This window comes from Diadema antillarum, unplaced genomic scaffold (genome assembly GCF_040938485.1).
Source record: "Diadema antillarum isolate AM-2024a unplaced genomic scaffold, OU_Dant_1.0 seq00000226_RagTag, whole genome shotgun sequence".
NCBI lineage: Eukaryota > Metazoa > Echinodermata > Echinoidea > Diadematoida > Diadematidae > Diadema > Diadema antillarum.
In genome coordinates, this window is record NW_027271278.1 from 609,604 (window position 1) to 681,692 (window position 72,089).

General features: G+C 38.0%; 1 protein-coding gene across 1 annotated transcript; it reads right to left on the reverse strand.

Moving 5' to 3' along the window:
- Nucleotides 1-27,232: 27,232 nt before the first annotated feature.
- Nucleotides 27,233-58,118, reverse strand: LOC139729216 (uncharacterized). The gene is made up of 11 exons (XM_071640146.1): nucleotides 57,713-58,118; nucleotides 55,852-56,011; nucleotides 55,284-55,454; nucleotides 54,691-54,782; nucleotides 53,978-54,209; nucleotides 53,022-53,267; nucleotides 47,815-48,037; nucleotides 47,174-47,263; nucleotides 46,228-46,436; nucleotides 45,500-45,703; nucleotides 27,233-28,475 (listed from the first exon to the last, which is right to left on the reverse strand). The coding sequence occupies exons 1-11, from the start codon at nucleotides 58,057-58,059 to the stop codon at nucleotides 28,176-28,178; spliced, it is 2,274 nt and encodes a 757-aa protein (XP_071496247.1). The 5' UTR covers nucleotides 58,060-58,118; the 3' UTR covers nucleotides 27,233-28,175.
- Nucleotides 58,119-72,089: the final 13,971 nt, after the last annotated feature.

The following is a 72,089-nucleotide window of genomic DNA, read 5'->3' on the forward strand; positions in this document are numbered from 1 at the left end:
GTACGCGATTTCGAACACGTGTTGGTGGATGACAGGCGGCTGAGTCTCACACGATTAGGGAAGATCTCAAAGATGAATGAGATGAAAGGTGACCTAGATGGCGTGCCTGTGAACCTTGGTGTCTCTGACATGAGGCTTGCACTCGCCGTGGATGTCGCATTATCCTCATAACGCCGCAACGAAACAGTCGAGGAAATTTAATCCCATTCTTTCTTTAATCTGGCAATTTTGAAACATGCGTTCATGATCAATTTCCCAAAACAACTTTAAGCGCTGGATGACTCTTCAAATCATCCAAAATACCGCCAAGAGGAAATTAGAAAGAGCGAAAAAGAAATGTAGGTCACTAGTAATGGCAAAACAAATTCAGCACGTGCAAATTAATTTGCCACAGCGTGACACATTTCCTAGTGCTGCTTCGAGATCTTTTCTTTCCTGGCCTCCTTCTTATGCTTTGCCATTTACAATATTTGACATAACAATGTCATGTAGAATATACTCTTTAAACTAACAGTTTAAGTGTTGCTCTAACTTTAACATTGTTTAAGCTGCAAAGAATGCATTTCAATACTTTCAAGTTTGCACACATACTACCTTGAATGTATTGTGCCATTGTGACCCCTCCATTTCCTTCAGATTGTAATTTCGCAAACTAACACTGCATAGGTAGGTGTAAAGATTTAGAGAGAAAACTTGAGTCAGTGGCCCTATTTACGATAACGTCAATTTGTATATAAGGACAGTAACCATGGTTAGTCAGTGAAGGCGGAGGATCCGGGTTCGATTCCCGCCCAGTGCTTACGTCTTTGGAGGTGTTTTTATGTCCCTCTCGACTCAGGTGTATAAATGGGTACCTGGCAACGCTAGGGTAATAATAATGGCAGGACCGTCTGGTAGAGCAGTGGCAACACTGAAGAGGCTTCCCTGGATTAAAAAAAAAAAGACATTATCATTTTTTTTCTACTACTGCTACTACTACTACTACTATGATTATTATGGATAGTTCCCCGGTTCATCTCGTAGCCGGTAACGGATTTGACAATCAATATTTCAATAAGGAGCGTGCATTGCTGGGTGGGTATCTGGGAAATTGCATCACCTGTCGATAGATCAAGTTGTCCGGTATGAGGAAGCATCGGTTATTATTACTTTGGCAACGATTAAGGAAAGAGCTATGCGAAAACGAGAGAAAGAAAGCTGAGCCAAAATGTCCGTGGAACACGCACAGTTTGAATGTTATTCCCATGGACTGAACGAACGCTTGAGAGGATATTAAAGGCAGGATCTCTCTTTTCCACAACCTAGATATTTGGCACCAATGTCGTTGGTTTTAAAATCAAATCAGCAAGCGTCCAGACCGCCTTCAACGTAACCGAGGGGAAACTAACCACGAAATCACCGTGTTAATTCTACTATATTTCTTTGGTTTTACAGTCTGTCAATTTTACGTCGGTTTCCAATCACACTTACAAATCAAAAATGAGATAATCATGACAATTAAAATGTGACATAATTCCAAATGCTTCATACTTTCAGGTACTTCATGTCGGACATATTTTTCGCTTTTGAGAAACATTGAAAAGTTTTCAGCGATTGATACTCCAATGATTTTGAAAGCAGCTATTTCCTCCCAACATTTCAAAGAATCATGTCATGTACGTTCCTTTGTAATCGTTAGATGAAAGGAAAGCCTTCATAGGCCCCATCCCATCTCATCTCCATACTCTCCCCCCCCCCCCCCTCTCTCTCTCTTTCTCTCCCTCTCTCTCTATTTCTGTCTGTCTGTATATATGTCACTGTCTCTCAACTTCCCTTTCCTGTACCAATTGCTTCGCGATATTCACCTTGACTTTTAGGCATTTACAGCACGCTAAACAGGGTGGTTGCTTAATGTGTCGACCGTGAGAAAATACTACCGCTTTGGAAAAGAAAACTGTGACTCATACACAGCTTTCTTGATCAATCAAATAACGTATCAAGGACAATCGATGTCAGCCCTTACATTTCGTCTTGCCCCGACAGCATACCCCTTTGCCACAAGCTGTCATCTCTGCCGTCTCCTGAAGAACAGATGCTTCATTTTTTTTTCATATTCATTTTTAGATGTACATCACTACATTAACATTTGCACATTCCATCGTTATTACACTGCGTAAGGGTATAGGTGTGGATGTTGTCTTGATGATTTTTGCTTTCGCTTGGTTGGTGACATTACTAGTCTTATTATCGCATTGTATCTTTTAGAAGTTACTTTGAACAACTACTATTGTCCTACTACTACTAATAATAATGTTTTGCTGTACTAATCCCGCAATATTCGTATTACTAATGATAATCGAAACAAAAAATGCTTGTATATATAACAACACATAGACAATGAACAAGAAGAATGATAATCGATTACTAACATGAGGGAATGATATTGCGGTGTGAATAATGAAAGTGAAGTTACACTTCTCCTTCGGCCGAAATTACCTGTTAGTTCGTAAAAGACCTAAAAGATATGTGCAGTCAGAGAATTGCCTTAATTGAAAATACCATCATTCCAATTTTACTTAAAGATTTTCTCAAGTAACTTCTGAACCTTCTTTCTCACCCTCCTCCTCCCTTCCTTTCTTCCTTCCTCCCCAAGGACCGAGAGCCACAGTTTGATTGCCTGTTCGATGGAGGATGTCAGCAGACGACAAGGTTTTGGCGGGAAATGAGTCAGGCCGTGCAGAAGGAGCAAGACACACTAACAACTGACAGGGAGTGACTACGTGACGCGAGTGGAGTGAAGCCATTAATGCCCCATGTAAAGGCTCATGTCACAGTATTACACATTCTAAAGTACCCGTTGACATTCCCCAGTTTGTAGTGATAACAGAAGGGGAAAGCCATATTACAAGTATTGAGTTTTGATTAAAGCTTATCGAAAAACCTACCCGTGACATACATAAATGAATCGAAATTTTACTATTTTTGTGGGTTTCACAGAGAATGTGGAATCTTTATATTGATACAGGTAAACATCCTTTTTTTGCACTAAGTCGATACAAAATCAGCATAATTTGTTGGTTTGTTTGATTTCATTTCTGCATTTTTCATTATTTCAATACAAAATAACAATGGAATTGGTGTTAAACTTTTGATCTCAATACAAGATATTTACCTCCGGAATTTAACAGCTGAAAATTCCAGAGGTAAATATTTTGTATTGAGATCAAAAGTTTAACACCAATTTCAGTTCAATTTCCAATACAGATGAACTTCTACTCTATCTAAAATAACACTAAAAATATATATATATTTTTAATTTCAATGCAAAATACCATCATTTATAATTTTTTTTTCAACATTACGGACAACAAGATGTACAGTGTAAACATAACTTGCAAATCTATTAGCAAATACTATTTTCGACGTCAAATAAAAGGAATGTTCATGATGAAAAATGCATCAGACCACATATCGTAAGTGTATGCTTGAAATGACAGTGGCCTGAGAATGTGGAAGTGGAGAGAGGGAAACGAAAAAGGAGTGGAAATATTGTGCGGGTTTATCGAAAAAAACATACAAACAAATATGATTTAACAGCGAGTCCGTATAACTAATAATCAACAAACAGGATTCAGAAATAATTGCATTAAAACCGTGATGCAAATACTTAAAATCAAATTCCTATGTCATATTTGCACAAGGAACATACAATATTTTGAACTAATCTTCCGAAGTCTATTTCATTATATAAGGGTGATTGACTATCTCTCTCTGCAACTTTTTTTTAAATTTTTTAGAACAATTGTATGAAAAAAAAAAATCAATTTTGCGGCAGAGGCAATTAGCCCATCACCGACGGTTTCCATTCTTTTTGTTGTTTTCTTTTTACAGGCAATTGATATCATCATTGGAAACGAGACTTTCCAATGAAGAGGTGATTTTTTTTTTCTTAACCAAGAGCGCAGAAATGTCAACCATCTGCTAATTCTGCAGTTACTATATTTGAACCAAGTTCTATTTAAGGACGTGAAAAGGGAAGTGACCACATCCTCGGTGCAGAAGAGTCCAGACGACTCCGGTTGCTGGGGAATGACTTGGGCGTGGCTGAGGAGTATTATAGGTGTTGTTGCGTCCCTAGTCACATGAGGGAGGTATAGGAGATGATGGATTTGAGGGGAGCAGTATAGAGAGGGTAGGTAATCGGTCTGATCCAGCGGTGACACGACTTTACACAAAACCATGCGTGCGGTCACTCAAGAACTTTAACAGTCATTTGTTTGCCCTCCCCTCCCTCCCCCTCATCATCTTCTTCAACACTATAATTAACATCTCCCCCAACGTCACGAGGCAATGTACAAAATCACTTCTTTATAGATCTTCATGTTGTACATAGTGCAAAGTGTACATGATTTGACTTTAGATTAGCTGATTGTTAAAGGGATGGTATAATATTGATGGAGATGAAAATTGGGCTTTTAACTTTTTTGCGATATATCAAGAAACCACTTATGAAATAATACAACGCTTACCATTCTACTCACAGTTTATTAAACGAAAATCGGTTTTGGAATAGCTGAGACATCCAAAAACAAAGTAAAACAAAGCGATCATAATAAAAAGTGGGTCCCACCTTTTATTAGGATTACTCTGTTTTGAATATCTCAGCCATTTCAAAATCAATTGTCATCAAATAAACGGTGAATCCCTCTTGGAATTACATGCTCTTTCATATTTCATAAGAGGTTTCTCGTTAAGTATTAGAAACCTGGCAGTAGGTCTCAACTAAAACTATGCGCTCCCTTTAAGTTTGGAATAAGCTCCCGTTTGCTGCATCTTGGGAAGTGACCAAGCACGTAATAAGCTGTTTCGTTTTTTTAGTGCTTCAAAAGTGTTTCATATTATGAATGAAATATACTTCAAGTTCATAAAAGGCAAACAAGTAGAAGGCAATAAGGGAAAAAAACAGACAGAGATGCCATTATGCCAGCTTTCGAACTTCGATTGCTTTCAAGTATTGCCACGTCTAAGACTGAGGTCACAGATAATTGTAAGAGACTATACTATTTGGTAAATAGTTCGTCCAGATCATGAAGAGTCATAATATAGATTTGGTTGATCAATAAAACTTAATTACTAGCATAAAAAACAACACTGCACTGCTGGACAGATCCATCGAAATAAATTAGAACAATAACGGTTCCTATGGCAGCTGTGAGGGTTAAACGAAAAGTGTTTATTATCAATTCGGTTATACACGTTTTAGTTTCATTTTACATTCAATTGATCCAAGTAAATATAAGTCACCAGAAAGCCCTTTCGTCAATTTGTTAAGTCTAAGTTTTGTCTAAGTCTTATTTCAGAACAGTAGACAAGAGAGATTAAACGTTGTGATTTAAAATAACCAGGAAGGTCTAATTATAACCATTACCTTCGCTATATTTGGCGTTGATACTAGCAACGTAAACGAAATTAATTCGTTTCCTTCGTGTAATCCATCGCCGGTTGTCTTTTACTATGTAGCCAGCCGATTCGAATTTGCGAACACTTTTAGAAGTCGATCGCAGGTTATGATTCCCATCTGCGTTGACAATTTCAGTGACATATTTATGTGACAAATTGTTAACAGAAATATCGCTCTGAATGAAAAAAAAAGATTAAATAAATAAATAAAAAAATCTACCTGGAGGGCATCTTCGGTTGGTCTCGCATACCGACGCAAAATGATAACATAATAATCGATGTTCGTTCATTATTCAAGCATTACCCACTCGTGATCAGAAGACATGGTTACCAAAACAAAAAGCAAGTTTTCACAACACTTGTTTCAAATCATTCGAAGACGGGATATGAAGACCAGTTTAAACAACCCAAGAGAAATGAGATTGAAATCTAAACAAGAAACGAACATCTATATTTGAAACAACACTACAGCAGTGAACACTCACCTGTCAAGAGAAATATGGTCACAGAGTAAAGTCCTTCCATTTTCTCCTATACCACAGTAGTAGTTGTCCCTCTTTTATGACAGTTAGCAAAGCTGTCTGGACAATATACGGAGTACGTCTCAAGTAAGTAACTCTGAGAGAAACCACACGACCTTCAAAATGATATTTGAACTCTTTACTCCACAGCTCCAAGCAGGATATTGTCGTCTATAGTCAGCCTTTAGATATCCATCATGGGTCTTGGGGCTGACTTCTTGCTCCCGCGATGTTTCTTGTCAGTCTTCCGACATACTGCTTAAGGGTTGCTCCTTTTAACTGCTTCCTCTGCACGCACATTGGTCTCTGCCCTGTCCCCCTCCCACCCCCCCCCCCCATCCCCTCTCCCTTCCACAAATTATCATTTTATTTTAGCCTTACCCTGAAAGTTTGGGTTTCGCTGTCGCGGGCATGATGCGTGAGGGCGCTTGATATCTCAGGGGAACCCCCTTACATCGTTGGATTTGTAATTGCGTTAAAAGTTTGCAACGTGCGTCACCACTGTAAGAGCTCTTAACAAGTGCTAATGGACTTCGCTTGTGCCAACTGAAATCGGTCATATTGCACAATATCATTCCCTCTCGTAAAGTACATATTTCACTTTAGATGGCTTGATTTCCACACAGCCAAAGTAAACAGCAATGTCCCGTGTTTTCTACAGATGAGGCCTCATGTTTTTACCGTTGAGGCCACGGGAGCATCGAGCTACAGGAGAGGTGCCGTCACAGATAGCACCCTATACATGACGACAAGAGGGATAACAGCTGCGCATTAGGAGAACAAAAATATTGACTCATCTGACAGATGAGCTTTTCAGACGTGCTTTTCATTTGCTGAACGCTAATTGGAATTCTGAAGTAAACGTGAAATGCGCTCCAGAGTATCATACTGTGGCACAATTAACATCGTTGTGTATCTCCTCAAAGTTACTCCCGACCGCTTTCGCCAACATTCAGAGACCCCCTGGCCGAGACATACTCAAATGATAAGACTTTGATGCACTGGTAATTCTTCACAACAATGTTGCACACACGTGCGCTCATTTTTTTAATGATTCTTTATTCTAATTTCGTTCAATGCCACAAAAATCACATAAGGCAAAACAATATTATACAAAAACAAACAAAACTACATGCTAACATTATACAAAAGTATGTCAAATCTTATATCATAATTCAATTATTCAAAACGAAATCCGTTTTTTAAAACACACCCGCACACAAACACACACACACACACACACACACACACACACACACACACACACACACACACATACACCCCGAACCCGCCCCTACCCGTTTTCAGCCCTCAAGTTTAAGTTTCTATTCACGATAAATCTGACGCACGTGTAATTGCCAGTTTTTCCTATACAAACAATATATCCTGGTAGTGATGTGGAAGTGATGGAGAGGAAAAAAGGAATGAAAAAAAAACACAACAAAATAGCAATGAGTTACTCTCGAATACATCTAAACAAGACGAAGAAAAAAAAACTTCATCTCAAAACCGTCCATCGTCGGCATGTGTATCATGTTCCTCCTTTGACAAAATGCAGTCTAGCTATTCTTCTTTTAACTTCTATTTTATTTTCTTCTTCTTTACTCTCCCTTAAATATTTCATTACATCATTGAAATTTGGTACCTCCCTTTCTGATCACGAACTCCCCGATATCACATGTATAAACAACTTCTGAGCACACTATTTCCAAATTCCTCTAAATTCATTTTCTCAGTAACAATTTGTCACAATTCCAGCACTTAAGTACAATCCAAAAATAAATACAAATATATCTCAATGCTTTGACTGCAAAAGGAACAAAGATGATCCGTAACAAACCCAATAAATTTCAACCAATGAACTCTTGTGTAAAGCAATGTGTAAAGTGTCCCATGAAGAAGTTTACACTGAAATTTCGTAAACTTTGGAGTAAGAGTTATAACTCTTGATCTTGCTCATACACGCAATCACAAGCTCACCCACGCACACAAATCCTCTAAAATACACCCCAACATATATGCATATAAATCATACATAATGTTTATATCACCACACAAATATTTACACACACACACACACACACACACACCATTACTCATAGTGGACACACGCGAACAAAGAAACGTAACAATATGCAACTGTGATGCAGAGTCTGCACATGTTGCACACACGCACGCACATACACACAATCACACGCTCGCTCACACACAAACATCCTCAAAAGTACACCCCCATGGGTACACACACATACACAAACACCACACACACACACACACACACTATATATATATATATTTGATATATTCAACTTTTCAACTCTTGCACTTTTCCGAAAAGGAGGAACATTGAGAGGAATAATGATGCCAAAGCTACGCACCGTTTTCTCCTCCCTTTCTCATTTCTCATTATATATATATATATATATATATATATATATATGAGGAGTTTTATTGCAAAATGGTCTAAGCACCATTTTTAAACAGTTCGAAGTAAGTCCATCATCAGATAGAGCAATTCAAATAATATCTCACTTGTAACATAACAAGGAATATTCTAGAAGTTATGATTAAAAATATCCTGTATATTTGTATTATTTTCTTTGTTTTTTAGCGCTTTGATCACAAATATCTCAACTTAACAAGAATGGTTTTAGCACGTTTTGCGATACACATGCGAACAAAAGTACAAAAAAAAATGCAACTGTGATTCTGAGCTTAGGATAAACACTTGACACAATATTGCAAGCATAGAGTTTTTATTAGCACTACACTGGAGAAACCAGCAAAATATTGATGATAGATATGAGTGTGTGTGATGGGCTTGCGTGATACAATATAGGGCATACAGGTATCAAAATCATGTTATAAGTAAATACTTCTGTTGTTCAATTTTTTGTCGCTAGTCTACCAGCATATTTGACACCATCTTATGAATAGCAGTTTTTGTGATCTGTATTTGTAATGTCAACAAGATAATAAAATCGGCTAAATGCATATTTTGATGTGTGTTTTGAGTTATTTTACATAATATTATGTTCGTAGTTTCCACCTTGACTGCTTCCAGAAATTTTAACAAAAATAGCAACAACAAAAAAAAACACCAATTGATATCGTCTGTTACACCACAATATTTCTTCACCTGTACTTTCACATGTTGTAATATATCTGGAGAAGGAGCTCGTGTTTTACATTTTCATCGCAAACCTAAAAAGATAATTATATATAACTGTTCACTCCAACTGTTCCCTTTTGGTGGCAGAAAGAACTTGAAATCCTAAAATATTCATTTTTTTTTTTGCGTGATACGATCCTCCTCCTCTACATGATCACTGCTGGTGTAATAGGAGCTTGAATGTCGAGCCCTGGTGTTGAAATATAAATGACTCATAAGAACGAGGTCTCATGACAATTTCCCCCAAAGTCATGACGAATTAACATTACATTCGATTGCAGTGAAAAAGGAGATAAGTAGATCGAGAGGGGTTACCCCCACCTACGCAGACGTGTAAGTAAAGAACAGCAATACTTTCATATTATATCTAAAAGGGAGAAGTAAATAGGTTTTTGAAATTTGAAAGGCAAGCTTGGCCATTGCTTGTTTTCTTTTAACTACCTTTTTATCATTATATTCAATAATTCTCTTTTACGTTTAATGCTTACTGAAAGGTTGATTACGACAAAAATTTACGGGATACATTTGTATTCTGTACATACATCTATAGGTAGTGTGTTGGATGATTGATCCGGATGCAGGGTTTCATCTAACCTCCTAAATAACAATGCCACACGATGCTCATGTTTGCTTTCATGAATGAAGTGAAATCAGACAAACAGGTTGGTAGAAGTTCGTATAATAAGATGAGAGAAATGCAACTTTAACAACTATCATATTCTAATGACAAGGTGATATTAGTCGCATATGCAAATTAAATGCAAACGAACGAACGATGATGACATCGTCCTTTGGACTATAACGGGACAGTGGAAAACTTGTATACCAAGGTAGTCCGTAACAATGAACAAAAGGTCATGTTGCGTAAGACCAATTCTGGAAAGTCATTTAATACGGAGAGAGTACGTGAAGTTTACAACATTTGCCTTTTCTTTTTTGTATCAGTCTGAATTTTGTATCGTCATAGCGCAAAGCAATTAGAGGTTTCATTTAGGAATTATCGGTTGCAGTTCGTTATTCCGAAGAATCGTGTTTGTTTTTTCTGGAGGTTCATAATTCCGAAAGTGAAATAATTTCGCTATTTCGAGGGTTACAATATTCCGAAGTTTCCTTATTTCGGAGGTTCGTTAATGCAAGAATGAAATAAGTGGTTTGCAATTCCGAAGGTTCGTCAGTGCTCACTTTTTTCATATTCGGAAACCTAAACCTTATTTCATTTTCGGATTAACGAACCTTCGAAATTTCGACCCCCCCCCCCCCCCCCCCCCCCATTTTTGGACGAACGAACCTCCGGAATAGCGAACCTTCGGAATAACACCACACTTAATGTTCGGACTAAGAAGCCCAATTTTATTATCGGATTAACGATTATCTAGGCATACAGAATGTATGTGTTAAGAAGAACGATCCTTTCATTTTTCATCAATTTATTTTGAGATTAACGAACCTTCGGAATAACGAATATCACCCAGATTCTTGTATTTTCAAACCAAAGTATCCCCTAGTGACGTATTAGAGGACATAGCGTGTGATGCACCTATGTGATATGACCGTAATCGAGTGTGAGAATTTGCTCGCGAGGTGAAAAGATTGTAACCGACTGTATGGTTAGAGAGAAATCCCCGGGAAATCATGTGTTTCTGTACGGCGAATGGCAAACACATCGAATCTCACCAACAGAATTCCGTCATTACAGAGAGATTAGAGCGAGGAAGTTGCTGTTACAGAAAAAGTGGCTTGCTCTAATCCTCTCTCCCCACATCCCATATTCCCTATCACCTAACAACGGCTGCGGCGTCTCTGCGACGTCGCCTTGCGTTTACAGACAGCATAATTCAAGTATGCGAAAAAGAAAAACACCATTTTATAAACTTTGAAAATGTCATCGCTTTTCTACTTTCATTATATTTCCGCAAAAGCTACAGAACTCACGTTGTTGCTGCTGCTGTTGTTGTTATTGCTGTTGTTGTTGTTATTGCTGCTGCTGCTGTTGTTGTTGTTGTTGTTGTTGTTGTTGTTGTTGTTGTTGTTGTTGTTGTTGTTGTTGTTGTTGTTGATCTGGCAACATCACTCAACCATTCCGACCGCGGTCGATGTTGAAACACTACAATAACTTCTATAGGATTAGAACCCAGTAGATTTTCAGATTTGCACTAATAAACCTCAACTCGCGTTAAACTAATTTATACGAAATGAACCATCATACACACTTCTCATCTTCGACGATTCATCGCAATGGAATCCATGGTGATGCTGCCAAAGTGTCGCGTTTAATTTCGTACAAGCCGTGATCCAAACAATTACGCGGCAATTAATGAGCTGCCACAATGGAGGAGGCTTTCGCTGTCATAGTCACGTGTTCTGAAATGAATGTCTGCCAAGTCTTGGAAATGGAGGTTAATGATTATCTCCCATCACAGAAATAGGTTGTCTTATATAAATGCAAGTTGCTTGAACAATTCTCTCCTTCTGTCCTTCCTTCTTCCTCTCATATCATTTATCTGTCGTCTATTCAAACATGCATTTCTTTCTTTAATATTATGTCCTTTTGTTCATGTTTTCTTTCATCATAATACTTGTTACATTCGTCACGTCATTTATGTATTCTTGTGTTCATTCAGTCATTCTCTACCACCTCATTCATGTATCCGTTCACTTAAGTAGACAATATTATGACAAGTTCATTGATTCTTAAACCAGATATTCTAATTATACACCAGAACTACAACATCGTTACTTTTTCTTGTCATTTGTTTTCATGAGGGCATTTTGCTTTTATATTTTTCCCAACGATCAGACGTGACAAACAGCATGAGATAAGCATGATAAGTGAGACGTAATCTTATGCCCCGCCCCACCCACCCCCCCCCCCCCAAACACTGAGACGCTAAGAGTGAAACGGAGCAAGATACAATTGTGAGTTACAACTAGGGATGAACATGGGATGGACTTTATTTGGGGAATGACTGGAAAAAGTCAAGGTGATGTCAGTTTTGAAATCCATATCAAGATGTACGACAAAGTCTCGACCCATTTTTATCGCCTTGTGTCCTAAAACGAGACCACTGAAGCAAGTCACGTCAGAAATAGACTTCCGCATCCAGAAAGACGACGAGCAGGTTTTTAATAGACCCATTGTGCCCGCAAAGTGCTGATTGTTCGTCACCACAGAGAGGAACTCTTTTCCCCATCTCGCCCTCCATCTCTCACCCTCTCTCCCCCTCCCTCCCGCAACTTACTCCTGGCTTTGTCTCGAATGAGGAAGAGGTAGAACCAATATCCTTATCAGTCATACGTTCTTTGAGTCAGTCTCAAGGTTTCTCACAGTGAAACTCAACCACATGCTCACTTTTACGATGATGAACTGAACAGCAAGATCTTCATCTAAATGAGACAAAAATGTGAAAAGTTATTTAGTCAAACATACATCTTCGAAACAATAAAATCGTCCACACTCATCATACATAATCCGATAAGGTGATGACGTCATTGTTTCACAAGTATTCCATTCGCTGATATCTTTGTAACAAATAATTCCCCAGTTGTTATAATTTACCAATACAGAATTTTGAAAATAGCGTTACCAAATTAGGATTATGACTGACATTCTATAATGTTTCACGGTGATTTTTTTTTTTTGTATGTTAGGGAAGGGGGATCTGATTTGGTCGAAACATAAACGGGCCTTCTCTCGTAAGCTTGTTAAATTATGCACATTTATCTTGATATTCACTTATAATGAATACGCACATTGAAATAGAGTCATTTGATGACGATGATTATAACGACGCTGATCATGATATACAAAATATACAAAATAAAATGATATAAAAATCATTGTCATTAATTGCTGTTTATTTCAGTCTTACATAAGGCGCAGGAAGTACTACTGCAAAGTGATCTATAAGTGAAAACAGACAATTTGACTCTTATCTGATACGTATGACAATCGGCTATATAGCCGCTGGTATATCAGAATCTTCAATACAGTGGTTTCCGTGTCTTTTAAGAGAATATCTTGGGATTAGAAAAACACGTTGATAAACTTATCCAAATATTTTCAGATTAGAAATTGCTTTCTGTCTTATTCTGACCCGCACTTGAGCTAGTCCCTGTATAGTTCGTTGCCACGACAACGGAAAGCACATTACCCGAAACGACTCAGACTCCAGAAGAAGGATGCTCCGTATTAAGGCCACGGAGACGTTGTGGGAGCGTACGTTTATAACAACCTCATCCCCTCTGACAAGGCGTTTCCGGTAAGACGGTTTGCTGGAGCTATTTTCTTTCCGATGGCAGACATTATGCTTAAGAACTTTAATGCCCAAAATAGATTTTTGCGATGAGTGGTTAAATAGCTATCGGAGAGATACTTTAGTGCAGAATGATTGGTTATGCAAAGTTCCATTAATTCTTAACATGATGAATTTGAAGAGACAGATACAAAATCGTTAAACCTACTGAAGAGCGGGATAGCTAATAGATCGATTCCAGATAGCTAATAGATGGGCATTCAGATTCGAACAATCTTTCCGACTTTTTTTTAATCATAATGGTATGAAAAATAAACATTCTTTTAAAAAGTCTAGTTTGGAGAGGACTAATGTCAGTAGGTACATGATGCTGAGGTATCAATTGTTGAAGGCGCACTAATACTAATTATACAAGTCAGCTGATCAGGATTGAGAATCAATTGATCTTAATCGATTCGTGCAACTGTTTATTACTGTCTTGTAAATTTCTAAGTTTTCAGAACATCTAATATTCCACTGTAAAAGAAATCATGAAGAATTCAAGTCATTCTGAAAACAAGAGCACGAGCTATTCAGCGAATCATATTCTTGGAAACACACAATAGGTATTTTCTTCCCCTTGCGGCCTAATTGAATAACGCCTGATTAATATGATGTTCTTTGTAGCATCGTGTTAGTTGTTGCAATCTCTGATACTTCAGCGCCGTAATGTATGAATTGTCATTCAACTGACATTTAGTAATCAGCAGAGTTAACGCAACACTTTGATTTCCAAGCAGATTTTTTGGAAAGAAAATGTAAATTCATGTAAGCAAGCAAGGGTCCGGATCAGATGGTTTAACAACTCATTCAACAAACTGATTAGACAAAATTTGTAATGATGCCCTTTTACGGCATTGGGGAGGAGCATTAGAAAACATTTTCGGAGTATTATATGCGTGTTCTCGTCAGTCGTCTATCAGACGAAACGTATGCCACAATAATTATGCTCGTCGGAGATGATGATTGCTATCTTTTTTATCAAGAGAAACAGGAGACAAAGCTTTATGGTCGAAAACGAGCAATCGCTCACAGAATTTATTCATACACCGTTGTCTCTTCAAATGTGACCTTTGTGAGAAATACTGTCTCCCGCGCATAGGTCTGTTCAGTCAAAAGTGATGCTGCTCCGGCAACTAGGATACTACACAATCATGGTCATTCTTGGTCGAGAGGTATATTAAAATGTCGAGAGGCATATTAAAAATTACGGATTTCTGCTCAGAGCTTTTGAAAGGCAAGGGTGAATGAAACTTCGTGAGAGACTAATATTAAACAAATTTTCGCCCATGGGCCGGGCCTTGTCAAGTTATTGATAAGAAAATTGCCTTGGCAGTATAGTACATCATTACTTTATTGAAGTATGTCACACAAAGGAAAATATTCTTAAAATTTCGTCAAAAAAAGAAAGAAATTGTAATGCACGCTCTCATGAAGCACAAGATCGAGCGCAAGCATGGATGGGAGCAATTTAACTGACATGAAAAAGAAGCACTGTGTATACTACATACATTGGTAGTTTGAGCAAGGAGGACCGCCTTGGTTTGAGCCCCTCCACGTCATGGGACCCAGTGGTGACCCGCTGAGTATACTCGGATGTAGCAGGGAAGGGTAAAAGGGCCGACTCATTACTGTGTTACTGACACAGAATGCCCGTCACATCATGCCCGTCGTGGGCCTCATAGGCGGATGAGACCGTTTACATTCAAATGCCACTTTCAATAACTTAAGCAACTGCTTAAGATAACGATCTCCTTCATGTTTGAACTTCCCTCTTAAAGAGTGCAACAAAACTATACGTGTTATACAGATGTTGTCATGTTGCTCTGTGTTATTAAGTACCATGCATGACAGCAGTGAGGAAAGTTATCTAGCATCGTAGGCAGGTAGCGCGATAATTTACAATACTGTGTGATGTAATAAAACAATATCACTTATCATGATTTTCAGCGTTGATGCCATTCGCTTCTACCATTTCAGCCTTATAGAGAATTATTTTTTATAAGACTTCCCTTTGTTTCAGTTCATTTGAGAAAATAAAAAGCGAGTGCAGTAAGTTTGTTATCGCCATATGCTCTCTTGAATATTTCCAAACCCTCTATTGCTGTTTGTAAGAACTGGTGGACTTTCTGTATAGATGAGTGACGAAGATGGTAGATCTGGAGGATAACACAGCTGAAGAGGCGGTATCAGATTCGAAAAGCTACAAAATAAAAACATATGAAATTGTATTTTTATGTCATGGTTACCCTGATATAATTTTCATTCACTGTTCGTTCCCAAAGAGTATATAGTATATGAGCTGTTATAAAATGTGTTTTGCAGACAATGATACACATGCAGGACATTATTTAGCCTAGGTGAAGGTACAACAATCCATGAGACTCCTTTGGGGTGACTTATTAGCCCGATGGATGTACCTCCAGTAAGTCGAAGGGCAAACTTGGTACACAAACTCCGATTCTATCGCCTAGTTGTCCACGTGCTAACGGGTAATCTCCCTCAACTACTAGCCACGTGCCTCGCTCTCCCCGGTGTGAGTGGGAGTGGACTGGTATCGGGAGAATATATTCATGGAAGATGACATCATTTTCTATTATTTCTCAGCATGACCGGGTTGTCCTCCTCAGTTCGTTGATGCAAAGTTGCCATCATGCTTTTGTCTCGAAGACTTTACTTAGATTTAAGGGATCTTTCATTGCTTAGAAAGAAATTATGTGCAAATGTGATTACCGAAATGTCATGCTCATTCTTCACGTTACTTAGTGTTATATTAGCCGGTTATTACGTATCTGTTTAATATAAGTATGTGCTCGTCCAGCTCAAAACCCACAAAAATTAGACCAAAATGAATTTACACTTTCTACATAGTTTAAAGCGTATCTTTGGCCAAAAAATTATTTTGGATATGTGAAAGAGACACATTTCAGTAATCCATTGCACCATCTTTCAGAGAAAATGGGTCATTAATCAGTGAAATAATGCACCTCAAAGTTTCTAAACACACTGTGTCTGGGAGATTCAGGAACCGCTGTGGTTCCGTAACCCACTGCAAACAATAGGGTTTACTGTAGTCTTGCCTCCCAGACCCATTGTGTTTAGAAACTTTCAGATGCATTATTTGACTAATTAATGACCCCCTTTCTCTGAAAGTTGGTGCAATGGACTACTGAAATGTGTCTCTTTCACATATCGAAAATAATTTTTTGGGCAAAGATACAATTTAAAAGAGTAAGCTAAGAGTGAGCTCTAAGCCTTAAAGTGATAAATAACTTGTAAAAATTGTCCCATCCTAATCCATTCAACAGGTGATTGAAATAAGAGAGAGTTTCAAAGAAAGACGAGAAAAGATGATTTAAAGATTGAGTTCACTCCTCAAGGTGTGCTGTGCAGAAATATCAATGAAAAAAAAAGATCCAATAAAATCGTTATAATATCTCAATTTACCAAGGTACAGAAAAAATTACCCTCTCAGGTAAGACAAAGTTTAAAATTTGAATTGGTCAACCCAAATGATATATTTCTGTGCATTACAAAGAACCCTAATCTGCGAGTTTTTCATGGGTTTTGAGCTGGGTGGTCACAAATTGATTTATTTAACATATCTGTCCAATATCTGTTAAAATACAATTTTACGCCAATGATCTGACGGGAGTTGCCATCAAATAAACTTGCTTTAATGTATGTATGTAGGCATATAGGCCCTACTTTTTTCCTGTTGCCCTTAATGTCCTTACATATTATCATCATTAACTATATATTTGTATGTATATGCTTAGTAAGGTTAGTCAGTTTTATTGATTGTGTTATCTCAAAATTTTCTTCATTTGAGAAATATAAAAATGAATAGCTGGAATGACGATAACACAGCAGTCAAGTTACATGCTGGCAAATTATGTATCATTATCATCTTTTTTGAAACTATGAATTCACAATCTCCATGTGTTGAGAATGTGTGGAAAAACATACGCAATGGAACTAACAAAAATACAGGCGACAGAGGAAAAAATGGAGACGAATTCAAGGAGACTGTTTGTAATCACGAGTTTTGCCCAATTTCACTCAAGACTAGTATAACGAGTAGCACACGGAATTCATTTAAAAATAGTTTTCGATGAATGTTACTATAAGCCTTCCTAAAGCACCGAAGAACAACTTCAAGAGTAAGAGTGACGCATGTGAAAAAAAAAAAAAATCATTTTCGCTGTCGTCATTTGTCCTGTTGTACATAATGTGGTTTCCCTCATAGAAAACGCAATAAAGTCACCAAAATCTGTCTTACTTTTGACAATCACATAAGAGGGCATGTCATATAGTTTCGAAATGGAATGGATCTTCTCAAACTTTTGACACGAAATCCGTTCATCTTGTAAATAAGGAAAAGTGAAGAGGTAAACCTGAAACCCTGTCAAGGGAGAGATTTAATTCAAAGATGACGGTCATTGGAATTAAAGGGGCATAAAAGTGAAGTGAAGTTTTCGAAGGCTGAGTCAGATAATGCGAAGCAAGGATGTGTGAACTTAAAAGGTGAAATCTGGCTTTTTTCTGAGTGCGCTTTTCCGTTGCTTCGTAAAACCCATCGAGACTTAGACCAGGTCCTTCTCGATTTAGAACATCAAAATCACCACTTAATACACACACACACACACAGAGAGAGAGAGAGAGAGAGAGAGAGAGAGAGAGAGAGAGAGACAGTCACCGGGAAAGGAATCATCTCAGTTTGCAACTATAAATACAACTGTGCTGTTTATCTCAGGGACATCTCTGAGAAGAAAACGAGTGGTTTTACACCTCTCTCCCCCCCCCCCCAAACCAATGTTATTTTTGTGTGCATGGGTCAGATAAAATGCTTCCAATCTGTTTAAAGGAAAAAATATATATTTTCAAAAGTACATAATACGGTCTGCGCCATTCACCTCTGTCCTGACCAACTTTGGAAATATCTCTGTATCTTAAATGTTCTTCCAAAGGTTCTTTATTCCGAATGTATGTTATACGAAACACACACATTCCTTATATCTCGATTTTCGTTAATACGAAAATAAAATAGGGTTCCTTTATCTGAACATTGTGGCGTTATTCCAAAGATTCGTTGGTACCACTACGAAAGTGAAATGAAGTTTGTTATTCCGAATGTTTGTTAATCTGACATAAAAAAGTGTGTACGAACGAAACTTCGCAATTACGAACATTATTTCACTTTCGGATTAACGAACTTTCGGAATAAAGAATCCATTTTTTTTTTTTTTTTTTTTGATTAACGAACCTTCGGAACAACGAACCTCATTACATTTCTGATATACGAACATTTGGAATAACGAATTTTTGGAACAATGAACCTCAATAACAAATCGGAACCCTTAAATGCTCCCTCTTACACTTAGAAACTTAGATCGCATGGATGACACGAAATTCACGTTTGCCTATTATATTTTCCATGCAAGAAATATCTTCGTCTACGTTTCTCGGACTGGGTCTACATTAAGTTGCAACCTGTTCGTATGTCGTGTAGTGAACAGCCTTATCTTTAGAACGCATCCCATATTAAATATCATGTTCAGATTCGTCAAATACCCGCCGTTCTAGATATCCCAAATCTTTACCGACAGAGGGGGAAACGTTGCCGGAGAAGTCGCTTTTCGCGTTGAAAAGTCATTATGCTTCTTAGAATCATGTTATTTGATTACCGTGGTAATTTCATTCCATAGATCAGCTTAACTTTTCACGTCAGAGCCTATATTTCATCAGCTCTGGATCAGAAATTACTATGCATCACATACCATTTTTCCTATCATGGACATGTTCCACCTTAAAAGGTCACTAACCTCACATGATACGACATGAACAAACTTGCCTTTTAAGAACGCTCACTCCGAGGGAAATGGAGATCTATGTCATTCACTCACATAAAACTCTAAAAGAAGTGTAACCCACTGAAATCAGGAGAGAAAAAAAAAATGATTTCAAAAATATCAGCTCTACACAACGACAAGATAGACGTGATGACGATGATGATGATGATGATGATGATGATGATGTGTGTGTGTGTGTGTGTGTGCGTGTGTGTGTGTGTGTGTGTGTGTGTGTGCATGTGTGCTCTAATAATCTTAGCCATGAGAGTTGGTATTGCCATTGGTTGGTAAAAAGATTGTAGATGCGCACTCCACCATGCATTTTCATATTCCCTTCCTCTCCCATCCTGCAAGTATGACTGCATGGCTATCCCTGTATTATTGTCCCCGCCGAACGAGTTCGAGCAGGGGACTATGAAACGGGCTCCGTACGTGTGTGTGTCCGTCTGTCCGTCTGTCCGTCTGTCCGTCTGTCCGTCCGTCCGTGCGTCCGTGTGTGATCAAAATGTTCAAAATGCTACTTCTTCGCCATTTCTAACCCGATTTTGATTCTGTTTGCTTTATATGATAGCACTACATGAGAGCTTTGAAACTTCTTATACAGAATTTCAGTTGTGACCTTTGACCTTGACCTTTGACCTATATTGTACATTTTGCTTCAAAATGCTACTCCTTCGCCATTTCTAACCCGATTTTGATTCCGTTTGCTTTATATGATGGCACTAGGTGAGGGCTTCAAAACCTCTACACAGAATTTTGACCTTTCACTTCTTTGACCTTTGACCTTGATTTTTGACCTATATTGTACATTGCCTACAAAATGCTACTCCTTCGCCATTTCTAACCCGATTTTGATTCCGTTGGCTTTATGTGATGGCACTAGGTGAGGGCTTCAAAACTTCTACACAGAATTTTGACCTTTCCCTTCTTTGACCTTTGACCTTGATTTTTGACCTATATTGTACATTTTGCTACAAAATGCTACTCCTTCGCCATTTGTAACCCAATTTCAATTCCGTTTGCTTTAAGTGATGGCACTAGGTGAGGGCTTCAAAACTTCTACACAGAATTTTGACCTTTGACTTCTTTGACCTTTGACCTTGATTTTTTACCTGTATTGTACATTTTGCTACCATATGCTACTCCTTCGCCATTTCTAACCCGATTTCGATTCCGTTTCCTTTATGTGATGGCACTAGGTGAGGGCTTCAAAACTTCTACACAGAATTTTGACCTTTGACTTCTTTGACCTTTGACCTTGATTTTTTTACCTATATTGTACATTGGCTACAAAATGCTACTCCTTCGCCATTTCTAACCCGATTTCGATTCCGTTTGCTTTATGTGATGGCACTAGGTGAGGGCTTCAAAACTTCTACATAGAATTTTGACCTTTGACTTCTTTGACCTTTGACCTTGATCTTTTTACCTATATTGTACATTTTTGCTACTAAATGCTACTTCCGGCGGGGACATATATTACGCACCGCGTGATTTCTACTTTTCCTTGTTCCTTCTGTTTTAACCCTTTCCTATACTGTCCCCCTTTTTTCTTCTCTCAATGATGTATGTACAGATTCATAGTCGCCTCTCTGCATGTAACTCAACCCTACCTTCCCGTGGCACAAACTAGATGCCTGGGCTTTGCGGCCTGGGTAGCAGACAGGGGTTCTGGTTAGGGACTAGGGAGGGGTAGCGGTAGTCCGGCAAATACTAGAAAAGGCTACAGAAAGGCGTATTCCACTACATTGGAATTTTGTAGCCTTTAAAGTTTGATACTGTATGGAGGGAAGCACGGTGGAAATGCCTCCGCCAAAGGAGTGGAAAGAGGCTTGGTTCATCTTATCAGTGTATGAACAATCCAAATGTGATGTGCTCGTCAATGGGAAAGTTACAAAGTGGTTCACGGTTTAGACAGGCCTCAGACAAGGATCTCTCTTATCCCCAAGCCTATTCAACATCTTTATCGAGTTTGTAATGACAGATATTAAAAAAAAATAGACAGTAGAGTGAAGATGGGTAGTATGCGCATTAACAAAATCAACTATGCTGATGATACTACCTTGCTCGAGCTGGGTCTTTGAAAAACTTCATACCATCTGCCAAAGTAGAGGAAGCCTGTGGGGAGTGGGGTATGAATATAAACACCTCAAAGTGTAAAGATATGACGTCCAGAGATGATGTCATAACAATTAATGACACTTGTTTAGACAAAGAGAAAAACGTTTCATTCCTTGGTAGCGAGGTACCTTGAACAGACGCGCTGCTCTTGCTGCCTGGTAATTTGGCAGACTAAGGAATACCATATGGACCAACAAGGACATCACCAGATTGCTGAAAGTAAGCAGGTGATACAGAGGGCTCATAAGACCTAGTGCAACATATGGGGCGGAAAGCTGGACATTGAGGAAAACAGAAAGGGGCAGGTTGCCGGTTTTCGAGATAAGATGCCTAAGAACTATTGCCGGGTCACACCTTATGGACAAAATAAAGAACAGTGACATCAGAAGCCAACTTCAAATCACGATTACCATCAACGATGAAGTGGCTAAAAGACAACATAAATGATTCGGTCATGTTATACGAATGCCAGGGAACCGTATGACCCAGATGGCTTACAGGAACATATCTTTGATACTCCCAGACCGTCTGGACGTCGTCTCCCATTCTGCTGGGGTGACCAGATTAGAAACAGTAGAATACAGGAAGCTGAGGAACTGGCCAAGGATAGAGGCATATGGAGGCGGACCACCCGAAGGAGCGCTAGCGCTATGGGACACCACGTCCTGTGCCTCAGTCAAGTAAGTCAAACCCATTGCCTAGATTTCACTTTGCACAACAGGAGGGAATAACTCAGAAAGTCAGACTCTCTATACATCGATTGTGTATGCATTACGTGGTGATGTTGGTGGCGAGTGTTCTCTTTTTGTTTTCCTTTTTTTCTTTATAATATGATTATCCGTTCATTTTTTGTATTGATTTATCTGCATCTTTCTACCTCCAATTATTTAGAGAGCAATATAGTGTATCTATTTATTAATTTGCCTAGTACTTATGACACTGAAATTACTGCAGAATGTGGGGCAATCAGGTCACCAATGTCAATCTGACTACCAAGGCAAGCGATTCAGCAGAAAAATCTTGCAGTGAATATGTTCTGTGTGAGAATTACAAATGCACGTAATGGAGAGGGGGGAAATATTCTTGAAGTCTTGCAAGATGAGAAATTCTGAGGAAAACAGTTGATATATCAAGAAACCGTGGATTTCCCTTCGGAACAAGGCGTAAAGTTGTCGTTTTCGTAAAACGTCAGAGGTGTGAATCACAATGACGCGCTGGGCCGACAAATCAGCATGTCGCAATGATGATGTCACAGTTTTGCGGTCGAAATCCTGGATTACAGGTCAGTCTCTACATCATGCGGAGGAGTCTGGTAGCTACACATCGCTATGTCACGTCTGAGAAAATAAGGTCGTGTTTTATTGCTCATGACGAACAATATGGGCTGCACACATGGTATCCAACTCATGATGAAGTGAATCAACCTTTCTTGACAAAAAAAAAAAAATCAGTACATCATAATATTATGGAAGTTTACTGAAAATTTTCAGACTTCATTGGTAAACTTTCTTCGCGATAGTTAAAAGAAACTACCAAGAACAACGGCCAACAGACAAGCACTTTGAAAAGTAAATAAAGATCTGACGGAACAGGAGGAATCTGAAAATCGTGCCAACCACATTGACCTCCTTGGTAATATCTAAGGCCTGGTTAATGTTTTAGCGTCTTGTTCTTTGCAATTTCATGGTTGCAGGGAGAACTCTATTCTCCTCAGGGCTGAGATCTTGCTGCATATTGCTCACTTTCTCACCCTTTATTTGGCTACGTACGTGAATTATACCATCCGTCCACCAATTGGTCAACATGATCTACAGTATAAGCACTGAACTCAGACGATATTATGTTTTATCATTATCTTCTCTTAAACGTTAAACTGGAATATCGCAGAAAATGGTAAACAACATTGTTTTCTTATAGGTAACTGATTGTCTCTTTGGGAGCCATTGAGAGAGAACACTCTGCGCATCTTTTTTTTTCTTTCTTTCTTTCTTTTTTATCGTGTTCTATGTTCAATGCTCTATTGTGAACTTCATCATGTTACAATTAGGCACTAGCTAAATTCACTCCTTGTCAGTGCAGCTATCGTGGCAGACTATAATTCTAGTAGTCATTTTTAACTGTATTCTGAATCCACTAGAGTAAATACAAAGTTCATTTTCTTCTTTTTTTTCATAACTACAATATAGTACTATAATTCAGTGCATGATTCATATAACCTTAAAAAATAGGCCAATTTGCGACTAGCCAGGCAATGATTTAATCAGCTCAAAACTGCGATTGCAAATCAGTTTCTATATCTAGCTTGTAGTTGATTCTAATTTACTAATGTAGGAGACATAGAAGAGTTTTTCAGCTGTTGCACCCCCACTGTATACTTTTTTTTTCTGCTTTAAACGTCTTCAATGGAAATACATTCACAAATGAAGAGCTCTCATCCAAAAGGCTCTAAATCCATTGATAGATGTTGGATTTAGCGCCTCTTGGAAGCAAGCTCTTCAAATACATGCTGCTGTAAACGCGCATCTGTGACGTCATTTCCATCCTGGCAATTTCGAGAAAGATACAATTGCTTCAGAGTACATTTCATTCTCTGTTTGTTTGTTTGTTTGTTTGTTTGTTTGTTTGTTTGTTTGTTTGTTTGTTTGTTTGTTATTGTTGGTTTTTTCTAGGGGGAGATGTATTATTCGATAATAGCCATTATTGATTTATGACTGAAACATAGAAAAAAATAGTTATCCTTCGTTTACCTTCGATATTTTGAATTTCCCCGAGACTAGAATCAACCAGGCTCCGATTGTAAACGGGTTGAATGTCTTTCTGATTATGTGGTAACTACAGAGGAAAGGGGCACAAAAATAGTAATCTTCTATTCATACTCGTGTACTTGCAAATTGAACATCTTGTACTTGTATAGCGAAGATATTTTCTGAGCATATACACTAAATTAAAATTTGACCTCTTTCTCTTTAACATTGCATCAAAAGGATAACCAAAAATATTATCTGGCTGTAGAAATTAACACCACAACCGTAAGCCACAGTGAAAACATAAATAAAGTAGTGAAAGGACAAACCTGTGTGAGAATTCTGATGTGGTGATGCATTTTCACCCTATCTGATTTTCTAAAAGATCAACGTTTCATGCAGATGTAACAGAAGTTACAATTCAATCAACTGTTCCTTTCTTTTTTATATAACAATGTATACGTCAAACTGTCACTATTCCGCTTTATCTTTATTCGTTTGTACTTCGTCAGTAAAAGTTCAGACAATGAATACCACTTCGTTCAGTAGACGTGGTCGGAGGCACAGCACCGTGGCCATTGATTTGCTTCATTGCAGACTGGACTTCCGTTACTCTTACTCTCTAAAATGACAAGAAGGCATGTTTGACTTCATCCTGACGTCATAATTCAGGCCGACAGAGAAACTGGGACGTACGCTATTATTGGCAAGTTGCCAATTACTGATATAGTATTATACTTGGCCAGGTGGTTCAGATAGACTGTGGTAAATTATCGTGGCAACTTATTCTGTCAATTGACCTCAACCCTGAGTCTTTACTTCCGGGTGACACCCAGGGGCGTTTTCTTCTTTACAATTCAGAAATCAGAGGACCATACACCCGGTAATTGATATGGTCTTCACTGTGCATGACAGACCTGTGTCAACTTGATAGAGAGGATTTGACACCAATTATCAAATGCAGAACAATTATTTCACTTAAGGCCTTTATAGCATTGGCAAAAGACAACTATAGACGCTCATACTGTTTTTTTGTAACTCCTCTAAAGTATGTGTCAGGTAACGTTTAATTATCACTTCATAACTCCCAGGTCACGAAGATAGCCAATTCAGCCCATTTCACTGTTGTCACTTTTTTAAACCAGTGAGGATATTTCACAGCCTCAGTCGAATGGTTCGGAGACAAATTGCGTAAATGATTATTCGCGACTCCCCTTCACGGTTATGGCTTACGATGGTAGCCGGACAAAATTGAGCTCACTCAACTGTTGCTTTACACCGTCAAGTAATTTTAGAAGGATCGGATAACAGTTATGATTACAACTGCGAGCCCGTGACTCCCTAATACTCCGTCCATTACCGAAATCCTTAGAAAAAACTAAAGACAGGCTGTATGAAGAATGCATTTCTCCAAGAAGCGAAGTGCAAAATAATTGTCTAGCGCATACAAGCCGAAGTAAAGTTTGGTGTCAGCTTTCATTGTCGTTGGGGAGCTAATATTCACCATTATTTCAAATTATCTTTACATAAATGGGCACTCGTAAAGACGCTGATATAATATATAACAGACATAACAAACTCATTCATCTTCCCCTAGGGACTTTTTCTATTTCTGGTCAAGTGTTTTCGACATATCTAATATCGTGTGCATATGTTTGTGTGCGTGTCTGTATGTATACATACACATAATTATGGATATATATGTAATACGTGCATATTCATGTATATAATTTATATACATGTATGTATAAATCATACAAACATCGAATATGCAGCTTCAAGAGAGAGAGAGAGAGTGGGGGAGAAGGAGGTCTGGTCAAAACGCACTTCACAAAGAATTCTTTTGACGTTTTACTAGGCCGTGAATCCTTTTTTGGTCTTCCTGCAGCCGGGCCCAGCTTCCTCTCCCCCACCCGTTTGAGTTTCCCCTTGTCACCCCAAATCAGGGGCGGCGAGGGGTCAAGCTAAAACCAGACTTGCCGCAATGGTCCATAAGTCATATAGACATCGGGGCTCAATTTGTTTTATTTACAGCACAGAGTCTTGACAATCCGTCTTGTGGGAAGGAGGTTGGAAGAGGGTAAAGAAGGTGGTTAGATGTTAACTAGACCACCACTAATTTCCCCTAGTAATCCAGATATTATCCTATCTCCCACTCTTCTGTCTTTCTCTATGTGCCTCTCTTCCTCCCTCCCTCTCATTCTCTTCCCCCCTCCCCTGCTATCTATCTATACCTTGACATTGACTTACATATAAACATCATGACATCATTTTTAATATGATATAAATCAAATGGGAATCAAAATTATAAAATATGCTGAATTTGAGGCCAAATTATACTGTTGTTCATAGTGTGTGACTGAATAAATAATTCAACGTAGCAGAACTATTGAGAAAAAAAAATGCAGCTACAGGTGTAGTTTTACTCTAACTGGGGCAGATTCAGGAATTCCATAAAAAGAGGGGAGGGGGCCTTTACACCACTGAAGGGGGTGCACGCACCCCACCCCCATCCCCCTTGTTTTCTTTTTATTTCTTTTGTTTTAACAAAAAATGAAGGGGGCGCGCACCCGGTGCAACCCCACCTGGATCCACCACTGTCTAATATGCCCTACAGTCAACTTGAATGTTTAAGATATACTGTATCTTCAGGCTATATGAATTAGTAAAGAACAATTACCAAGAACAACTAGACTTAAATGCATTTGTGTACAAAATTAGAACTTTTTAATTTCAGGAACATCAGCTGTACCTTCAATCTCATACATACATGCTTTAATGGCATAGCAATTAATCAAATCTGACAGAAATCTCAAAGCTCATGGTAAGATTATACCTGATGCACATTACACATAAATAAGTCTATGTAAATACAATATCTGATGACATTTTTGATTGCCAACACAGCATTTTCATTTTTGATTGCCAACAGAACATTTTTCAAAATTCCTCATCTCTTATTTACCTGCTTCAAAGATAAAGTGACAGAATTCTGACAAATATTATCACATCATTCTTTTTTTTTTTATTGTATAAAAACTCATAATTGTGGCATACAAAGTCACTATTGTAAAATAATGAATGCCTGCATTTTAAGATTGATACAGAAATTGTACACACACAAATATTTCTGCATGGCTTGAAATACATGTAGTAGGAAACACAACCTCTCATTTCATTTCATCAAGTTAACACACACAATAAAGGTAGCCTCCCACTAAATCATCAATATGGAATGATATTGAGGGAAAGAAGAGCATCTTTAAAAAGATAATATGAATTTGAGCTTGATAATATCCCCTTTAAACAAAGCACAGGATATGATGACAATGATGGTATAATTTACCCAGGGCAGCCTCTTCAGAGTGAATGGTCTTATCCCAAGGGGCTCCTTATCACTTTCCCAGTACTGGCACTTACATGTACCTATTTATACACCACACCCTGGTCAAGCAGGAGGGGGATAGTTAGTATAAAAATCTAGTCAAAAGATGTAGGCAGTGGGTTGGATTTGACCATGTAACCTCCTATTCCTGAGTCATCAATCTTATCAAATATACCACAGTGCCCCCATAATATCTTTACAGTGAGGCTGAAATTAAAACAGTGCTCCAAAGGGGAGGATTGTGCAGTGTATGGCACCATATAACTAGCTACAGTACCTGCTAGTTGGCATTTTACTATTATAGATATTGTAGGTCCAAACTGGAGCAAATCCATCACTGTCTCCAAAGTAGTTAATTAAATCTAAATATGATTATTTCACCTTCAATACTACAATGTAGTTTAAGAGGAGAGAAATAGGCAAACTGGATTACTCACAAACATTTCTATTGAAAAAAAGTTGATAGCAGATTCTCCACATTTTCGTTACTGGTTTATGTAGTTGTTACATTGTATTATTTGTTTGTTTGTTTGTTTGTTTGTTTGTTTGTTTGTTTGTTTGTTTTGTTGTTTGTTCAACCTTAACAGTTCATGCCTCCTCTCAACCAATCCTTAGCCGGAAAGCAGACTGAGTCAGCTTTCTGCATCCACTACCCAGGATAGGGGCACTTTGACAAAGGAGTTGCAGCACCTACAATCTGGAACTTTGAGGAAAGCACATTGGAGGGAACTTTGACTTTTTGTCCTGGTTGCTGGCCGCCTACATACACCTCAATGGTGCAGGGCTCCAGAACCCATTCATCAGTGTACACCGCCATGACTCTTGGGACGATCTTGAACTCTGCGACGATGCTCTTCCCTGCTTGAATCTCCTTCCTGGCAAAATCAACCAACTGGATCTTTGGTGTCGGGACGCTGACGCCTTGCCAGCTGATGTACACCTGTATTACCTGGAGGACAATCAAGGAGAAAGAGGGTTGTTTGATGAGAGGAAACAGAATATCCCAGGGCAGCTAACAATCACTCATTACAACATCAAGGGGATTCCAAAGAGCATGATTTCCATATTTGGGAGGCTTTTCAAATGTCTCTAAAGGAAGAGATAATTTCATATTCAAGTTTGTCCTGAAAGGTCCTGAAAGGAAATGTCTGCTACCTTAATAGATATATGACTACAATGATTTCCATGCTTCAGAGTGTATAATCTCTTCTTGTGAGAGCAATATTTGTTCTTGCTAAACAAGGCAAGTGCCATAATGTGTCTCGCCCATTCGCGTACAAGAAATTGTACGCGAATGGGATATAACAGATAAAAAGAGATATAAAAGGGTAAAAAATTATGGCAAAAAACAAACGTGCCATAAAAACTTAACATTGGGCCCTTAAAGTTCGTTGACCCCTGCCTGTGACCTTTGACCTTGTGGTGATCATCCACTCCCCAAGGGACATCTACCATCCAAGCTTAGTCACAAATGGAGTTATGGATCAAAAGTTATGACCCATAATAGAAACGCGCCATAAAAACTTAACATTGGGCTTTAAAAGTTCGTTGACCCCAGCTTGTGACCTTTGACCTTGTGGTGATCATCCACTCCCCAAGGGACATCTACCATCCAAGTTTAGCCACAAATGGACCTATGGATCAAAAGTTATGACCAATAATATAAATGCGCCATAAAAACTGAACATTGGGCTCTAAAAGTTTGTTGACCCCAGCTTGTGACCTGTGACCATCCACTCCCCAAGGGACATCTACCATACAAGTTTGGTCACAAATGGAGTTATGGATCAAAAGTTATGACCCATCATAGAAACGCGCCATAAAAACTTAACATTGGGCCCTAAAGTTCATTGACCCCTGCCTGTGAGCTTTTACCTTGAGGTGACCTTCATATATGGTAAAATATGAAACTTTATGTGACCCCTCTTCCCTCGAAGTTTGATTGCAATTGAAGCCCAGAGTAAAGAGTTATTGAAGTTTTTGTAGCGTTACGGACAGACGACGAACAGACGGACGGACGAGCCACACAAGCATACTCTCGTTAGCACGGACGGACGGACGGACGGACGCCGCAGGCGATCCCTTAGTCTCCCCTCACCTCTGGTGGGCTCGACAAAAATGTCCAGAGAGTTGAAATATACAAATTAGTGTTCTCATATTTATTCATGAAGTTTAGAAATTTACCTACCAACCACCCTTGAACATCTTTTGTGCAAAAATGCAATTACCTGTACATGTACACAGTGTTATGTGATAATATTGAGGTATAATGGAATATCACAATATCTTATCTTTGTATAATATGCTTGCCCACATTCTCAAATCTTCAGTATTTTTCTATGATTATGCCATTCATTGAAATCCTGTACATCTAGGAATGCACTTTTTAAATATAAAACATCAAAATGGGGATAGGTGGTTGACAAACATTTATAAATTGCATTCATTGGTTGCACTTTGCTACTAAATTGGGCTTGAGCCACACATTTGGTCTGCTCTCAAATTGAATTTGAGGGATGAATGCACGATTAGATTAAATCCTACCCATATCTGTGATTAAGCACGACTATATACATACTCCCCAACAGATGTTAAAGTGGTATTATCACTGATCTTCCTTTATTATTTAGAATAATTTTTTTCTGCTAAAGTAACTCATGAATTTTACAAATGAGGTATTCCAAACAGAAAGCAGGACCTGTTACACAAAGCCCCTTTATGATGGACCAGCATGAACAACTCATTTAGCTGAAAAAAAGTCTGTGCGCAGATTGGAGAAGTTAAAAAAAAAAATCTTTCCCATGGCTACGCTTACATTTAGTATTAACCAGAACTACTATGGCACCTTCGAAAAACCTGAAAGCTTGTCAACTGTTGTTCTGGAGGTTAAAGTTAACCCATGATCATCACTTAGACAGGTGATGATGACAAGTTACCATCACAGTGATACTGACAACAAGATTGATAATGATAGAGATAATGACAGTTATAAAAATGATGATAATGATGATGGTATTGATAATAATGATTATGATAGTGAAAATGGTAATGATAATGATGATGATGACGGTCATCATCACATCATGATCATGATGATCATCATCGTCATCATCACATCATGATCATGACGACGATCATGGTTATTATAAAGATAATGATTTGATCCAGGGCAGCCTCTGCAATACTAACACTTCTCATCCAGAGGGTCTTGCCATTATCAATAAGCTATAATCACCAGGTAGGCAGCTGAACAGATAGGTGGAGACAGACACTGAGGGTCAGAACATCTTCTCTAAGGATGTTTTCACCAGGCAGAACTGGGTCTAATGATTTCCTGTACAGGAGTCTGGAGCCTCATCAATTTTACCACAGGGCCCCCATGTACAGCACATGTCCTTTTCATGTTCTCTGTATGTCATCCTTTGGCAGATATTTGGTGACTTTGTACAAGGGGGCTGCTGCACTTTAACTCTTAGCTTGTAGGATTAAACAACATCCAGAGACTTTGCAAAGGACACATCACATTCCCATCATCAATGGGTTAAAGCTCTTGAATGAGTAATTCGGGAGAACTTGGATTATTAAAGGCAAAAGTAGGCCAACACAAGGCACCCAGCTTTTCTGTCATGAGCTTAGGCCCCTGAAGAAGATTCAAAATTTGGGAAAGGAGAAGTTTTGCAGATGTCTCCCAGACTCAAGTATAGTATAATTGATCTGGGGTGAAATTTCAATGCTGCAGACAGCACTTTTGCCCTTGGAGAAACAATTGAAAAATGAATCATTTCCAGCATCAGTTCCTATCCTTCTTCTCCATAATTATGGAAAAGAGTCACACTTTTATTGCCCTTTTCAAAATCAAAGGTACATAAAGACTAAAAGGTCATCACACATGGACTTCATGAGGGCTTCACTCATGATGATTTGACTATGATAATAACAATAGTTAATGATGATGATAATAGCATAATGCATCTGACTCAATTACTCAGGTCACTCGTGACGATACTATCAATGCCCTGATAGTGTACTGAATTAATATCATAACCATTTATTGTCATGACATAAACTACACTCATTCATTACAGAAATTGGAGAAAAAAAACCCCAAAAGGAATAGAAACATTTTCTTCTCAGGGCCTATTGTGGTAAATTCATTTGGTTGCTATTGCGGACCGTGAGTGAACTTTTCCTTTAACAGACACAATTCTGTCCTCTCTATAATGAAACAAATGAATCATAATCATCAATCACCTGGCTATGTTTAAAATCATACATCCTTCAATGATTAGTTCACACACACACACATGGTTACTGCTTGTCTAAATATAGCACAGAAGTCACTGAAATAATTATCATTTACTCCAGCTGCCATTGAACCATAGTGGAGGTAACTAATCACTAAAGCCGTTCTAAAAATCTTTCTATTTATTCAAATAGCAGATATTCTGTATATCCTGCCCATATTTTTGGGCCTACGCTAGATCCCCATGAGTACCATAATGAGACAGCATCTGGATTTTATTTCTCTGTTCACATTATCAACCCCACTTGGAAATCCTCTGGATATTTCCCTTAATTCCCGTGTGTCTGTATCAATCAATTATGCAGCTGGGACTGAGCCAAAAAGCTAAAAACCAACAACAACTGTGGTTCATTATTGTAACACCAATTGCTCAGCAAACATTAATGAAAACACTTCCCCATGATGACAATTGCTTTGTCACTTTCTTTCTTTTTTTTTCAATTTGCAATGTAAATGAACAAGCATGGACTCTGGAGTTTTTCATGGAGTTTGTAACAAGGCTGCCATTGCAAAATGATTACCTCAGATGAATTTCCTATGCAATACTGCATGGGAAATTCATCTGAGGATACACAATAATTAAAAACTAGAATTATCACTGAAGGTGATTAATACCCCCGCCCCTAGTGTTGCTTAATAGTATGTGATGTCATGAGGGCAATGACGTTAATACCAAGTTTGTGCACTTGTCGAATTGGAAACAGAATAATTTTAGTTTACTGTACAATTACAGAGTTGACACTGAGTACAAAACTTACAGCAAATGGAAACATGCTTTCCCCCAGCATCACTACACTTAAAGACCATCATACACACCAAATTTGACCTTCATAGCTTGAATGGTTTATTCTGATACAAAAATGAGTGGTTACCATGGCAACACATTTTCCTTAAACTAAAACATTGGTGTCTTGCAAAAACTACACTTCTAGATCGTGATACATACTAAATTTGACTTTAATTGCTTGAATGATGGAAAAGTTATTTGATCTGCAAGGTTTTGGTAAAATTTTGGTTACCATGGCAACGGTTTGTGTGACAAACACAAAAATTATGTGCTCCACATCTATACCTCAGGGCCTACCAAATTTGGTTTCAATTGCTTGAAAACTGTGGAAGAAGTTCACTCCACAGGATGAAAAACAAACAAACATGCAGTTACCATGGCAATGCATTGTCATATACAAATACAAAGGACATTTTGCAAAACTACACTTGGTAAAGACCATCATACACACCAAATTCACCTTCATAGATTAAATGGTTCAATATGATACAAAAATGAGTGGTTACCATGGCAATACATTTTTCTTATATTAACACATTGGTGTCTTGCATAACTACACCTCCCGATCATCATAAATACTAAATTTGACTGTAATTGCTTGAATGATGTGGAAGTTATTCAATCCACAAGGTTTTGGTAAAATTATGGTTACCATGGCAACGCTTTGTCCGACTAACACAAAAGATTATGTGTTCCACATCTATGCCTCAAGGCCATAATGCCTACCAAATTTGATTTCAATTGCTTCAAAACTGTGGAAGTTGTTCACTCCACAAGATTTCAAAGAAAACATGCGGTTACCACGGCAACGCTTTGTCAAGTACAAACACAAAGAGTGTCTTGCATAACTACACCTATAGATCATCACAGATGCCAATTTTGAAATTAATTGCTTAAATACTACGGAAGTTATTCAATCCACAAGGTTTTGGTAAAATTATGGCTACCATGGCAACGCATTGTCCGACTAACACAAAAAACATGTCTTGCACATCTATACCTCAATATCATCACTTACCCTAAGTTTCATTTAAATTGCTTCAAAACTGTAGGAGGAGTTCGCGACGCAAGATTTTGCAACAGACCGCCCGACCGCCCGACCGCCCGACCGCCCGACCAACATCACGGTGATTCCTATACCCCCTTCACACTATGTGTGGCAGGGGTATAATAAGGTCATGCACCTCTTCTTTTACAGTTATGATTATATCATGTGTTAGCGTAACAGGTGTAAAATCAGAATGCTGCAAGGGAACAAAATATGAATGAGTAATGTTGCACTTAGTTGCTTTTTTTCATTTTCAATTTTGCCATTATTGCAATCTTTCAAGATGAGGCTTCATAGTAGACAAGTGAGAAAGAGAGATATCTTTAAATGATACCATTGGACATGACTGGATTAAAATGTACAGTAGGTATACATGACAATATTGTGTACAGTGTCTGCGCTATCATGCATGCACACACAGGGGTTGCATCTGGGCACATGAGCATGCAGAGGCTAGTAAAGTACATGTGTCACACTCATACCTTTGAAATAAAAGCGTGAATAGAATCAATGGTGTGGTAAAATATTTATCTTGTGTATCAATAGATGAAAGCCATGAACCAAAGCTAGGGATATGATATCTCAAAGAAAAAAAAGAAGTTTTTGTTGTCTATTCTGTATTTTTTTCTTTCTTGTATCAGGATGAAATGCATTGATGTCTTTTTGTCATGATCCTCTCATACTAGTCATACTGTACATATTAATCCTCTATTTATAACATCAAACCAACGGATGTACTAGATCCAGCTTCTTGGCCTCCAGTCTAATTATGCTTTATAGTACTTGGGGTCCGCCTTCAAGATCACTGTCTGCTATGACAATGACAGCATCATGTGTGAGATTCCTGACATGCACGCCAAGAAAACCTCATGCTTATGGGGACGACGCTCAGCAGACCAATTCACACAGCCACCAATAATCATGATTATTTGAGTTGTGATTTGAAATTGGGATTCAAAGACCTTTTTTTTTTTTTTTTTGGTATGTGTGGACATAATATAGTGACTATTGGTGAGATTCAAATCGTCATCCACATACCACTAAAAGTGCAATGTTTCTGAAATTGTCACACTTTTTTCTGAATTGATGTAATTATTCATGATACAAAGTATGAATGAACACTGTGCAAAATTGCACAGTATTTTGATATCCCATGATGCAACGTGTGAGGGATAGTTGGGTCAAAGTAAGGTCAAACTGTGAGACTCATTCATGTGCAGTTTGGCTCCGCTTGAACAGGTGCAATTTGAGTTGTGATTTTTCTTTTTGAATTGCTGCAGTTTAGATAGTGATGTTTTTCTTGCCTGTGAATGTGTGAACCAGAGTGCACAAAGGTGTGATTTAAATCGCGATTCAACCCACGCTTTTTTTTTGACGTGTGTGAATGAGCCTAGTGTCACTGAGACATCTTGAGATCTCTGACTCTCTGGAGAGGAAGAGATCAAGGAGGCTCAAAGAAGGAATTCTTATCCTGGACAGACTCAGACTCAAAATAGATCACCTCAACCATTCAATATTGGACTTCAGCCCAAAACTCTGCCATCCTTGCCATCATTCATAAGCATTTTCCAAGGATGCCTCAGCTGTGATTACTCACAGAATGAGAAAATATCAAGGCTAAGGAACTATTCAATTGCATTAATGGGGAATGGGGAAAATTTTGGTCACAATCAAGGTTGTCCATGAGTTGTATGTTGGTTAACTTTCTTTGTTCAAGCTAATTTTACAGACATCCAAACTATGACAAAACTTCAGTATGATCAAGCATCAAACCAAATTCAAATAACAAAGACTTGATTCCCATTGATCAAATATCCCATCAACCATCTAAAATGTATAGTTAACATTTATGCCTATATCCAGGGCTTGACACTAACGGTGGCCCGGTGGCCCGGGGCCACCAAAAATGAAAATCGGGCCACCAAACAAAAAAGTTAGTGTCGAGCCATGCTATATCCATTACAACATTGGATATTTTTTTTTTTTAAAGCACAAACACAATCACGACCCTATCCCATGCCATAAATCTACTAGAATATTAGTAAACCCCATCCCATAACCATCACTGCACATCAACCTGTCTCCAGAAACCTTGAGGAGCTGAGGGGTGTTCACTTTGCCCGTCCACTGAGTCACATGTGATTCAGATCCTCCCCCCCCCCCCTCCTCCTCCCCCTCTCCATGGCTTATCACAAAGTAAAATCCCTTGAGTGGCAGTCCCTAAACTTGGGTCTCGCCTGCTTGACGGCCTTCCTGAGGAATACGTTATTTTGAGGGATGCTTGCAACTCTCCTGCGACTATTGCATGCAGGATTGGAGTTCACCTTGAGAACTCTAGTGAGGGATCACACACTGATTGTAATCAAACATTGGGACTGCTGTTGACAGATTTTGCCATACTGAGAGTGATTCAGTAATTCAATGCTTCCTGATTTTGACAGGATATTCATATGCCTAACATTAATCTTGAGTAATTGAACACTTTTTTTCACAGCAAAATGTAAACATTATCTTTGTAGAATGATACATTTCTAAAAGTATTTCCAGATATGAGCAAGAGATATCTCTCCTCTGAACACTTTGTTGTTCACTTCAAAATGTCAGAGTGTACAAATGGTTAGCTAATATACAGTGTAAGCAGGTTCCACAATTATCAACTTTGCAGCTTTGCATCACCAAACCTAGGAATGCAGAGTATATAGATGTATTGTTGTTTTTATACAAATGATGCACAGGATAGAGTGCGTTAGTGGAGATGTAGCGCTCGAGGGTATTTACAATTGTCAAACATGCACGAGGCGAAGCCGAGTGCATGTTGCACTACATTGTAAATACCCGAGAGTGAGCTGCATCTCCACTAACGCCACGAAATAATCCTGTGCATCATTTGTTTTATAAAATGGGTCGAAAACTAACAGCCTTTTTCACGTACCTTTGTCGGTCAATACCAGTCAAAGATTCAAGATGTCCGAAGATGTTCGTCCCAAACATTTACGCACGTCGCACTCGGAAATCCCGCACATACATGTATAAGTACTGTACGTATAAGAGTATACGTACGCCACACGTGTTATGCACACAAGAATGGCCGGCCGGCAGCCCGAACTAGAAGTTCTGTTTACAGGATTGACAGCGCGTATAGTAGCGCGTGACGCACTTGTAACAACTGATTGAGTGTGCACTGCTAGTGTAAACATTGTGACGTCAGGCCGTGCATGTTAGTGAGAAATTAATACAGGCACACGTGACTCATTTCAGCGCTTCCAATTGGCTACATTCTTGAACCCATTTTATAATAACCATTTAATGCATTGCCAAAAGCTCTGTCTACAGAATTCAAGTGTCATCCATGCAGAAATAGCAATGAAATAAATTGATCAATTTGGGGGGGGAAATTCTAGATTACAGCAGAGGGAATCATAAAGTTACCACAACGCAAGCACTCACTATTACTGAAATCCTTAGATACCTGCAATAAGATTACTATAACAACCAGCTACAAAAAAAGCATGAATATTCAAAACTGATTGGCACATGCTTAAAATATAAAAATAACAGCAACACCTACTGGATAAAATTGATTATAAGTGCAACAAGCAGCAGCCTATCTTGCAGTCAGTGAACCCAAATTGCCATCAGTTTTTACAATTCCCATCACTATCTTGCAACCACAGGAATACTTCCTTTGATTTTTTTACCGATTACCTAAATGTTTCAGCAAGGTGACAAGACACAAACAAATAAACGACTCTATTCTTTACCATTCACGGGAATCAACCTCACACCCACTGTGCACTCACTCCACTTCCTGGGTAGCATTACATCCAGACCCCTTTTCCCTTCCTTGTCTAATAAACAAAATCAAACAAAAACAATTACTAGTCAAAACATAGATACTATATGATTACACAAAGCAACAATAATATGTTATTTAAAAGACTTTACCATAAAATGGAACATAATTTTATTTTCCTTTTTGGTACATGATGCTACAAATGTATATAATCTCACTGGTTAACACCAACACTCTTTTCTTTTATTGGATTATAAGGTGAAGTATCATTATGCCTAGAGCTGTTTAGGAGTCATAATTGGTAGGCTGTAATATAAGCAATAACCTTTTGCCAGTAGTAATATGGTCTTGAAATGACTGTATGAAAGTTTTCTTTTGAAGTTACGATAACTCCAAGAAAGCTGGAACCCTGTGAAAGTGAGAGGGGAACCATGGTCTAGGGAGTCTTCACACTCAACTGACAATCTACAGGATCCCTGTTTCTTTCCTGTTCTTTAACACCCGCCAGCGTTCCTGAGACCATAGAAGTGATATTGTAGCACCCTCTCTGGACACTTTTAACATATGCACTTCACCATAAGCTTGCATGTCATTATTGGTTTACATGGCGACAAAAAACAGAAACTACAATCACTTGACATTAGCAGTAGCCCAGTGGACTGGGGCCACTAAAAATTGATGTCAGGCTACCAAACTTCCAAAAAGCTTCCCAAAAATGTTGAGAGTATTTAACCCTTTGAGGACGAGTCCCGAGTATAATCAGGCAGGTATTTGTAGGAAATGCGTGTTATAGCAAAATCAGCCCGTCCTCAATGGGTTAAAGTCACAACCATGGAATAAGGAAATTGACGGAAATATGTACATGTGCACATCCCATTCATGTTGGAATCAGAGTTAATATTTTCCTGTTTTAAAATAAGCAAATAGCACTGGACTCACAAAATACATGGCATATACAGTATATGGAATCATAAATTTGCTCAAGATTCATCAAAATACTCTTACTATTATTACACACGACAAGATCTTTAGCGTGCATTGTAGTTTTGCGAAACTCGGCTCGCGCGAAATTCACCAAATTAAAATGCATGCAAAAATTCCTCTGTTTACAGTAATGAGTTGCTTTGGAGTATTTTGAGATCAGAAGTGTGAAATGATAAAAGATGGTGTACTCGTGAAGCACCTCTATGTTCAGTAGTGGGTATGTAGAATGCTACAAGTACATGATGATCGGATCATGCCCTAGCAGTAGTATTGAATCACATACAGCTGACAAGCTGCATGCCCAATTTATTGTAATTAAAATGTAATTGAATATAAAACAGCAGTAAGATTGCATTACTCTTGGCGTACCTTTTCAGGTAATATTTCACATTTTTGTCATTATCCAAGTAAAATTGTGGTATCACACTGTTATTTCACATATTTCTCATCTAAATATGTCTCCATTTTAGAGCAGAAATTGACAGTTTCTGCAGTCACATGGAAACCACGTTTTGTTGTACCTTTAAACACTGAGCATGAGTAAAACAAAGGCCTATGTCTTGCACACCACTGAAAGTTGTATAGTATGCAAATATGGCACACAGACAGTAAAATTCTATCATTGGCAACCTCTTGGGTTTTGCTTTACAAACAAGACAACCTGATGACCCAACGTGTACAAAATATTTCATGCCCTTTATAATGCGTATGGATGTGACTTCTTATCTCGGATGGGCAGACTTGATGCCAACTTTGACCTAGCTGATCTCAAGATCAATGTTTGCCTTTTGACAAGGAAGCAGAGGAACACACAACAAATGGACTGTTTGGTCTTCAAAGGTTAATCACAGAAATACCTCACCTTGAACACAGTGATGTAACCGGCACAGATCCTTTTGTGACTGCCCAGCTCAACCCCCCTCCAAAAAAAAAAAAAAGTAGAGCCACAATGACATTCCACTTTTTCTAGATAGTTTTAATGAGTAAGCTCTTTGCTTTAAAATGATAACATGGTAACATTTGACCATCCTAACCCATTCAAAAGTGATTGAAACATGACAGAGTTAGGAGACGAGCAGTTTCATAAAAAGGGGAAAAACGAGAATTTAAAGATTGGAGTCACTCTGGCATGCTGTGTAGAAGTATCAATGATAACATATTCTATTTCCCAGTGTACGCAGCACCTGTCTGAAAACAATATGGTCCAGAAAAACTGCTAATATCTTGATTTTGGTTTCGCTTTAAGCCACCAAATTTTGACAGTAGGTAGAGAAACAATTACTCTCCCAGGTAAAGACAACCTTCAAATGACATATTTTGGTCCATTACAGAGAATCCTAATCTGCGATTTTTTGTGGGTTTAAGCTGGGCGTCACATGTCATAACCTGTGTCAGGCCATCAGCAGGAGTCATCAAAGTGTATTCAGATTTGAGGTATTCACCACACAATGATGAAGAATGATTAGTAGGGTGTTTGCCAAGAGCCCTGGATATTACCCTCCTGCTTGGCCGGGGTACCAAAACTCTTGGTTGCATGACACAGACGGGCTGGCCATAACTAATCTTTCAATGGGCCGCACAAAAGCCACAAAGCTCAAAAGCATAGTATCCTATCTATTCTTTTGGAATGCTGGGATTTATACATTCCAGCTGCATCCAATATATAGAGAGAATTAATTTTCTAATTGTAAGGAAAGTACACCCAACAAAACCACGAGTGTTTTGTTTTGTGCTGTGTCATTGCTCTCATTTTTGAAAATTGCATTTGCTATGCAAATTTCTTGCCCACTGGAAGAGAATATCATTTCATCACTCTGATTTGTTTCATGTAAGCAATCATATTTTCATCTATTTATCTAGAATAATAGTTGTGATTTGTTGTTTATCATGGAGCATATATCCCTGTAGTACATGACTAATAAGTGACCAGAGATTGGCACTGGGACCCAGCTCAAGGCAGGCATTCAATGTACACACAACACACTTGTAGGATTAACCTTACATCCACACCATGTCAAGAAAATTTTGCACAAAAGTCCAGAGGTCAGAGGTTACATGGCTGACAAAGTAATGTGTCTATGAAAGGGCTAGAGTCTCGAGCCATGCTGTTGATAACCTACACTACGTTTAGATTGACCCAATTATTACAAGCAGCAGTCAGTTAAAAAGATTTCTACACAATGGCCCGAATTCACAAAGGTGGTACAATTGAAACCATGGTTTAAACTATGTTTTCAATTGTACCACCTTCATGAATTCGGGCCTAAATGCCATGGCTGGCATTTGAAGTACTTAGTGATCCAAAGAGGCTATGAAGGGAAGGGTGCAAAAGAAGTGGCCACAAGTAGGTTCCTATATGGAGGGTCAACGTGAGGTGTGTGAGTCAGAGAGTTTGTGAAGCAAAAGCATACATGAAATTAAGCCTGTTCAGAGCTATAAACATTGAAAGCTATCCCTCCGTGAGGTTGGGTGTTTACAAAGAAAATGAGAACATATGTTTTTTTGGGAAAGAAAAGAGAATCTATGGAAATCCACTGAATAGAAGAAATTCGAATGCACTGTGTTTACTTTGAGTCACTACACTGCAAGTACTTCCATGAATGTAAACTGCAGTTGCTTAATTCTGAAAATAATGTGGCGAAGCTGCTCCTCAATGTTATCTAGTTCTGCTGCCTGTTTTCTTGTTTACTAGTTTGTGTACCTGCAAGTTTGTTGTTTGTTTCTTTGTCTCTTTGTTTGTGAACGAGTAAGAGAGTGTGTTTGTTACATGAGATGGCACAGATATTTATGTAATCCCTGAGATCATGTCAAACCTATCGGAAAACATTTGATCACATGACTTCAATACCTCATTCCATCAAGTCACATGACAAAGCCAGAAGCAAAGGAGGACCTAAATGATGACAGTAGTAGACATGTAGCTGTCATCACATCTCTGTTTAGAATCTCATCATTACTTCCGCCAAGGAAGGAGGCTAAAGTGATCATTGGCATTGGTTTGCCTGTTTGCAAAATTACTCAAAAAGCTGTGAACAGATTTGAATGAAACTTGCAGGAAAAGTCAATAATAAGACAAGGAACAGATGATTAAATTTTGGTAGAAGTGATCTGGGAGGTTTTTTTTATCTTTTGCCATTTAAGGTCAATGAACTTCGGAGTTCAAGCTGTGTGTCCTGGAGATTTACACATGCCCACTAAAGCGCATGTTCTCCGCAAATTGCCATGCAGCTGAAAGCTGATGATGTAAACAAAAGGCTTCTACGTGTGCAGTTGTCTATTGGAAAATTACATGCATGTATGGGGGGAAATGAGTTGCTGGCTTGGCAGAGGTCTGCGCTCTATGAGTGCTTTTCTAGTTTCATTTTTAAACTTTGGCAATGGGAAAATATGTTTCAGTACAATCAGTTACTCATTTCTTTATTGTGCACTTAATAAAGCAGAATAGATTTACATGTAAATAGATAAAAATAAATGAGGCATAATTTCACTGAATTTGATGACTTGACACCCACTCTCACCCTTTAGAGGAAGTTCCTTATCTCGTCAGTAAAGCTCACAGGTGATATCTATCCAAACACAAGACTACGCCCCTTTCATTCCATCGCCTGCAGAATCTCCAGGCACACAACTCCCCCCTCCCCCCTGCCTGCCCCACCCTCCACCCTCCACCCTCTGAAACATCCGGGGCAGGTGACCTTAGAAGAAAAACAATGGGCAACTTCATTGCTGGATTCCTGGTGCGTCAAGTCTAGACGCTTTCTATAGCCCAGGTGTGTGGACGAGTAAGATCAGTCTTCTATAAGTCATGGGTGCTACAACTCATTGGTCAGCAAACAGCCCACTCAATGTTGTTTGGGACAATCTCATGGTTATAAATGGCAATGAAAGCCTCATGATACCTTATTTTCATTAAGGAGATCAATTAAAGTTTGTCCTGGAAATTAATCCCCTCGTCAAGGGAAGACTGTTGCTAAAACAAAGTGGGTTGGGTCTACAAGGAAGCAACTCTAATTTGCAAGGAACAGACGTGGCTGCCCTACAATGACTTTCAAAATAGAAGATTTATCTCCCTGCCAAATGGCTAGACAATAAATTTCTAACAACATATAATGAGACATCTTCTCTGTTCTTTCTCAGAGTAATCTCATGATATATTGTTGTGCATATACTGTATACGCTATATATTTCGCGGGGGTTTTATTTTCGCGAATTTCGCGAGTCGGGAGCTATTCGCGAAATTAACAACACGCGAAAATATTACCTTCCAAAATGAATCCCTTGCCTTGATGATACAAACATTTCAGTACTAGAATACCATGTCACGGCTTACCGAACAGACCATACTGGCTAAGCTTGTTTACGCACGTCCACGTCTACTTACGAATACTGTAGAGAGCCAATCCATTATCGCAAGGGGACTACTCGTCAGAAATCTAGCGCGATGGACTTAAACACTTCAAAAATGTTGAATTCTAACTTACTAGTTCGCAGAGTTTGGCAAGTCTTTTTCATGCAGTGTATAACTAGTATCATTCTCATATGCTAGTAAGTTGAAAATTCACACTTTCTTTGCCACTTCATATTTTCTCTGGTCCCCCAATCGCGAATTTAACCACTCGCGAAAATGTGTGACATCGGCAATTCGCGAAAATTTATGTACGCGAAAATTATAGCGTATACAGTAGCAGAATGTTGTTAATGCGCTTCCCTGCGCATGGCAGAATGTTGTTATAAACCCTATGCACACTCCTACAGCCTAGCGACAATCTGCCATGCGCAGGGAAGCATGTTAACGACAATGTGCCATGTGTGCAGCGATATATGAAATCATGATATACATTGCGTATCATGAAAATCATTGTAACGTATCAACCTCATCAGCATAGGGAGATTAAACTGCATAAATAAAGTTAAATGTCACAGGCACAATTAACTAATTGGGACTGCAGAGAGTATCATCATTAATCATCATCATCATCAAAATCATTCATACCATAATCATTAATACCAGTTGTACAGTCAGGCATTCAACTACTTTATGTATTAAATAAATAAAAGATGTTAACCAATTAAGTCCAGTCTAAATTAAATCCTTACAGCTGGTTGATTGCTGCTAATTGGCAACATAAAAACTGTATTGTTCCTTTGACTGTTTTGGGGTGCTTCCTGATATTGAGCCTACACGTCTGTTGTAGTAATCAAGCAAATTATTCCTTGAATTTTCCTTACATTCTATTGAATTCCTGAGACACTTTCATGATGCCTACACATACCAGCCTTTTCACTTCAGCATTTGGTTATTAGATCATGAATGGACTGTCATATACCAACAGATCCCATTCCAAGAAATGCAAATTCTGAAATACCCACAGACTTTTCATGTGACCCATTAGATTTACAATAACGAATCACTACATGTATTAACCCGTTGAACACGAGTCCCAAGTATACTCAGGCAGGTGTCTATGGGAAATGCGTGTTGTAGCAAAATCAGCCCATCCTCAGCGGGTTAAACTATAGATATGAACAATGAGAAACTTTCATTTTTGTGAGATTCCAGCGATATGAATTGAAAGAGAGAGTTCTGTTTTTTTACTTTTTCCATCATCAGATGCAAGTACATCTTCTGCCTCCTTTACACCCACTATGTATTTGTGAAGTCATTACAAAAAAAAAAAAAATAGCCCAAACAAAAACATGTGGCTCATCACTTTATCTTACAAGCGACTAGCCCAGTGTCAATGGCTTCCAACCACAACCAACCACAAGACCAGCAAAGCAAACCATCCCACCATCACACCGACATCACATGACCCTAACAAGCGTCACAGCTCTGAAAACCACCTCACTCCCAGCATGCACGCTGATAAAGGATAAACAAGAATACATGTGGGCCTCCTACCCCTGCGATAAGATTTAGAAACCATTCCACACACTTATCTTGCCGGAGGAGTGCCCTCATGTAACCAACAAACTTCCTGTCACAAGGTTTTTCTCAAGCAGCAAGAGTTGCCTTCTTTGACTACCATGTCAAATCATTCACAATGCTGGAATATAGATTTGGTTCTTCTTTTTTTTTTCATTTTACACCATATTATCTGGACTGAGAAATTTTACTTGCCAGTACACATCACTATTGTTTATACAGTCAAACCTGTCTATAGCAGTCACCCGGGGAGATGAAAAAGTGTGGTTTTAATACAGACAGCTGACGACTACAGACAGGTTGTGCAATGTTTCATGGATATCACATTAATGTACATGTATTATCGTGGTATGTACAAATACTTTAAGTATTGAAAGAAAGAAAGATAGAGGGAGACAAAGTGAAGAAACTCGCAAATGAACTTTAAGTATTCTTGTGTACTTGTATTAATGAGTAGAAAACATTTTGTACATCGAACATTGCTATTATAATTACAAGTTATTGCATACTAGCATGCCAAAGCAAGCAAGATTTTTACGACTGCACATATCATGCCTAAATGGTGGATGAATGTGATAATTGGAACTGTTCACTATGCATGACTGGCACAGCGAAAAAGTAGAAAAACATGCTAAATTACAGCCTCAGCTGTGGCTCTGTAGGCTGTGGTCACTATTACACAGTTAAAACACTACTGCAGAATTCAAAATGGTGACCACTGGCAGCATTAGACAGGTGACCTCAATACACAGGGTCTTTGACTGGGCTTTTCTCCTGGGGATTTCTCAGTGGCTGCTATAGACAGGTGGTCATTAAGGCAGGTTTGTCTATATATCAAATTATTTTCTACTAAAATCATACTGGATGTGATTGTAACTTTAATCAGGTAGGCTAGATGTATCTACATGTATGAGTGGATATTTGTGGGAGGAACATTAATTTTTCTATGCTCAATGCTGAGAAAGTTCAACAGTGGAGAATCGAAACAGTGCAGTCTCCTGCAAAATTTGATGAAATAGAACATGCATTATATTTTATTTAGTAGCTAAGCAAAAGGAGGTAATATATTCTGCAGTCAGACTCATGAAAGTAGAGACAAAGGAATAGAGGAGGAAAATGTCTGTCATCTCACCTCATCCCCTGTGATGTTTCCTATGTTCGTCACAGTGACGTTCACTGTTACATTTTGGCACGGATGAATGCTGGCAGGAGTGAGGACAAGCTTGGAGTAGTTGAACTTTGTGTAGGACAAACCATAACCAAATGGAAGGAGTGGATCACCATCAAAGTACCGATAAGTACGCCCAGCCATGGAATAGTTCTCCATCGGTGGTATCTTAAAATGATAAATAAGAATTAGGGCTGGCGTTAATTCATACTGTATATCACTGGAGAATGAAAGAAGTGCCATCAAAAAAAAAAAGTCATATGAAGAGCAATATGAAAATTATGATATTCGGAGGACTTTATGGCATTATCAAACACTAATACACATGCACACACACACACACACACATGCACACACACACACACACACATACACACACACACACACACACACACACACACACTTGTATATGTCCTTTCAGCTTTATACACTTCTCCACCTATACTGATTATTAATAAACATCCCATGGGTTGTTTCTATCACTTTCATTGTCTCCTACATTTCATTTTAGTAATAGACCCCAACAATGTTCACATACTTGGTATGTAAAATCTTACTATTACTATTACTATTATAAACACAGAAGTATTGAAAACAAATTCAGCACTGCCCTCGATAAAACCAATCAATCAATGCGAGAGAGTGCCACTGTTCAACCAATCAATCATGAAATATAAATTAGATGAGTTCACCTGCAGTTCAGTGGCAGGCCAGGTAAAGGGAAGCCTGCCCCCAGGGTTGGCTCCTGGAGAGTTTTGGAACATTTGTCGGAGAGCAACCCCAGTGGCCTGGGCAGGAAAGAAGCACTCCACAATTGCGTGTACAGAAGGACTGGCAAGTGCCCAGGTAATATTGACGGGACCAGCATTGAAGAGAAGTAGGACAACCGGCTTGCCTGCAGCTAGATACATGTACATGTACAAGGTGTGAGTACAACACAGGCATCATAGGTATAGCAGGGTTAGATGATGCTACAATGTGTAAAACAATATCAATGACTTTATATTTAGGTCTAGTATTCTACTTGAAGATTTCAGGTACCATATTCCACATTGCCCTCACTTAAATAGCTAAAACCTCGCTCCAAAGAAATAAAAGACACACACAACAATGAAACTTTGATTCCATACTACACAGCATTATCTCTTCTGCATTTCAATTCTGAATTACACATTCTTGCACTGACAGAGAAAAATAAATATATAAAGAAAGTGGACATTTTTATAGTGTGAAAATTTCCACGCATTTCACCCAACAAGAAACTAGCACAAAAAGAAAAGCATGCAAATATTCTGGTTGTTACAATACGTAATGATATTTCACATTTTTGATTCCCCTGAAATTAAAACATGTAAAATTTATCTTATCCAGCTGGGCAAAAAAACAAAAAACAAACACACACACACAAAATAAAATAATAATTACTTGTGCAAAAAATTTCCACTTTTAAAGTACATTATCTTGCATACATGTAGCTTGTTCAAAAACAAAAACAAAATCATGGAATCTTGAGATAACGTCAAATGACAGGTGCATGCAAGTCACGTCTTGGACTGAGGTCACCACATCACACTCTGCATGATCAATCTGTTAGGCATTGTCTAGGAGAAGCAACAAAAACACAAAAACCATACTTACCAGTTTTGACAGCTTCTTGAAGTAGCTGCAGCTGTTTGCCAGGTAACAACATGTCTTGTCTGTCCTTTGACTCGGCTTCAACCCCAATACCTGTCAAGAAGAATGTACACTCACACTCTGTGAATCATGCAGTCTAGCTGACCAATACATCCTAACAGACTCTCTTTGTTTCCATTGAAGCACTCTCTTGTTTCATTCTTTCCTTGCAACATTACAATTACTCGTCTACCCCCCCCCCCCCCATAGCATACATGTACTTATACAACAATTATTCTACGTTAATACCATGTTAGTAGTTTACCAACTATTGTATTTGCTCTGGATTGTTCCAATATACTGCTGATGTGTGTAGGCTATCAAACAAGACATAAAACTGCACACTGTATTACAGTAAATAATGAAAACAACAAGATTTCATCACTGAAATAAATTTGTCTGCCATAAAGACTTTTATAGTGTAATTCAAAATGTCTTTCCTTTATCATTGTAAAGATTTCTCAGAGTCATTTCACATACAAAAGGTAATTCCAAAAATCAAAAAAAAAAAAAAATATATATATATACATATACTGTATATATATATATATATATATATATATACACTTCTGGAAGACATGGTTACATTGTATGGTCCTTCTCACCTGTTCCCAAGCATACCACCACTAAATCTGCCCCATCCGCAGCAGCTGAGATGGACGTCTGATTGAAGGATGGACACTTCGGAGACTCGCATCCCGCGGCAAATCTGGTCTCAGTTGCTAAGGGAGACAGTCCACTCAGAACATTGGTAATGTAGGTGCGATCAGTGTTGGCATGGTAATTTCCAAACAGGAGGTCAGTGGCATTAGCAAATGGGCCAACAACCTAAGATGATAAACATCACAAATGCTTCGTATAAGTCACATTACAGTACCAATAAAACAAATATTTGGCATGAATGCGAAGGAATAAATGTGTCATGCAGAAGAGAATTCAGTTATCTTGGGGATGATTAGAGAGGAGCAAAGGAGTCAAATTTTGAGCCTTTAACCCTAACCAGGCCTGGCTTTTTTGGCCTGTTCTATGGCCGGGGGAGGGTTGATTCAACCCCCCCCCCCCCCTCCCCCCCCCCCCCCCCCCCCCCCCCCCCGAGATCTCCAAGCTACCAAACTATCTACCAAACTATAAAAGAAAAAAATTGAATTTTCCTTTTTTAATATTTTATATTAATTAATATGCATGAAATCATACATTTTGCTCTAATTCAAAAAATAAATCTAACAGCATCCTTATTTTTGGTGACATTATTCATTGTAGCATTCCTAACAATGTATTTGAAAAAAAATCTGGCATCAAAATCAACTTCTTATGTATTCTATTGTTTTATGAAATTCTTATGTATTTCTGTGTTTTTCGACCTTTTTTTTTTTCTTTTTTTCCACAAACTTTATTACAGAACCTAATTTAAGCATAATTGTGCTAAAATTAATTGATTTCAGCCATTGAAAGTGAAAATAATCATATCTTTTTGAATAAGGTGAGAAAACTCTATTTGCATAGACTTTGTACACAAAATCACGCTTTGAGCCATTTTCGGTCTGACAGGCATGTACAAAAGGTCGTGCAGCGTCATAACGGAATGTCCAATTTTTCGCGAAAATGGAGTCATAAGATGTGCAAGACTTGAAAGTAAAAAGTCAGCGAGCGGCGCGGTCAAAAAAATTCGCACGGCAAAATGGTCGCGGAAAATGTCAAGGAGGGTTGATTCAAACCATCATCATCCCCTGCTTTGTTCTGTTTCCCTTCTTTGCTGAAATGAGAGCAAAAAACAAGGAATGTGATGCAATTTCCTATAACAATTTTGTTTTAATGTTAACAGTAAAAACAGATCTTGAGTGAAGATAGAACACTACAAAGTGCTCTATTCTGACATAGTTTGACTCAGACATTCCTTACAACATGACAAAAGATCTGTATCTTCAAAAGCATTTAATAAATCATGGGGAAAATAAATCACTTATCAAAATTGTATCAGTGTGATTCAAGGTACATTATATGGGGGCTGTTGTGGCTCAGCAGATAAGATGATAGACTATCATTGATCACAAAGTTCCTGGTTTGAGTTTCTGCCTGCAGCAATGCACTTCATCATAATGGCCTAGTCCTTCAGAGGGGAATTATGGGGGCTCATGGGTGCTTGTTTTTAAGCATCCACTGCTTCCTTGGCAGATATGTAGTATTTATCAGTTTAAAGTCAAATACTGTAAAAGTTGAAATTTTCGCAGTGTTGACATTTTTGTGCATTTCACACAACCAGAAACTAGCACCAAAATTAAAGCATGCAAATATTTTTGCTGCCATATGTTCCCGTATTTGATATTTTGATTCCACAGAATTAAAAAACATGCGATACAGGCAAAAATACCCTCTTTTACAGTAGATTATACCCTATGAAGAAATACATGGAAGTCAAACCATAGAGAATGATGACGTTTTTTTTTTTTGTTGTTTTTTTTACTTCTTGGAGGGACACATTGGTTGAGTGACTACAAGATTCACGTGAATATGTCTGCATTCATATCATATTCCTATTCATAAAACCTGTTGAGGAAAAGTTCCTAGTATACTTGGGCAAGTGCCTATGGGAAATGCATGCTGTAGCAAAATCAACCCATCTTCAATGGGTTAGGATTAGATGCAAAACCATCTTTGTACCTATTTCTTCATACTGCATCTGCAAATTCATGGGATAGTTTCACTCTCCTCTTCTCCATTACAACTTTTCTGACTAAACAAGAACTCAACACTGTATGATGCATATTAAGTCATGGCACAGCAAAGCTACCATTGCAGGGTTTTTGTTTATGGTGTTTTTTGGTTTGCTTTGTTTTTAATGGATTTATTAACAAATGGCAGTGTCCTCAACTACGAATGTGCAACACTAAACACGATATTCAAGGCACAAGAAATGTGTCAGCAACAAGCAAGTAAGAACATAGTAAAAAAAATGTTTCTACAACATTGCATGTACTGCTGCCTGCGCATTCTTTTTACAAAATTTTTCTTAACAAGAGACCCGCGGGTCTAGCGCTCACCTGAGTATCGCAAGTTCACCTTTCACGCAGTCACTAATCGAAATTATTCACAGCTCTACCAAAATTTGACCAGGCATTCTCAAGTAGAAGATGAAAATGTACAATAAGGGCCCAATTTTTTTAAGATTCCTTAATTTGGGGGGATTGGGGGCCCCCTGGGGCCCTCTGGGTGGGGCATGGTGCCCATTTTGATAAATTGAGATCCTGACCCCCTAGGGATGCTACCTGCCAAGTTTGACAAAAATCCATCATGAGGTTTTCAGGAAGAAGATGAAAATGTACAATTCAGGCCCCCATTTGGACCCTTCCAACCACCACCCCCCCCCCCCCCTACCCAAGAGGGGCACCCCTGGATCTCCTATGAACAAACTTGAAACTACAGTCATTAATGTACTCACTCATAGTATTATCTCAGCTCTATATATAACTTCTGATTCTAGAGAAGATTTATAAAGATTGGGGGATTTGGGACCCCTGGGGGCCCCCTGGGTGGGGCATGGTGCCCATTTTAACAAATTGAGATCCTAACCCCCTAGGGATGCTACCTGCCAAGTTTGGTGAAAATAGGTCATGGGGTTCTCAAGAAGAAGATAAAAATGTACAATTTAGGCCCCATTAGGACCCCTCCTCACCCCCTCCCTCCCCTGGGTCCCAAGGGGGGCACCCCTGATTCTGCCATGAACAAACTTGAAACTACAGTCATCAATGTACTAACTCATAGTATTAACTTAGCTCTATCACTTCTGGTTCTAGAGAAGAAGATTTTTGCGGATATTCTTTAATTTGGGGGGGGGGGGGTTGGGCCCCCTGGGGGCCCCCTGGGTGGGGCATGGTGCCCATTTTCACAAATTGATTTCCTAACCCCCTAGGGATGCTACCTGCCAAGTTTGGTGAAAATGGGTCATGGGGTTCTCAAGAAGACGATGAAAATGTACAATTTAGGCCCCATTAGAACCCTTCCCCACCCCCCTCCCCTGGGTCCCAAGGGGGGCACCCCTGATTCTGCCATGAACAAACTTGAAACTACAGTCATCAATGTACTAACTCATAGTATTAACTTAGCTCTATCACTTCTGGTTCTAGAGAAGAAGATTTTTACAGATTCCTTAATTTTGGGGGGTTTGGGCCCCCCTGGGGGCCCCCTGGGTGGGGCATGGTGCCCATTTTAACAAATTGAGTTCCTAACCCCCTAGGGATGCTACCTGCCAAGTTTGATAAAAATCGGTCTTGGGGTTTTCAAGAAGAAGATGAAAATGTAAAAAGTTTACGCACGACGCACGACGGACGACGGACGACGGACGACGGACGACGCACGACGCACGACGCACGACGCACGACGCACGACGCACGACGGACGCCGGACGAAGGGCGATCGCAATAGCTCACTTGAGCCTTTGGCTCAGGTGAGCTAAAAATAGAACCACTCAGTGCAAAATATTGCAGTTCCTTTTTTTCACATTTGCTGAGAATAAATCAAATATAATACCTTGTCAACAAGTTTTGAGGATTGGTTATGTTACACGAGCAGATCGAGGGAGCCTGATGTCTGGAGTTTAACTCTTAATGTGCCAGGCCCAAAACCCCTAACGTGCCAGAGGTTTTTACCTAACGCCAGAACGTTTCGAAACTGGACTGACAATGAAATTTAAAACCGCCATATCTCTGAAACTAATGACTGTTTTGAATTGAGTTCTACACAACATATATCAAGAAATGTTTGCTCTTTCGTGTCATGCAGTCAGTGTGCCACAATATTTATCTGAATATGAAATATTGCAGAAATATTTGACACAGCAAAAGAATTATTAGAAATTTTTGTGTAGTATGGAAAAAAAGAGTCAGTTTTGTTTTTTCTTCAATGGAACGCTCCCTTGACTCTGTGAGAAAGTTTTAGAGCAACATTTCCTCTTTCAAATGATAACAAAATTGCCTTCTAGAATTGTATGATTCCAAAGATACTAGCAGTTTATTTTGTCTTGGCAATTTCTCTTTCTGCCTCAGTAATTCATTCCCAAATCTGAGTCCTTTAGTCCCAGATCCTGTATTTGAAACTGAAATAATTGTCCCGGGCCCTGGAATAGTGTCTTTTGTCCACCTGAGAAGGAAGAACCTGCTAATCCTCCTTTTGTCTACGCGGACCGCGGGCGGGCGTGCTCTATTGAAATCGGCAGGCCTTTGTCCACACGCAATTCCTATGCTAGTGTGGGGACGATTAGTGACGTTCACCAAAACAAAAGGATGAAAGACTTGACCGACGAACGAAAGCTGACCCTCTTTTGAGGGACAAAATCAAAGCAGCTTCCCGCAGGACAGCGTCCAAGCGAAACAATGCGAGTGGAACCGCATAGACAATACACGTAGAGTCAATAGCATACACACGCGTGGTTTACCTATGAGACTTTTGATCCATACACATCTCGCAGAGGGTGCGCCCGCTGCGGATTTTCCCGATGTGAAAAAAAATACATCTACCTGAAAAATTGTGTATTTACTCAAAATTTTTCAATGTAAGCATGCTCCTATTTTTAGTGGAAACGATGGCTATGCTAATCAGCTACCAGTACATATCATTGGCAGTTGCTTGGTGTAACACATTACGGTACCACAAGAACTTAAATGATCAATGCTTTTCTCGCTGTTCTTAGTCGCCAATCGGCGACCATGGCACGTCAGGACTAAGGTCGCCGTTCGGCGACCATGGCACGTTAAGAGTTAATCTACTTTATAGAACTCTGGACACTTCAAAAGTCCACTGAAATTATTTGGTATCTCACCGCAAGTGTCTTAATGCTGCCCTCTACTGGCAAGGTGTCTTTCTCATTCTTGAGCAGCACAAAACTCTTGAGGGCAGCCTTCACTGCTAGGTCCTGGTGGTAAGGAGACTCAACCACTTCCTGCACTGTCAGTGCCTTGTAAGGATTTCGGTGGTCTGGGTCAAACTCCCCTAGACGTAGACGAGTGTAGAACAACGGACGCAAACTCTCCTGTAGTTCTTGTGGTGTCAGCATTCCCAGTTGAACCTATACACATGCCAGCAAGAATCGAAAGATGAGGATAACTCTGGCAGATTTTTTGTTTCGTGCATTTCATAGTCTGTTCTTACAGGAACAGTCATTTAATGTATTTCATGTATTCTGCATGTGTCAATTTCTGATTCTATTTACTGTAAGATCAAATACAGCACAAATTGGCATAATTCTCTGCCTACAAATATAATCACAACTACATTTTCATACACACACACACACATACACAAACACACACACATAAACACTTGCACAAATGAACAAATGAACAACAAAAAAAATTGGACAATACTGTGGTGATATGTGCAGCATTCCAACTTGGCAGAGAATGATGCTGTGCCTTTCAATTACAATTCTTATTCTTTCAAATTTTCCTATCTCACTCCTCTGTTATTCGCAATTGTTTGTATCAGTTACAGATTTTTTTTAAAGCCTCTTAATTGCAAAAATCATCACTGATTTTTAAACAGGCAACACATTTTAGATCACTACAGTTCCTATTTCTGTCTCAAATTGGCATCTTCTTCTTTTTTAATTTTCCTTCTGATTTTCTGCAAATATTTTTTCCCAGAGCTTGATGAGTTTAACCTGTTGAGGACGGGCTGATTTTGCTACAACACGCATTTCCCATCGACACCTGCCCAAGTACACGCCAGACTAGTCTTCAACAGATTAAGCAAAACACTCTGGAAGAAATTGCTTACAGCTTCCATGAGGTATGCATACACCGGTGGTAGGGAGTGTCCAAGCTCTAGGTTGCATCCTGCCTTCAGGCTCTTCACAGCTGTTTCCAGGGGCGATGAGGTGTAGTGATGAGTCGTCTGGATCCGCTCCAGAGCTTGTTGATCACTGACGACGTAGCCCTTGAAGCCCCACTCCTTGCGTAAGATGTTGGTCAGGAGATATGTATTGGCACAGGCTGGAATACCATTCACACTATAAGGTTTACGACAAAAACATTGTGAATATATATGCCATCCTAACACTGGCAGATAATTCACATGGATTTCATCCTTTACAGTTATACTAACTTAATTATCTTCATTTGACTACATGTATATGCTGACAATAAAAGTTTAATTACACAGACTGTGGTAATAGATAACTTATATTATGAGAAGAGAAAAAGAAAAATATCCAATCAGGTTTACACATTTCCAGTGCATGGTTTCTTGGACATGTAATAAAAACTCTCAAAAATGCCCCATCCTAATTTATAGGGTTAAATTGTATATAAAAGGAAGCAGAAAAGGAAGCAGAATAAAGAAAGGTTATAAAAGCAAGCAGATTGTGTAGACCAAATACATGTATCTGTTTCTCACCACGTACATTCTGTATACCATGGAAGTTCACTGACCTCTTCAGCTTTTATCTGTACATTGTATTTGTTAAATGTCTGCCTCTATTTGTCCATTACCTATTATAGCTGCACATGATGCTGTAGGTTCCCGCTTTGACACATTCTTTGAATGCTGAGATGTACGTCACCTGCATATCTCTATCACTAACCTGTAGAGATATGGAATGTGTACATGTATGTAACGATAAAAAGAAACTGAACACCAGCACTGCTGACTCAGGACATTCTCATTTTGATCATAATAACTTAGAGCATTATAATCATTATGTCTATCACTATAAGTAATGCTGCTCTATCATTACTTTAACTTCTTTTCATATTAATGTAATTATTAGTAGTAGTATTATCACCAGTATCATTACCATTACCATTATTAATAATGTTACTCTTATCATTATGACTATTACTATCACATGTACAAGTTGTACCTTGGTACTTGTATAACTATAATTATCACTACTATTTTCATCATCATAAATAACATCAGCAAGAAAAGAAAGAAAAAAAAAACATGTATGAACTGAATGCTGTTCTTACAGCATAAGTTGAGCAAACTTTATGGTTTTGCCAAATGGCCCTTATACCAATACTTAGATTTTCTAAACATTAATCTACAGGCATCATGTTGTGAGGGGAGTTGGGGTTGATACCTTTGCATCAAAGGTAAATCTAGATGAAGGGATGTCTTCCGGTCCCGAGTAAGCAGCGAAGTGTTTGCATCCTGCATTGGCTAGGATGTATCGAGGGTGGCTGCCCTGCAAACCCCAGACAAAATTTTTGGCCAGTTCCCCTGTGAGATACGGATCCTCTCCATACGTTTCCTGTAGCCAACAAAAATACGCTATCAATGAAAATACACAGACATATAAAAAATGATAGTCAAAATTACATTTTTGACAGACTTATCATAATTTTGGGAAATCCTCTCCATGTCACAGGAACATTCACATCCAATGCATACAATTACATAACATATGTTTTGAAATAAATGTTTAAATCTGAGTGCTGAATTTTTAAGATTAAAGACCTACTAAAGTTTTTGGTTAGTGGAAAGTTATCTGTAAGAAGCTACCTCGGAACTTTTTTAGTTGTTGCTTCAATTTTTTCTGATACCAATCACTGAATAAAAAAATTAAAAACTGTCACATTATAATGTTGTGATTCATAAAAAGAACTTTTTTCCACTGTCTAGGATCTAGATAACATGAGGTTACAAACCTGATTTCTTCCCCAGTAAGGATGTCTCATTACGTTAATGACAGGACTGAAGCAGCTTAATCCTTGATGGTCAGAAAACTCTGCATGCTCTGTGTAGTAGTTATTCTTTGCTCTCACTTCATAGCCTGTTGCATTTGCAACCTCATGAACAAGTCCCCGGCTGCAACACAAAATTACCATATTCCATGAAATAGAAATCAAAGGTGTCACTCAAAGTGTTGTATCCTAGTATTGTTAATGACATCAAAATGATCATACTGTTGTATAAACAACAATGTACGCTTGTTGTTTGCTTAGTACAACGGATGTCCCTTGAAAGTTATTTGAATAGAACATTACAGGGCAATTCCACCAAAAAAAAAATGGAAATTTTTCCTACACATCATAAATCTGCAAGTACAATGTAATTTGAAAAATATGTGAGCTACAGAGACAGATTTAGTATCAAATGCTAGAGCTTGTAAAGTTATTTCATTTGAGTCAGTGGTATTTTGATTTGTGCATGCAGGCATTCTTTTCTTTAAAAAAAACACACACACATTTTGGGGCAATAATTATGGTTGGGTTTTTTTTTTTTAATAAAAACACACTATCTTCGAGTCTATCTTTGCCATATTCATCCACACTTCAGAATTTATTTCGAAGTAATTTATGCTTAAGAATGGACCAAAAAATACTAATATTGGCCTTGTCTAAAGCCTCTCTTACATCCCGTCATGCGTGTTTAGAGATCGTGCGCACTCAGAGTTCCTGTCAGGCGTGGAGTTGTCGCAGGGTGAAAATTAAATCAGAGGGGAAGTATGTAGTAAGTACTTAATGAGTGGGTGTGTCTTGCTCAAAAAGTGTGGCCCGCAAGTAGTCTGTACGCCTTTTTGGAAGTAGGAAGAAGTAAAGGAGCACATAAGATCTCTACTTACAAAGTAAGAGAAACGTAAGAGAAACGTAAGGAGCACGGAAGTGTTAAGCAAGACAATTGTTCGTCAAATTGGAAGAACGCACGGATAATCACAATAATATAAAAGGGTGCACTGAGTCTCTTCATCATTCATGTGGACTCACTGCAGAAAATGTCGACGCGGAACTGAAAGCACGCTGTCCGTATCAGCTTTTATATAGGAGCACGATGCACCTGAGCATGTCTCAACATGTACTTCTGACGCACTTTCTATCGTGCTGATCACGTTCGTCGTCTGAGCGTGACGTACTTCACAAGTATGGTAGTAGTACTCACCACACATTTTGGAAGTAGGTAATACGCACACAAGAAGTGTGCTCACCCCCCTTTTGTTACACGCACATTGAAAGCAAGTGGAAAGTAAAAGCCTCTTGCGTGGTAAGTACGCCTTCGTGGGAAAATACCCCCCCCCCCCCCCCGAAATTGTTGCATGTTTTGCCTGCGTTCTACACGCACGCCTATCGAACTTACTCAGTACTTTTGTCTCGCGTACTCCGAGCGTGCCCCACGCGTGCTAATTGTCCCAGCCAGGTCGTAGCGAACAACTGGCTGGCCAGTTTTCAGGCTGCGTGCTATGCGTCGTGTTTGCGACCACCAAAAAAATACTTTGCACTTGCGTGCATCTCACTACGTGGCCCACTTTTGGCACGCAAACCACTCGTACACTAGTAGCAGCACAACCGGTTGTAAGAGAGCCTTTAGATAAGAACTGTACCGGTACTGAAGAGCTCTGTTATGTCCGTAAAGCTACATTTGTGAACCTGTTGAGTAGAATTAATGCTGAATCTATTGACTAACTGTTGCACACAATTATCAATATATGACAAAACAAAACAAAAACAGGCTGTTCAGTTTTCGAATTAGATCTAATCTAGTGCAAGTAAATAACCAAAGCAGACATTGTACCTAAAAGCTGCTGCTAATCCGATGGCTTGAGGAAAGGCCGTCGCATTTCCAGTCGCCTGTGCATCTCCATGCAGACATTCCGTGTTCCATACGTACCGCTGGATCCTAAGGCGAGAGATCGGCGGGGATGGCCCGTTCGGACCCGCGCCACCCTTGGCGAGCTGGTATGTCATTTCATCTACTTTCAAGCGGCTTAGCAAGTCGTCTAACCTTTGGTCCCATGACAAAGTGTCATTCCAGAAAGGTATTTTCATATGTCCAATAGACAGACATTCTCCAGATCTGAAGTTTGAGACGAACGCAGCAATAAAGCAGAAAATCAGCGACTGCTTCATTTTCGTGATCATGTGTGTTTTGGTCCGAGCAGAAGATCACTGCAGGCCAGAGGCGCAGTCCGTCCAGCGGCAAGCCGCGCCTGTCTATACAACAATATTATAGCATCGTGTATCAGGTGACTCCGGATAGGAGGTCACCTGATATTTCAGTAGAAAAGCCTCACGTGACCATGGAGTTCAGGGTCAGACAGCTCCACGCTTTGTATTTTTAATCAATGCAAATAGTTAAACACGTTGTATAACATCATTATGAATTTGACATATTGACTGTATATCCACTTTCTGCTTGTGACCGACCAGAATGAAATGAATGGCAGAACTCTTTTTGGCCTTAACAACACAGTGTGCAAAAACCGGAGATCACATGATATAGAACATTTAAGGGGAAAAAAAAATTTCTTGAATTCCATTCAATTCAACAGGGCCTATTTACATTTGTTCCCATTATAAGATTTTAGCTATAAGAACACACTTATCCAAACTTCTGAAATTCTCTGATTCATCAACTACTCCATCTATATACTCATTTAAAAAGAGATTGAAGTTTTCTTTTTACAATTTCATATGATTCCTCAGAATCGGACGTGGTTGTGGGCGGATTTTGTTACTAGCTCGTAGAATCTGCATCGCCACCTCTATACTATCGCCACAATTGCCCGAATACTATTAAGGTAGGAATAAGGTTTATATCACAGTTATCCATTTATTTTTCCTTTGTTTACAAAGGTGTCACAGTACTATTATTTCTTTTTACAAACTTCAAAGATTGCTGTCTCTGTTGTCTTGTTATCATGTTCGCCTCGTCATTTTTTTTCTGATATAGTCTTCTTGTTGTCCTCCATTTTTTGCTCAGTGCATAATATTGTTTATACACGGTACTTCACCTTGATTACTCTGTACTCTTTACAATGTATTGTAACTATAATGCATAACGTTTCATTATTGTTATTTACTCTGTTCAACACACATGGTCTTGTTTACATTATTTCTCTGTCACAAAAGTCAGATGTAAGTTATGCTTGTTGTCGAAAAAATATAATTAAGTAGGGCTTATGTATTTGAATTTGAATCCAAAAAATTGCCTCTAAGATTAGCTGAATTGAATTTAGGGTTGATTTTAAAGTTTTGTAAAAACGGCCCCAGATCAGAAACATTGGCACAACGTAGGCCTACTTGCTTTTACCACTGGATCTACAAGCTTTGGCGAAGGAAATACTGGTGTGATAACCCCTTGCTTTGACCAATCACACTGACATGACGTTCTCACATGCCTACCCGGTTTCCCTATATAGGCTCTAGTGACTGGTCGGACGAAAATTGTGGACAAGGATTTTTTTCTTCATTTTTTTTTGCATCCTCAACATGTATAGTGTAGCCAAATTCGCGCTTCCACAAAAAAAAGAAAGATCTAGAACAATAATTAAAAAACCTCTTATACTGATTTAGTCTCGCTGTGCATACAGCAAATCAAACCTATATTTTCATATGTGGAGGTTTAATGCCCTCCTTATCGCTTACTATAGTTCTACAAAGTGTGTAATTCTAAAACTCATGATTAGATTATTTTGTTCTTTAGACAGATGGTAGAACTAATGTCGGCAAAATTAATAACGGTGATTCTATCTAAGGCCTACATTTCAAGGATTTAATTGTCAACCATCCTGAGGTATGTGAATACTGATAATCTGTTGATGATATTTTGACGATTGCAGAAATCATGTGACTTCAAGTCTAGACGATTATATGATTATTTCATTTAACATTTTTCAGAAGGTTTACATGCATATTACAGATTACAGACACTTACAGTTGTCAATATCATCTTGGAATAGGGAAATTGAGAGAATATTTAAGAACAGTAGTCTTACATAGGCCTATAATTATCATAGTATGATAGACAAGAGCCTTTCAATACAAATTATAACAAAATTTAATAGGGGACATTCTTAATGTCAAACGAAACAGAAGCTTTTACACAAAATTGGTTTTGAACAGTTTTTTTTTCATAGTTTTGTAGAAAAGAAGTATAGAAACATACCAACATTTTATTTTTAGGTTGCCCAGAGGTTTTAAAACGATTGTATGCGGCAGGAGGCAATTGTAAAAGTTGTAAAAAAGTAGCGGTGATTGTTTGAAATCCATTTTAATGGGAGGATCCAGCATAATTGTTAGAATACAATTATTACACGTATATATTATTTCTATAAAACAAGGCACTCTGCCATTGCATCCGTACAAAAAGTAATAAAAATGTATCTTATACAAGATTATATAGAGATTTAGAATCAAAAAATGGAAAAAAAGGCGTTGTTCCAGTTCGTTTTTCCACAGGTTCGTTATACCAAATGTTCACTGATCCGAAAATGAAAAAAAAAAAAAATGATCATTATTTCGAAGGTTCGTTGATCTGAAATCGAAATAAGTTTCTGATTTCGAAGGTGCGTTAGTTAGCCTATGCACCTTAAGTCTTTTCATTTTCGGATTAACGAATCTTTGGAATAACGAGCCTTATTCCATTTTGGGAGTAACAAACCTTCGGAATAACGAACCTAATAGTTTAATTTTCGGATTAGCGAATCATGGAATCACTAACCTTCGGAATAACGCCACAATTTAATGTTCGGACTAACCAGGGAGGTGAGAGGGAGGAACACCTCCCTGAACCAACGAAGCCTTTTCCATTTTCTGACTAACGAACATAAGGAATTTGTGCATGTGTTTCGGAATAACGAACCTTCGGAGTAACGAGCATCAACCGTATGGATGGATGTTTGTGTGTGTGGGGGGGGGGGGGGTGTTTGGGTGTGTGTGTGTAGGGGATGGGGGTTCATGAGTTCGTTGGTGTGTTTATTAATAGTGAAAGGAAGAAAGCGTATCAAATGTCGCATACCTCCCTTGGTGGGTGTTGGGGTGGGGAAACTTCATTCCATCCTTTTTTTTTTTCTTTTTCTTTTTGCTTTGAAAGGAAACCAAAACCCAAAGAAACATGTGGATTGGGTGAAAGCAGCAACATTAGCAGAACACAAGGTGAAAGTTTGAGGAACATCGGACAATCGATGCAAAAATTATGATTTTTTTTAAGTTTTTTGTTTTGGAACCGCTGGATGAGGAGACTACTAGGAGTTATGATGACATGTGTGGACAAAAATGATTTTAAAGAAAATATAAAGAAAATTAAACATGATTTCACTTTTCTAGCATAATGAAAGAGCACTTGACTAACTGCTTTCAGAAAGCAGGGAGAATAATTACTACCCGTAACATATGTCAGTATCAAGTTGATGGAGTGTGTAATTTTCATGAAAAAATGAATTTTTGTGGAATTCCCTTTATATTTTCTTTATATTGTTGTCCACACACGACGTCATGAACTCTTGTAGTCTCCTCATCCAGCGGTCCCAACACCAAACCTTAAAAAAAAATCACAATTTCATAACTTTTGCATCGATTTTCCGATTTTCCTCGAACTTTCACTGATGTGTTCTACTAATATTGCTGCTTTCACTCGATCAACATTTCTCATTGGGTTTTGGTTTATTTTAAGCTATCTTGATTTGGAAAATAAATTGCATGATCAAGGAATTGTATAAGCTAATACAAACAACCATTCAAATAAAAACACATAAGTGTAACCCTTCCCTGAGTGTGTCAAAATTTCGTACCTTTTTTATTGTTTTGACTTTAGATTTTTTTCGGAAAAACTATAATTATGTATCAAAATGAGAGAATTTTCTTCGATAATCGAGAGAAAAGAAAAAAAGTGTTCTCAAATACATTTTGTATCGATGATCTGTTTCTACACGATGTAATTATTTCGTGTATCAGTTTATTGTGATGTTACGTGTTTTGTGAATGCAGAGCAAGAGGAGGAAATAAGACGTCATTGAAATAAAAGAAAATTGGCAGTACCCCGGATTACGGCGTACTAAATCAACTATTGATTTGAGTGAATTTATCAAAAGATGGTCACTACGCTTGATCACGTAACTATTAACCACCGATACAGGTGTCTTCATCTCTTAGTTGAAGGAATGAGGGCGCTATCATAGACTGTTTTATAGGGAAAAATGCTCAGATTGCCCGAAGGTAAAACGACTATGGCAGGAGGTAATTAAAAACGTATACACGGGAAGTTGACAGTGATGATTGGAAATCTTTTTTTTTATGGGAGTATCCGAAAACAAAAACAAAAACTTGTTAGAATATAGGGCCTAATATGTAATAAATTGTTTATCTTTTTTTCTAGTAAAGCCTATCATTTTCAATTCTAGAAAACAAGGCACTTTGCCATCCGTGCAAAAGGTAATGATGGAAGATTACAGAGATGACGATAAAATGTAGTCTTAAGGGGAAAAATTGAGGTGAATTTAATACAAAAATGGGAACAAACCCATGAAATTTTCTTAAAAAGAATTTTTTTTCTTTTTTTTTCTTTCTTTCTTTTTGTCAGGTGCAGAAAGATAAACTGGAACAGGATTCGTGCAGGTGTGCTTGTGTGTATGTGTGTGTATGTTTGTGTGTGAGGATTTTCAGGATGTGTGTAGGGGAAGGTGGGGGTCCATGATTTTGTTGGGAGTGTCCATGAATGGTATAAAAGTGAGGGAGGCGTGTATATATGTCGTATACCTCCCTTGGTGTGGGTGGAGAAATGTAATTTTATACTTTCCTTTATTTCGATTATAAGTTATCCCGATTTGAAAAAAAAAAGTATTTTCGTGGTGAGTGCTGGGGGGATTTCATACTATCATTTATTAAGATCTTAAGCTATCTTGAACTTCTTATATATTTATATTTCGACGTTTTGGAAAATGAATTATATGATCATATATACCCTGAAATGTCCATAATCATCGAGTGATGTATTTATGAAATATGATCGTTCATATGATGGACAATAATAATCTCATTAAAGTAAAACTATTATGGATGCATAGCAGGAGGAAGAATAGAAAATCATACAAAATCAATATATTTTAAATAAAAACTCAAAAGAGCAACTCCACCCTGAGTGTGTGATGGGGGGGGGGGTAATATCACTTTATACCTTTCTCAATTATTTTCAGTGAAGTTTGTCGAAAAATGAATGTAATGTGAGATTTTTTTTCGATAACTGAATGAAACAGTAAAGTTTTGATGATCAATGATCTCGTTCTATGATGTAACTATTTCGTGTGTTGTGAGTGTATGGCAAGAGTAAGTAAAGAAGATGCACACACACACACACACACACACACACACACACACACACACACACACACACACACACAAAGTCATCAACGTCTGTGTCAAGAACAGAAATCTTATTTTTTCTTATACAAAGCAATTCCAAGCCAATTTCAGAACTCGAAGAATAATGTGAAATAATGGTAGAACAATAATCGAAAACCGCGTTTTGCTGATTGTGGAGTTTAACACAAACACACACTTTTTCATCTAAACACGAATACTCTGGCCCCACATCTTTCAAAAGTCTTTGACGGTGAAACAAATAATCTTTTTCCATTTCTTCTTCTATTTTTTTTTTTTTGTGGGAGGGGGGGGGTCCTTGTGAGTTCAACTGCTCTCTGTTATGTTTTCCTGCTACTGTACATGGCATTCAGCATACACTTTGTATATACTGTCAGTTTCTCTGTCACATGACTGTGGAAAACAATCTACAGTATTTGGAGGGGTGCCATGAGCCAGTGCATGATACCGATTTGGATGGGTAGAGATCCTTGACAATTATTAACGAAACGTCCAACCTTTATCTTCATCTCTTCTTATCTCGCGATGCACCGTGTGATAAAGGTTAATGATTACACTAATTAACAATGCCGTTTAAACTGCACTCATTTGTTCTCCCAACGTCATCTGTCATATTTGCACTATGCCATGGTAACCGATTAGGAATATAGTTTCTTAGGTGAATGAACTTTCTCCACGATGCATCTTTGCCCTCCCTCCTCCCATTACTGGAGTGTTAGGCGATGTATCATCAATAGCTTGTGTCTGCGCCCTTGGTCACTGTTGGTGGAGAATTAGTGTACAGTATAAGATCAATACTAACCATTCTCAAAAAAAAATGATAACGATGCCCCCTCTGTTTTGTGAGTTTCAGTTTCAGTTTAGTTTATTTTCATATTTTTTTCGAAACACGAACAATACTTTGTGGTAATACAAAATATTTCGTAAGTAAACATGATAAGTGATGAAACATTTTCAAGTGCTAACTATGCTATTTCTAAAAACTTGCACCACCATCTCCTTCCAGGCTTCTTTCTAGGGTTTTTCTTCCAATATCATAATCATCATCATCATCATCATCATCACCATCATCATCATCATCACTATCTTCATCATCATCACCGTCATCATTACCACTAATCACCACTCATCGGTGTTGTCCTCCTTTCATATGTAGAAATGAAAATTTGACAGAGATTCATACATGTATGACATACAGTACATATTCGGCCCGATAAGTTGATATTGTCATGGTGATACTAGTAAAATGCAATTCCAAACCAATGTCAAACTGGTTGACTGAATGTGAGATCTGATTTTAACGAAACATATATCATAGTCAAGTTAGAAATGATGTGAAATGTGTGATAATTTTGCATCTTGTATATATTCTTATCCTGTTATATATTATTATATCTTATATTCGTGCTTGTGTATCTTCAATATGCAAGCAACATGATTTGCTTACCATCTGATTCCTTGTAATGTGCGAAACACTGTAGCATATTACTTTAGTCCAAGCTTTATCATGAGTCGAAAGATATGTAGGGCATACCACAAAATGAATAAAGGTTGTCCGTCGCTCCATGTCGAAAACTGTATGATATAACAAATTCATTATCATGTACTTACTTACGCAAAATTGTACACTCTGTAGAATAAGACTGGTCATGTTTCTTATAGCAGAATATTATAGTGGCTACCTGTTCCACGCTATGAATAGCTGATTTCTGTATGCGTTCTGATTGACTTGTATTTCCTCTATTTGTTCGACAAATACTGACACGCTAATAATACGATTAGTTGAATAATTGAACTTAGCTGTTAATTTCCTGTATACTGACAGATCAACATAATCATATTTCTTTCGATCCCTACCTGCGCAGTAAACTTAACAAAGGACAAGTCAACGTCATATAGACCACGAAAATCAGTCACAATATTTGCTATATGTGTTATGCAAGATTTCAACTTCGACACCTACAATTTCATGACAGCTGCACGCAAACACCAGCCAAAACCAGATCAAAACACATCCCCGTTTCTTTGAGGTGATCAGTACCGAACAGGGTTGATCGAAAGTTCATCGCAGATTAATTTTTTGCAGTTTGTATAATACGGTCGAGAGGGAACAAAGAGGCGGATAATATAGAGAAAGAGACTTGGTGAGAGATAAGTCAGTGACATGCATCGACAAGACAAGAGTACATGCAAGCTCAGAAGCTAATAATGCAGACTGAACATATTGCAATCAAAGTCGGTCACAAAACGATACTGGCTTGACTTGTCTTCATTGAAACCGTATGAAGTCATTACTTAGCCTGTAGGTGTTATGGATCCTATTTAGGAACAGATAAATGATTGTACCAAGGATAAGCAGTTACTACTATGGTGCGTGAAGAGAAATACATTCTTCTGACAACATCCATTTGTTCAATTTCCCTTTAATTATTAGTGCACGGAAGATAGAGTGACTTCTACTTTTTCTGATTAAACGAACTATTTAATTCAAATGCATGTTGATTTGCGTTGATTCAAGATCACTTATGTAGCCAAAATGATTCCTTGTCATATAGTTCATCATAATTTTCTAGTTGTTTTTTTTCTTGCGATTACTCGGACACAGCCAAAAACAATAAAAAACACACCTTCAAACCAAAATTTCCAAACCAATCTGTCAACAACCTCTTAATAAGACTAATACAATTAATAAAGGCATTGGACAGTGCACTCCCCATAGACCGAGCATATAACTTGCAATGTCTTTTGTTTATAAGATATTTGTAACACGGAAACATGCGAGCTATTCTCAGTCAACGGAAAGGCTGGGAGGGAAAGGGGCATTATTTGAACATTTTGATAATTTATTTCGATTCAAACGTTCAAAACATTCCTGTACCTGCTCTTGATTAAATATACAGTCATACAAGATGATGAATTTTGTTTCCTGCTTGGTAATGCAGTGAACACAAGGTAGTCGTCATTTTTATCACTCGTTAAGGCATTATTTGAGTGGGTGGTCAGTGATTTATGATTCTGCAGTGATTTATTATACTTCTGCATAGCCAACGTGATGATTATTTTTCGAGCGGTAGCATGACTATGCTCCAGTATAATGTCATAAAGGTGATGTCTAGATGTCAGTGACGTATATAAGGCAGACATTTTGCACGTAGTAGAGTGATTGCTAACTTGGTGAGGGTGATGATGACGATAATTATAAAAGCTATACAATATTAACGATGATAATTAGAATTGTATGATAAACTGTAATTGTAGCACAGAAATAATAATGATAATTATAATTCTTATCGTTATGCCACAATAAAACAATTCGAAAAAAAAAATACATTATCATCATCCCTTATAATCATACACTATCCACACTGCAATTGTAAAATTAGCTCCACATGTCTTTTCCATTTCTCAACATTTTTTCAACATTCTTTTCTTTAAATATGTGCAAAACGAAAGAAGGCTCTATAGAAATCAATTACTAGGTGTTAGTAACTATTTGTTTACTGTTATTGTTACTGTGCATAAATCTCCTGGCTAAACCACTCAATCTCATTTGTGTTTATCTCTCATATTTCTAACGAAATGCGATATTCAGTTTTCGGTAATATTCATGTTATACCGAATGTTTCAACAGCTCTCAGAACATCTTGCAGGTTGTGGATTAATCTGAGCTTGAAAGCTTCCGGACTTATTGGATTAAAGGAAGCAGGTCATCTGGACTAAAGAAGAAGAAAAAGAAATAAAAAAAGAAAAAGAGGGGAGAAGCCGAGGGGGTAAACAAAAAATAAATAGAGCAAAGTTTTCTGAACTCTTTGAGTATATTAGGCATTATGTTCACCCAAGGATAACGAACATACCTCTTTGTCAGAGTAACGCCAGCACTCTGCATATACTGACCGGTAAGAAGTAAACGAACTTTTCTAGACGTCCAAAATGCTGTTGGTTTAACAACAAGAACAACAAGAAAAATAAAAGAACTTTAGACTATTGGGAACGAAAAATCTTACTAGTGATCTGACCTTAAAGTTAATGTGTACATTGTGTCCTTGCAGGATTTTTTTTTGTTTATTTTTTTTTTACCTGTCTATGGTTGTTATTCACAACCTTTGTTAAGTTCTTTGCTTTGATGACAAATCAGTTAAAAAGTTCATTCAACTCAAGAGTCATTCTGACTGAGCAAGAGTTCATCTTCTTGTAAATTAGCAAATGATAGCGTTCCAAATATTTCTCATCAATTAAAGACGTAGATTAAAAGCGCATTCATCCGATATACACATGAACCATCTTGCTCAGACACGCGCGCGCGCACAAACATACATACACACACACACACACACACACACACACGCAGCCATGACACTGATGTGTAAGTGCATGTAAAGTGTATAAGTTGTATGATGTTGTTTTATCATCAGTGGCATGATTAATCTTTCAGTATTCGCAAGAATTCGCAATAACCTGATAAAGTTCTTTGACCTCCTGTGTCGACCTGGAAAGTTTGTTCATCTCACAGTTTGTTAATTACCGTATACGACATTCTTACAATTATTATCCATCAACTACAATGCAGATTAGAAGTGCAATCAGTCCACACAAGTCAACCCCACACACACACACAAAACGGCAAGCGCATAAACGCACACACATTATATATAATAATATTTGTACATAACTGCATAAACATCAACTTATATGAATGACATGAATTTCTGCCTTGACATGTACCTTTGTGTACAGATGTGTACAGATTTTATATATATTGTAATCGCATAAAATTACTATAAACATATAATTTCTGCATGTGTATAATAATCTTTATATGTATACACGGCTGTTACATGCACTACACATTGTTAGTACATATTATGTACTGTATATACAGAAATGTCAACATATTAACAAATATTCCACATATGTGTAAGTTTTTGTCCTTGTTTGTACGGATGTGTACAAAGGATTCTTTGGCTAAAATCCATCACTGTTTCCTGTATTTCATTTCATTAGTCTACTCGAGAGTGCAACTCTTTAAAAAGTTCGTCTACCTTGTGTGTAGAAAAAGTTCGCTCCGCTCCTTGTTGATATGTCAGATTCCATCTGTTATCGTCGCAGACATTTCCCACGAGTTATATGCTTCATATATAAACACATGTATTTACAGACACATTTACTTACATACATATCACAAACAAAACTGTATTCCGGGCCTTCAACATATAAATATATAAATATATATATATAATAGATATAAGGATAGACAGACACATAAAAATAATATTTTAGTACGTATTCTTATTTTTCTACAACTATTCACCTGTTTCACATACTATTCATATTCAATTTTTTCATACATCAATAAATGCATCTGTCAATCTACAGACTTATCTCTCTATATTTACTGATATTCATTACTTTATCTTTTTTTCATTTGATATCATTCATTATCATTCATGCAAGGGTTAGTTGATGGTTGACACATAAATTGGGAAATACAACAGAATTTATTTCTTGTTCACTTTTTTTTCAATGATATTTTATTGATTTCATTCAAATCATTCATAAATCAACCCATTCTGGGTGCAACATGATTATAAAAACGGTACAAATGCCATTCAAAAGACACTACAACTAGACCCCTGACACACACACACACACACACACACACACACACACACACTTTCTCACACACACTTTTTTGTTTTTGTTCACTTTTTTGTTCACTTTTTTTTTTTGTTTTTCAATGATATTTTATTGATTTCATTCAAATCATTCATAAATCAACCCATTCTGGGTGCAACATGTACATAAAAACGGTACAAATGCCATTCAAAAGACACCACAACTAGACCCCTGACACACACACACACTCTTTCTAACACACACACACACACACACACACACACACACACAAAACGAATTTCAAATAAGGAAAGAAAGAAGGTGAAGGAGAAGAAAAAGAGAAAACGAGAGATTTGTGAAGAAGTCCTTCCATCGTCAGGACAGGAGAGGGTTCGAAAATCATTACATAAACAATATTAATAATCTAATACTAGTAATATGTAGTATTGTACGTCGACAACAAACACTTTCTTCGTTTATATTTCAATGTAATGAACTTAAGTAACATAATTGCAAACTCTTATCTAAGCTACATTCCAAAATCTTGTTCCTCTATAATCATAACCAAATGTATATTGGGTATATGGGTTTAGATTAAAGGGAGATAAAATCACTGGATTGTCGCGTTATATCATTTTCTCCGATGAAATAAATACTGATACATTTTAGGTAATTGATTATAATAAATTGTAGTTAAACATGAATCGTCCAAGTTGAACAAATATAAGTCTTTTATTTTCAAAATAAACAAAAAGCATCAATATTTTTATCTATCTTATTTATCATTATATCAATAATTCTCAGCGCCATATTTTGTATTGAAAGAAGTTTATCTATCAATATCTGATAAGTATTGGCCCAAGCAAGAATTCCGTAATACAAATACGGTAATATCAAGCTTGCATTAAGTGTTGTAAGTGCCGATGAAGGAATAAAATGATGAAGGAATATTTCCACCTATTTAATATGCCAATATTACGTGAAACAATTTTGCAATTACTATTGATATGACCCTTCCATGAAAGCTCATTATCAACACAAATAGGTATAAATATAATGAAAGAAACTTCTTCTACTGGAGTAGTGTCAAATGCAATATTGACCGGGAGGCTGTCTAAAAAATTACTATAAAAAAAAAAACCAAAATCAAAAATCAAAAGACATTATATATTCCGTCAGCACGATAATCATAGCTAGGTTTTGCATTACTCAATCCCTTTTCGTAATGTGGCATTTTTGTTCAAGGTATTTCCCCACCAAGAGGCTGTTTGCTATATATTTACACGAGTGATAATGCACCAACTCATTTTCATTCCTTTTCTGTGACTCACCATTATAACTCCTGTTTATAAGGCTTTATGTTTAGACGCTAATTCCAAGGGCGGATCCAGGAATTTCGTAAATAATAATAATAATAATAATAATTGCATTTTTATGGCGCTTCATACTGACGTTTCTAAGCGCACTTTGCTACTCATACAAATAGACTAGAAAACACAATAACATTAACAAAATTAACGTTAACAGTAACAAAAGAAGAAGAAAGAAAAGAAAAGAAAAGAAAAATACACGTGATACAATGGTACAACAATTGATAACTGTGTGCGCCTCCAGAAAAAAAAAATACAGCTGATTAAACAGGTGAGTTTTAAGAAGAATTTTAAATGATTCGACAGATGAGGCATTCTGAATATAAAGAGGGAGTTTATTCCAAAGAGTGGGAGCAATGGAAGAGAAGGCTCGGTCACCATAACGGGTTTTTGTACGTGGGCCATGAAGTAATTGGAGAGAGGAAGATGAACGGAGGGGTCTGGCAGAAGAGGAGGAGCGGAGAGAGACTAGGTTTTGAAGATATATGGGTGCAAGATTACGTGTGATTTTGTACGTCAGAAGTAGGATCTTGAAAGTAATACGGGAATGTACTGGAAGCCAATGGAGTGAGCGGAGAACAGGAGATATATGGTCATGTCTCCTAATGGGGAAGCGCCTTTACAAAATCAAAGGGGGCGTACGCCTCCCCCTCCCCCATGTTTTTTTTTTTTTTTTTTCGTTTTAACAAAAAATAAATAGAATAAAGAGAGGGCGCGCGCCTGGTGCCCCTCCCCCTCCAAATTCGTCACTGCATTCACTATGCTACTCTGTTTCGAGGAGCCAGCGACTGCTGAAGACAGCTGTTACAATAACACCATAAAAATTATGTGTTGATTAGTGAAATTCAATGCTGAGGTTGTTGATTGTTTTTATTTGTAAATGGAGAAGGGAGATTAAAGGAAAGTACAAAGAATTACTATAAGAGTTTTAGATATGCGTCAAACATGAGCTGTTACTCTTATAGACACAAAATATGCAGGTAGTGCAAAATGAAGCATGGCACACATGGATATATTGTACTTTTATTAATTATGGCCAATGCATTTTCTTCGCCTTCTTCAAAACATCTGCTCTTCCGTTTGAAGAAGATGAAGGTGTTCAGTAAAATGAATAACTCCTGACGAGGAGGTGATGGTTGTTGATTGTTCCATACGATGTTTTTCTCAACAACATTTGTTTTTCTGAACATCCTGGAAATTCCCTTTGGTGCAACAAATTTTTGCTTTGGCAGCCACATTATGTTAATAAGTAATCATGTTATGGGGGAAAAAACAAATATATTGAATGTGTCTATATCTAAAAAAAAACGGTCATCAAGGCTGACGCGGTTTCCGTGTTTCATTTCCGTTCCACACATTCTGCAATGAGTAAGTATCTGAGAAGTCATTTATTTGTTTCGTAGAATTTGCCACTAAAGAAGTTTAAAAAAAAAAAAATATATATATATATATATATATCATAAAGATAGTATATTTTTGACAGTCTCCATGCTATCCAGTGAACAGTTTTGACACATAAACTACTAGACTGCCAAAGCTTTAAATGGGAGTGACAATGGAAAGAAGTGTAAAAAATGATTGAAACTAATGTGTGATATTAAACTCTCTCAACTGAAATGCTGAAACGTTGACAGTGTATGTGAAGAAAAACTGCTATGAATTCAATTGAGATAAAATCATGAAAAAAACACCAACACGACGTGGTACCTAAGTACCTTTCGGAAGGGTTATTTCATCCAAATTATGTTCTCTAGTAAATGAATTAGTTTTCGGAAAATGGCTCCGAGTATGAGCCATTGAATGATTGGTGAA

Coding starts and splice junctions, on each gene's coding strand:
- LOC139729216 (XM_071640146.1), bottom strand. CDS start 58,059: ATGATCACGAAAATGAAGCAGTCGCTGATTTTCTGCTTTATTGCTGCG. Junction 54,783..55,283: donor GATTTACCTTTGATGCAAAG/GTATCAACCCCA, acceptor ATATCTCTACAG/GTTAGTGATAGAGATATGCA. Junction 48,038..53,021: donor GCAGCATTAAGACACTTGCG/GTGAGATACCAA, acceptor TTATCATCTTAG/GTTGTTGGCCCATTTGCTAA.